A 72,089-nucleotide genomic window follows, 5' to 3' on the forward strand; every position below is an offset into this window, starting at 1 on the left:
CAGGTGCTGTCTGGTTGGATCTCAGACCGGTCTCTCTTGTCCTCCGCCAAAGCCTCTTTATTAGAAAAAACACGTGAGCGTGACGAATGGGTTGGCGCGCTCTGCATCTGTCTTTATTTTCTTTGAAAACACATCCAGACAGATCTGTTAGTAGCGAAAGAGCGAGACATGGTGCACCTGGAAAGAAAAATGACGAAAACAACAGTCAACATTTCAGTCATTTAGCAGACACTCTTATCCAGAGCAACTTACAGTCGTGAGTGTTTACATTTTCAGACTTTTTTCAAACCCACAACCCCGGCGTTGCAAACTGAGGCACAGATGGTCTTCAGCCTAACGGATGTGAACGGGCCTGATGTCAAAGGTGTTAAGGTGCTCCATAGCAGACACTCTCTCTGACCTGCCTGGCTTCTCTCCTCTCGATTACCGCTCCTTCTCCGGCAGAGGAGAGGTTTGAGCCACACTACAGCTCTGTCCGTTAGTCTGGTCTACCCATGTGCATGACTGAGTCACATATTCCTGAACTGAAGGAGAGACACCCTCACAACAACTAGAGTGGCAGTGACACATCTGGCTAACAAGCCAATACACTGGAGTTGTGCTTAGGGATGTAATAGTGGAGGACTGGCAACACGCAGGTCTTCATACACTGTGTCCATATTTAGCCACACAGAAGCTGGTTTGGAGCTGTGAATCTGAAGTGAAGCAGAGAACCCGGCCTCCCTTCAGAGCGTGAAACACAAATGGCTCAAATATGCAGAACTGGACCACAGGCCATCACATGGAAGCCATCACATGACGGGACAATGGGGAGTGTAAAGTAGAATGACAACAATGATATGTGGAGAAATCAGGGTTGGGTTCAAATCCATTTCACCTCAGTCAGTTCAGGAGATCATTTTAGCCTCTATAGTAAGTGTGAAGAGACAGGACAGGTCAGCTATGTGTGATTCACTGATGTGGGGTTGAAATACACACGCGATGGCTAAATGTCTCATCTTTCCACTGTACAAAATGTGCAGGGTTGGGGTTAATTTAGGAACTGCACTGTTCTAGTGTGAAGAATAAATTCCAATTTAACAGAATGGAATTGAACCTGGCACCCTGAACCTTGTACAAGTCTTAATTACACTGTCAAAGGCCGCCCTCTAGTGGTAAAGCTATAAAACTACGAGACCCCATCACTGCTGAAGCTTTAGGGCAGGGTTCCCCAACTGACAGCCGTGGGTGGTTTCATTTGGCCACAAAGTTTTCTGAGCAAAAATAAATCCAAAAGAAAAATCGTATATTTTTTAAAATTGTTGGACATGACAGTAAAAACGTAAATCAGCTCCAAGTGATTTTAATTTAAGAAAATTGTTCCCAAGTATTTCCAAGTATAATACAGAGACACGTGATCAACAAATGTAAGCAAGGTTTGAAATGGTGTTTTAGTCAAATATTATATCCCTTTGGGATTCTTGTGGTCAATTTGTAGTCTACAAATAATTTGTATTTATTTTCCGGGCCCCCTGACCATGCGCTCAAGAAAAGAAAAAAGGCTCTCTGAATCTGGTTGAATCTGCTTTAGGGGGTGTGTCTATGTGAGCACAGACGTTGGCGTCCTCTAGCCGAGTCCTGCTAGGAGCAAACTGAACCAGTTTGTGGACGCCTTAACAATCCATTTCTGTTGTTGAAGCATGAATAGGCCTAGAAATCAGTAGTATCTCCACAAAACTGGGGAACAGTCTAGACCAGAGGTTCTTAAACCGTTTCAGCTCCAGACCCAAATGAAAAATGTACTGTCCTTGAATGACCCAAATGAAGAGGAAATGGTGTGTGATTTTAAATGTTTACTCATAACTCACTATCCACCTATCACATGCTCAGGCCCACTTTGGGTCCCAACCCAAGCTTAAGAGACCCTGGTCTACGCAGGTCACTTAAGTGTTTCTAAAAAAATAGCATTGAAAAAGGCAAACTGAGAATAATAAATCACAGCACAGAGACAAAATAACAAGAAAATGGCTGTGTTTTAAATGGCATTTATTTAAGTTTCTCCATACAATACATTACTGTACATCAGCACATTTTTCTGAAATAACTCATTATAAAATAGGGCTTCTACAATCAAGGTACAGTCATAGAATGCTTTCGGGGACAAATGACGACAACAGCAACAGCAGAACACCTTCATATAAAGCGCAAGAGATTAAGGAAGTGATTTGTTATATTCAGTACCATGCATGCTGCCTATAGGCCCGTTTTCTATTGGTTCTGAACTGAGATCTAACCGGTGAAAATAAAATAGGAGCTAACGGGTGGAAACTTATGCAAGGAATTCAAGCCAAAACCTTGATTTGGGAATGCAAATCCAATTTGGAGGAGCAGCACAATGTTCCTGTATGATCCTGACACGGTCAAAGGTGGGAACAATCACCAATACAACAGCGAAAGTGGACACTGTCGCAGCCACAAGAACATTTGCTTATCATTAACATAGTCAACATGGAGTGGATCTGCAGTCAGGCTGATATAAAGCCATGTGGATCAAGCATGTGTCATTTGAAATAGAGTACAAAGCCTACCAGCTTCAGCATTAGTTCACTCGTGTTTCAGGTGTGGAATACACAGGGAGTATGTGTCTAACAACGGAAAGAGAAAAGATAAGGCCTGCAGTTATATGAAGTGAGAAGCCATTGTCCTTGTCAACAGACATCCAAAAGAAGAGAATGAGAAGAATTGTCTCAAGTCTTGAGGTAAGCAATGTTTTTCGTATCCACTCTACCCAGCACAGCCAGAAGAGGACTGGCCACCCCTCAGAGCCTGGTGTTCCTCTCTACCCAGTACAGCCAGAAGAGGACTGGCCACCCCTCAGAGCCTGGTTCCTCTCTACCAGCACAGCCAGAAGAGGACTGGCCACCCCTCAGAGCCTGGCTCCTCTCTACCCAGCACAGCCAGAAGAGGACTGGCCACCCCTCAGAGCCTGGTTCCACTTTAGGTTTCTTCCTAGGTTCCTGCCTTTTTTGGGAGTTTTTCCTAGCCACTGTGCTTCTACATCTACATTACTTGCCGTTTGGGGTTTTAGGCTGGGATTCTGTATAGCACTTTGTGACATCTGCTGATGTAAAAATTGCTTTATTTCTAAACAAATCTGACTGATTTCAATAGAATACCCTACTAACAATCACACAGTAACAATCACCTTTTGTACTTCATGATTCACACACTAAACTGGAACAAGCACTTCTGCTAAAATAAAATAACTTGGTGTATCTTCCCAATCTGAAATACAGGTTCAGTTAAATTACATTACTTTAGTAAATGTTTCAGATTAACAAGGGCTATGATGAGATTATAGCTGCAGAGATAGAGGCCCTGTTCTTTCGAGGTCGGTTAAAAATACAACACAGACAAAGCCTAATAGTCACCTAGCAACACTCACACTGTACACACCTCCAGCATTCTAGAAGAGTGCACATTTAGCTGACTAACAAAAATACTTACACTTGGCAAAAAAAAACCAGCACGTATTCCTTTTTTGAAAATGGGGGGTATATGTGGATAGTGATGTGCTTGTAAATAACCCAATAAGACAAGATAAGCTACATATTGTAGCTGATCATGTCCACACCTATAGATGTTTATATCATGTTTCTAGATGTGTACACTTTAACCCCTGACCCAGTGATACATCCAACCTGATGATCTGCTCTTAGAGAGAGGATCCTCCTGCTTGTTCTGCTTTCATCCCAGAAGACAAAGATCATATTTAAGAACCGGCTACTGAAGATCTACAAGTACCTCACAAAACATGGATCCACTGAGTAGCTCTACTAACTACATGTCTGTTGTAGAGGGGATGTTGTGAATGTACTGTAGTAACAGCACCGACGCTAAAGACTGTAAATCAGACCACATGACCAAGAGAAACAAGCTTTACAAGGAAGGTAAAACAACAAGGAAGCTACAGTACCGGTGCTACCTGAACATGCTACTGATTGTGACTGCAGAGGTACGCTCCCCTGTCATACTGCACCATCACACACACACAAACACCAGTATTATTGTGATCTCTGACAGAGTTGGGATTGCTTACTTTGCACCTTCATAGAGACACACCTTTCACTGTTATCATCACTATCAATTCATCATTTAGAAAAAGATCATCTCTGGACACTAACCTTTAGTTAGGCACGTGTGTAATTTGTGTGCACCATCGATCGAGTCAGATAACACACACGACTGACATTACTCTGGCACTGGTCAATCAACTCCAGTTGGATGCTCTGTAACGGAATGCATGTAGAAAACCTCCCAGACGACTTCTATCACTGGACAGACTAAACCAGCCAATACCTGTTGGCTTGACTGACCAGTTTAAATGCTCATCTCAAATGAAACCCTATTCACTACGTGAAACCCCTATTCACTACGTGAAATCCCTATTCACTACGTAAAACCCCTATTCACTACGTGAAACCCCTATTTACTACGTGAAACCCCTATTCACTACGTGAAACCCCTATTCACTACGTGAAACCCCTATTCACTACGTGAAACCCCTATTCACTACGTGAAATCCTATTCACTACGTAAAACCCTATTCACTACGTAAAACCCTATTCACTACGTAAAACCCTATTCACTACGTGAAACCCTATTCACTACGTAAAACCCTATAAACTACGTTAAACCCCATTCACTAAGTAAAACCCTATTCACTACGTGAAACCCTATTCACTACGTAAAACCCTATAAACTACGTAAAACCCTATTCACTACGTAAAACCCTATTCACTACGTAAAACCCTATAAACTACGTTAAACCCTATTCACTAAGTAAAACCCTATTCACTAAGTAAAACCCTATTCACTACAGGGAAGATGGTCAACAGTAGAACCCTATTCACTACGTAAAGCCCTATTCACTACAGGGAAGATGGTCAACAGTAGAACCTTATTCACTAAGTAAAGCCCTATTCACTACAGGGAAGATGGTCAACAGTAGAACCCTATTCACTACGTAAAACCCTATAAACTACGTAAAACCCTATAAACTACGTTAAACCCTATTCACTACGTAAAACCCTATAAACTACGTTAAACCCTATAAACTACGTTAAACCCTATAAACTACGTTAAACCCTATAAACTACGTTAAACCCTATAAACTACGTTAAACCCTATTCACTAAGTAAAACCCTATTCACTAAGTAAAACCCTATTCACTACAGGGAAGATGGTCAACAGTAGAACCCTATTCACTAAGTAAAGCCCTATTCACTACAGGGAAGATGGTCAACAGTAGAACCCTATTCACTAAGTAAAGCCCTATTCACTACAGGGAAGATGGTCAACAGTAGAACCCTATTCACTAAGTAAAGCCCTATTCACTACAGGGAAGATGGTCAACAGTAGAACCCTATTCACTAAGTAAAGCCCTATTCACTACAGGGAAGATGGTCAACAGTAGAACTCTATACAGGGAACAGGGAATCATTTGAACAGTCTTCCTGAGTTTCTTAGCAGAAGATGTCCCTATCATTCTGCCACTATCATCAAGTGCTATATCCATAATATAATATATCATTTATTGTTATGGCATCTATCCCTTAGGAAAGGACTAAAATAGTTTTTCAATTATTAAAAAATATATCCCCCAAACAACTAGGGGCTCTGGGCCTATTTAACCTGCACTGGGACAGACAGGAACCATCCGAGCCCAGACACACACACATCAGCCTATTTAACCTGCACTGGGACAGACAGGAACCATCCGAGCCCAGACACACACACATCAGCCTATTTAACCTGCACTGGGACAGACAGGAACCATCCGAGCCCAGACACACACACATCAGCCTATTTAACCTGCACTGGGACAGACAGGAACCATCCGAGCCCAGACACACACACATCAGCCTATTTAACCTGCACTGGGACAGACAGGAACCATCCGAGCCCAGACACACACACATCAGCCTATTTAACCTGCACTGGGACAGACAGGAACCATTCGAGCCCAGACACACACACATCAGCCTATTTAACCTGCACTGGGACAGACAGGAACCATCCGAGCCCAGACACACACACATCAGTCTATTTAACCTGCACTGGGACAGACAGGAACCATCCGAGCCCAGACACACGCACATCAGCCTATTTAACCTGCACTGGGACAGACAGGAACCATCCGAGCCCAGACACATGCACATCAGCCTATTTAACTTGCACTGGGACAGACAGGAACCATCCGAGCCCAGACACACACACACCTATTTAAACTGCACTGGGACAAGAACCATCCGAACCCAGACACACACATATCGACCTGACAACATACAGAAACACAGGCCTCACTGTTCCAACTATAGCCAACACACACCTTAATCTCCATACCTAGTGCACGCACACAGTTCTGCTGACAGTAGAAGGTAGTCAATGACCCTACACCCTTCCAAAACTCTACTAGGGCTGCAGACAGATAGAAGCTCTGGGGTTTGGAAGCTTCTGATTTGGCCTCAATAAACCAACTATGATTGGATGATTAGTAGAATCAGGTGTGCTACTTCTTGTCTGAAGCAAAGCCTGCACCCACACCAGTCCTTGAAACGCTCACCTTTCATTCTCTCTCTCTCTGTTTAATGACATCTTCTATTCATCCATCAGTCCCATACCACACCGACAAGTACTTCTGTTGGGAGAGGAGTCAGTGACTCCATACAAACTGTTCTGACAGCAGTTTTACAGCATCAATGGGAAAGGACCGCAGGGAGTGGGTCAAAGCTTGGTGGGGTCCCTACACACACAACTGACACAAACACACCCTCTTTCTAGCTCAGACTAGTCGAGCCGTACACACAGACTCTCTGTGTGTCAGATGAGCCTGGCCTCTCCCTCCATGTTTAGTGGTAGCTCACACACTCCAGTGAAGTGCATCTCCTTGCCCCTGGTTCCCTCAGACCTGGCCCCTCCCCCCCCCGGGCAGGGTGAGGGTCGCTGGGCCGTGGGGTCCGGGTACCTCCTCTCTCTCAAGAAGACGTCCAGTCGACGCAGCATCTGCTTGGGGTTCTTTTTGGCAAACAGCTCCACTTCTGGAGGGGAGCAGAGGCACAGTGGGGAAGTGATTGTGTTCCAGAAGGATGTTAACAACTGGACTCGGTTAAGCCTGGAGTACAAACAAAGTGAGTTACCTTTCAGGACGAAGCCGGAGTCAGAGATGGTCTTCTGCTGGCTCTTCCACAGCTGGTAGAGGTAAAGGAACGTGGCAACGTAGAACTCATTCAACACCCCCACTACCTGCTGTCGACGGTTACACTCCCTGAAGCACCACACAAAGAAGAACACACAAACAAATTAGGATTTCGCTCTTGTGAGTGACAGTCAAGCCAATGTCTGTCTGTCTGTCTGTCTGTCTCTGTCTGTCTGTCTGTCTGTCTGTCTGTCTGTCTGTCTGTCTGTCTGTCTGTCTGTCTGTCTGTCTGTCTGTCTGTCTGTCTGTCTGTCTGTCTGTCTGTCTGTCTGTCTGTCTGTCTGTCTGTCTGTCTGTGTCTCTGTCTCTGTCTGTCTGTCTGTCTCTGTCTGTCTGTCTGTCTCTGTCTGTCTCTGTCTGTCTCTGTCTGTCTCTGTCTGTCTCTGTCGTATTGGAGTAGGGCAGGACACTTACTTGGAGAGGGCCTCTTCTCTGAGTGCATGCAGGGCGATACAGGTCATATTGATGGACATCACACAGAAAGGAAAGTTCTAGAGAAAGATTGAGCAGAAAGAGTAGAGGTTTGTAAATAGACTATTAAATGTGTGATTGCGTACTTGAATAATGTCCCCACTTCTTTGAAATTTCCCTCACCTGAACAGTTTGTGGCCCGTGTGTGTATGTACCTGTGTGGGGTGCTGGGACAGCTTGAAGATGTCTCTGGCTAAAGGCAGCGTCTCAGGGTCCATTACCAGGTACAAGGCATGCATCAGCCCCAGGAAACCTGTACCACGCAGGTCTGTGGCTGGGTCCGTACCTACACAGGAAACACACACACACACAAATACACAGACACACACGTTATCATTTCAGTGTTTTTTAAATTTCTTTATAAAATATTAATCTTTTCAACTGTAATCAATAATGATTTAGTCTAAAACGTTGGGGTTGAAGGTGGGGTGCTAAGCTGACATATGGAATTGTTTTAAGATGGTCATACTAGATCATTTAGCTATTTGATTTGGAATTTTAGGACCCCTTTAGGTATAAAAAGATTTATTTAAAAAATGATTTTTTATAAAATATTGATTTTGGCCTTTACTATTAAAGCCTGTAGAAACATTGAATAACATTCATTAATGGCCAAAAAGGACAGTACAAAAATGTATCATAAGAAACTTTATACGTTTTGAAGTGTCTGCCCTAAATCAAGGATATAAAAAATATATATTTAACCCCTTTTTTGGGTAGTCACAAAACTCCCTTCATACATCCATTTGTTTTTTAAAACCTCTACCTTCAGACATGTCACCGGTGACACTTGTGGGGGTTGTAGAGCAAAACGGAGAACATCATGTTCATGAAAGTCTCATCTTTCCATTGGCTGGGCATAATAGTTTTCTACGCCAAACAGTTCAGACGCTACAGACTTTGTGAGAAGACAGATTTTCAGGATGTCTCACGGTCTGACGAACACCGCTCTAGCTCTGCCATCTTTCACCACAGATGTCTCATGGTCTGACGAACACCGCTCTAGCTCTGCCACCTTTCACCACAGATGTCTCATGGTCTGACGAACACCGCTCTAGCTCTGCCACCTTTCACCACAGATGTCTCATGGTCTGACGAACACCGCTCTAGCTCTGCCACCTTTCACCACAGATGTCTCATGGTCTGACGAACACCGCTCTAGCTCTGCCACCTTTCACCACAGATGTCTCATGGTCTGACGAACACCGCTCTAGCTCTGCCACCTTTCACCACAGATGTCTCACGGTCTGACGAACACCGCTCTAGCTCTGCCACCTTTCACCACAGATGTCTCATGGTCTGACGAACACCGCTCTAGCTCTGCCACCTTTCACCACAGATTTACATTACATTTACATTTAATGTCTCACGGTCTGACGAACACCGCTCTAGCTCTGCCACCTTTCACCACAAATGTCTCATGGTCTGACGAACACCGCTCTAGCTCTGCCACCTTTCACCACAGATGTGAAAGTGCGACACTGGCAGATGTGGAGGATTGAAACGCATCCAATACAAAACAGATATATCTCTTAAATGGAAAGATTTTTGATGTAGATGTTTTTTTAAACATTTAATTTAAATTGATGTGCCGGTGCGTCAATCGACTCTAAAGTGTTTTCATCTCTGTGTGAGCGTGGCATCTAGTAAAGCAGTGGTCACCCACTGGTCGATTGACAAGGCATTCCTATTCGATTACCAAACATTTCTGTAAAAAACCTAACGATAAAGCCTTATGTTGCTATTTTTTTTATTAGCTTTGCGCTGTTGGCAGTAGGTGCAATTGATTCAACAGCCCTCTGCAGTTTCCTTACACCATAGACTGTAAAAAGGAGCCTTGAGCGCACAGCATAGTTGATACTATGTGATATCAAAACCATGACTATAGACAGACTCAACGAAAACAACCAAGAGCTGCTGTTTTTATGAGTGAGTTCACGTTTAAGTTGTTATTATTCAGCACTGTCAACACCTTGTTCCAGCACTTTTATAAGTCATAAAATGTTCTCCCTACTTCTACTCACGCTACAACCAGCACTGCAGCTGCAATGAATGAAGTGTTCCGATAAGCTTACGCTGTTATTATTAGCGGCCGGAGTCTTGGAATAGCCTTCATTTCTCAGAACAAGTATAGACTGACGAGTTTCAGAAGAAAGTTCTTTGTTTCTGCCATTTTGAGCCTGTAATCGAACCCACAAATGCTGATGCTCCATATACTCAACTAGTCTAAAGAAGGACAGTTTTATTGCTTCTTTAATCAGGGCAACAGTTTTCAGCTGTGCTAACATAATTGCAAAATGGTTTTCTAATGGTCAATTAGCCTTTTAAAACTATAAACTTGGATTAGCTAACACAACGTGCCATTGGAACACAGGAGTGATGGTTGCTGATAATGGGCCTCTGTAAGCCTATGTAGATATTCCATTAAAAATCAGCCGTTTCCAGCTACAATAGTCATTAACAATGTCTACACTGTATTTCAATTTGATGTTATTTTAATGGACAAAAAATGTGCTTTTCTTTAAAAAACAAGGACATTTCTGAGTGATCCCAAACTTTTGAACGGTAGTGTGAATATATGTATATATAACAAATTATTTATTACCAGTGTGATCATACCAAAAATGTTGAAGTATAATTTCTAAATGGTCTGAGAAGTACAACATTGGCAAGCCAATATGCAGTGATAATATATTGGGCCTATAGCTTACTGCACAATCCTCATTGCTACAGAACTGTTTTTCATTGGTTATTGTTGCGTAGGCTTACATTTTTTAAGGCATGTTAAAAGATCATCTGAGCGGTAGATCTCGGCTTGCATTTTGACTAAGAAAGTGATCTCGACTCAGAAAAGGTTTGTGACCTCTGAAATAAGGGATGATGCAGGAGACATCTCTCACCCTGAAAGCCCACATTCTCCCAGTGTGTCCCGAACCGAGGAGAGTCCAGCTTACTGCCTGTCAGCCTCTTATAGATGGTCTGTAGAACACGCAGATGTACAGCCTGACTGTTATCCAGAGAACCTACAGAGGAACACACAATCAATCTCTTATTGTCTGCAAATCTCATCTCTCGCCCTCGCTCTTAAACACGCACACACTCTCTCTCTCTCTCACACTGTGCGATGGCAAAGACCAGGTCTCTCTCCTCCAGTAGTTCCCGCTGAAGTCGCGGCGGGCCGAACAGGAAGTGTGTGAAAGTGGCAAGACCCGTCCTGCGAATGGTGGGCTGGATCTTCTTCTACAGAGAGAGATATGGGACAAAATACAAACTGAAACTGAAAAATGTTCTCAATTGATGGTGAGAGAGAGAATCTACAATGTAGTCCTCAAACCCCCATACAGACAGACAGACAGACCTTACCAGCAGCTCTCCAAGGTCTGTAGTCTGGAAGTGCTGCAGCGCCTCGTTAAAGGAGATGAGAGGGGTGGGACTGGACTCCTCACTGACCACTGGATACACACAGGTCAATAACAGACTCATATACAACATAGAATGGAGGATTTATGATCATGGGGTTGGAACCAAAATTATTTTCCAATCACTTCGTTATGAAGTCCAGTCCCACACATTCCAGGGATTTTCTTTCTTTTTTATTATTTTCTACATTGTAGAATAATAGTGAAGACATCAAAACTATGAAATAACACATATGAAATCATGTCGTAACCAAAATATATTTTAGATTCTTCAAAGTAGCCACCCTTTGCTTTGATGACAGCTTTGCACACTTAGCCTTCTCTCAAGAAGCTTCACCTGAAATGCTTTTCCAACAGTATTGAAGTAGTTCCCACATATGCTGAGCACTTGTTGGCTGCTTTTCCTTCACTCTGTGGTACAACTCATCCCAAACCATCTCAACTGAGTTGAGGTCAGGTGATTGTGGAGGCCTGGTCAAATAGAACTTACACAGCCTGGAGGTGTGTTGGGTCATTGTCCTGTTGAAAAAAACAAATGACAGTCCCACTAAGCGCAAACCAGATGGGATGGCGTATCGCTGCAGAATGCTGTGGTAGCCATGCTGGTTAAGTGTGCCTTGAATTCTAAATAAATCACAGACAGTGTCAACAGCAAAGCACCCCCACACCTTCAAACCTCCGCCTCCATGCTTCACGGTGGCAACCACATGCAGAGATCATCCGTTCACCTACTCTGCATCTCACAAAGACACAGTGGTTGGAACCAAAAATCTCAAATTTGGACTGATCAATCCAAAGGACAGATTTCCACGGATTTCCATGTCCATTGCTCATGTTTCTTGGCCCAAGCAAGTCTCTTCTTCTTCTTGGTGACCTTTAGGAGTGTGTTCTTTGCAGCAATTCGACCATGAAGGCCTGATTCACGCAGTCTCCTCTGAACAGCTGATGTTGAGATGTGTCTGTTACTTGAACTTGGGCTGCAATTTCTGGTGCTGGTAACTTTAATGAATTTATCCTGTGCAACAGAGGTAAGTCTGGGTCTTTCTGTCCTGTGGCGGTCTTTATGAGAGACAGTTTCATCATAGCACATGATGGTTTTTGCAACTGCACTTGAAGAAACTTTTAAAGTTCTTGAAATGTTCCAGATTGGCTGACCTTTATGTCTTAAAGTAATGATGGACTGTCATTTCTCTTTGCTTATTTGAGCTGTTCTTGCTTTAATATGGACTTGTTTTTTTTTACCAAATAGGGCCATCTTCTGTATACCCCTACCTTGTCACAACACAACTGATTGGCTCAAACACATTGAGGAAAGAAATTACAAAAATGTACTTTTAATAAGACACACCTGTTAATTGAAATGCATTCCAGGTGACTACCTCGTGAAGTTGGTTGAGAGAATGCCAAGAGTGTACAAAGTGCTCACCAAGGCAAAGGGTGGCTACTATGAAGAATCTCAAACAAAATATATGTTGATTTGTTTAACACTTTTTTGGTTTCTACATGATTCCATGTGTTATTTCATAGTTTTGATGTCTTCACTATTATTCTACAATGTAGAAAACAATACAAATGAAGAAAAACCCTGGAATGAGTAGGTGTGTATTTTGTAAAAACATTTAGCTCAACATTAAATTACTTCAGATAGAGAAGCATGCTATGGAGCAGGCAAGCTATTTACATAAATTGGACAAACCAGTGTAGAGCGCGAGATGCAATGGAAATGTTGCAGGTGGGGAGAGATAGAGAGAGGGTGGAGCCAAGCTTCCTCCTCCACCCTCTCTCCCCATGTGCAACCATTTACATTGCATCTCGCTGCCTACACTTGTCTGTCCACCACGCATGGAAACAACTAACTTGAACGCAGCATAGCAAGCTGCTCTATCCGCACTGATTGGTGAAGTCATTTAATGAGCTAAATGTAAAATAAATATGGATTTTACAGGTTAAAATAGGAACGACAAACATTTTTGGGGTTCGAACCGGTTCAAAACTTTATTTCGCAGGTCAGAATAGTGGAATAGAACAAAATAAATTATGGTTCTGTTCAGAACGAATGATTCGGATATGATTTAGGTTCCAACCCATTAAGAGACAAAAATACTTTACAATTTACATTTAAAACATTAACAAAGACATTACAGACTTATGTATAAAAATAAAACACGAATACAGACACACAAATGACAGGGGAAGAGAAATACAGGTACAGCTTTCAGGCAGCCAGGGAGTAGGGAGATGTTGCCCATAACAACAACTCACCTGGTTGGATACTCTCTAGAGCCTCCCACTCCTCTCTAGCCTGCTCCACATCCGCACTCTCCCCTGAAAACACCCACAGGTGAGGAGAACACAACACAGGCACAGCTAACCTGCAACAACATACGCAGGTGAGGAATAATCGTTCAGCCATGTTGATATGCTGACCACCTCTAGCACTACACAGCCGATTCAAATAATCAGCTGGATGATGAGTTTGTTATTTGAATCAGCTGTGTAGTCCTGGGGGGGTAGACCCGAGCTTTGGGGGAAACCCTGTTCTAGACCATGACATATAATATATAACCATATAATATACTGCCCCCCCCCCCCCCATCTCTCCAACCTCGCTCCTGAGGGGATGTGCTAGGGAGGCCTGGTAGCTAGGATATATGGTTGTTCCTTTGTCTTACTTTCTGTCTTGGGTTGCTTTCCTCCTGCTGCCAGGGACTGCAGAATGCCATTCTGCTTCAGAGCTGAAATCTAGACGAATCACAATAAAAGATATAATATATGTAAACACAGACACTCTAATAGAAAGAGGACAGTGACAGTGGTGCTGTGATGGATGGTTTCGGGCACATTTTTTACATCATGAGGACCAGTATAGAGCAACTCACTGGCAGAGATTTGAGCACTGAACTACCGTTGCCGTGCTCTTTCACACTATGACCTGGCATCAGTCCATTCATCACCTGGGAATACAGAAACACAACAGGTTACATAACACAAAACAACAGGTTTACTAACAGGTTACACAATGCAATAGTGATGGGGGGGTTCATAGTTACATATCACAATATTATATGTGACTCCAAGTATCAATTTGTTAAAAACAAACTGTAGGTAGCGTTAGATAGCACAAGTTGGCTGTACCGGCGCCAAAACTCCCTTATTTTTCATCCAATAGCTTATTCTCCATCTTCTTCTTAAATAGTGAGTCAACATGTTTTCAGTACTTTTATTTCCATGACTGATCAAAACTAGTTTTCTCACGCTCTCTCGTCTCTCTGCAGCAGACATATAGTTAGCAATATGTTTGGAACATCAAATCGCAATACATAGAGAATCTCAATCCATATTGTATCGGCACCTAAGTATTGTGATAATATCGTATGGTGAGGTCTCCGGTAATTCCCAGCCCTATAATGCAGCATAGAACAGTAGGACTAAAAAACTACCAGTCCATAACGCTGACAACACAAGAGGTATATACAACAATTCCTTCTTAATAAACATTGTAAAAAACATATCTCTAAACGGGATCCTCTGGTCAGTTGTTGTACTCACAGGTTTGTGGTTGGAGTGGCCATTGGTTAGCTCCTCTGTCTCTTTACATTCATGATGGAACACACCATTCAGACCCTGAGGAGGGGGCAGCACAGAACAAGAGGCATCATCAGACACAGATTCAGACACACACACAGCACCAGAGAAAAGAGTGCAGGACCGTCTCTGTGGAATTAGATGCAGCAGAGGATCAGCCGGTAGCCTTCTCACCTGGGCAGGGTGGCACAGTGCCAGGGCAGACAGACAGGTAGACACTGCAGGGAGATTATTGCTAAGCAGAGAGCGAACTGTTAGTGGACACCTTTTTATTTCCCCATGTAAACACTCTAGAGGGGAAGCTGCTTCATTACTTCCTCCTTCACTCACTAAAACAAAGGGGATTAAAAACAGAAGGGAGAGGGAAAGTCCCCTAAACAACACACATTTTAAGGATGTGTCAATAGATAGACACAGAGATACCTGCAGTTAATTAGGTCCCCCAAAAGGGAACTCAGCCATGCACACCTGAGAAATAGATGTGTATACAGTACTAGGAGGTTTTACTGTGAGGCAGATGGAAACTTGCTGCAGTAACAGGTCTATGTGCAATCTGATCGAATACCACCACACCCAAACCGTCTACACCTGTGATGGTATCACACAGCCAGTATCCAGGTAACGTGAGCAGATCAAACAGACTGCAACCAAGGCCAAAATGTTGATTTGGAATTTGACTGATACTGTTCCATTTCATTGTATACAGCTGATGAGACTGCCAATCACATAGTTTACACACAGTTTAAACTCATTTAAAAGGTTAGGCTATGCAAGGTTAAACCACCTACCTCTGTGTGTGCTGTGACACCACTGTCCCCTTCCATGGCATGAGTGTGTGTGTCTGTGTGTGACTATGTAATCCCTGTTCTACCCTTTAAAGCCTTTCCCCCCAGAATGAGGCAGTCAGAAGAGGTATTGGGAAGACCCCCATGTCTGCTGTGTCTCTTTCCACAAATGCTACTTGTCAAACGTCCCCTTCCTTCCTCTCGCTCTCTCGGTCCAGAGTAGTCAACAGGTAGATCTCATTGAATACATTTTGCTTTGCATCCTGCCCCATTAGAGGGGCTGTAGAGCTGGGTATGGACACTGCTGATCTAGGGTGGCCTCTCTCTTTCCCAGCTGCTTCATTGCTTTGACACTCAGTGTTGGCACCTCACATCCACAATATAACAATGCTCAAACCAAGGTGGGGTGAGTCTTGGTGAAGTGTGCCTTCTCCTTGACAAGACCCAACCAATAGGGGGCACTCATGACATGGTATGTCAAACTGGTTGTCATGGATATCTGCAATTTGGGGCAGAAAAAAACAAGGTGGGTAGCTCATAAATATAATGCCAAAAGCGAAATTATAATTGTTCATAAACACTGATCAATGGCGTTCTATTTTCTTGGGAAAAGTATCCAAACTCATTGAATGATTATCTAGCTATAGTACATAGAATCGTTATCCAACTAATGGCCAACGTGAGCTACTGTAGCTAGTGCCAAAGATCAACTCACACCCTACACAAAAAAAAGTGGTTAGTTTAAGAAAAACGTTAAGGTACAATCTGAAACTTGGTTAACGTTCCCAGTAACTGACATAGCTAAGCTAACTACCGGTATGCTGTAGGAAGCTACGTGGGCTGACCACTGAGCGGGGCTGGCAGGCTATCTACGAGATAGTCTACAGAACATTAACTGTTAACATATCCCAGCATTGTTTTTAATGTCAGGTCAATATTGTTGTTTATCTACATACATAATGAATGCATGTCTTCTTTTGGTTGCATATAATTTGTGCGAAGACAGGCAACTGGCTATTATCTAACTCAACATCAGTGGTTCACAACTGTCATCCAGCTAGCCTTTTTCCACAATCATGCAATCTGTTTCCACAAGCATATCACTAACTACAGTAGCTACTGGTCTTCTGGAGACTAAAAAAACGTTTTTTGATATTTTAGATTTCCCTCAGTTTCTTAAACATTCATCTAACAACAGCGATTGTCTATATCATAGTTTAATACTATTGATTTTACCTCAGTTTCTCTCCCTCCAATCTCAGTTTCCCTTCCCCCTTTCCACAGTTAACGTCAAGTGCATTCTGGGAATTGTGGTTTCCTGCCCTGCCTGTGCTGGTTCTCTTTCGATTACGTCATGGTTAAAGCTAACCCAAGGATACGTTTCCCAGAATGGACCTTGATTGTACTGGACAATGCAAATAGGTGGTATTGTTAGCAATTTATGGTAATATAAAAACGTATATAACCATAATGCACCTGTCCTGTAAAGTGGCCCGAAATAAAGTGTGTGTGTGTGATAATATATATGGGTGCTTATATTTGTCTTGTTTCACACATGTACAAGTGTGTATAATACACATCAGATTTTTTTTTTTGCATATCACAATTCCCCCTGAGACACACACAGAGAGTCATAGCCAGGGTCTACCATTATCAATGGCAACCCTGGAGTATTTACGGTTAGGTGCCTTCCTCAAGGACACATAAACAGATTTGTTCCACCTTACTGGCCCAACGCTCTAACCGCTAGGCTACCTGCCACGTGTTTGTGTGTGTACTGAGGCCCTTTTTGTGATATAGCAGGATGCTGTATGGTAGACCTACTGAAGGTCTACAGGTCAAAATGAAGTGACCTTCATTTCATATTGTCCATCCTTCAAACCCCTCAAAAACATCTGGCATTTAAAATAAATTAACCCTACAAATAGCACTGTTGGGCGATCTGGAAAGTCATAGTCAATCAACAACATAATAATCCACTTAGCAAAACAATTAAACTTACAATCTGTTGATGATATGTGATTAGAAAGATTCAGAATCTATGTATGACATCACAGCACAGTTAAACATTATATGGGTCAAGGACATCAAGAGAGGGTGGTCTATGGAGATAGGTGGGATGGGATGAGAGCAATTGAGGAGTGGATTTAATCTGTAGTAGTTGTGACTGAAAATAATATATATTCTGTGTACTGGACATGTCTGAGCACTATGTATCCAAATTTTTTTTTTTTAATCCTATGAATCCAAATGTTTTTTTTTTTTAATCCTATGAATCCAAATGTGTATATAAAATACACATATGTTATGGAATATTATGTATAAAAGTACCATGTCTGTGAAAATGTATTTGTAACAAAAATGTATTTTTAACAAATAAACATTTGTCCTCCGAAGAGGGGTGGTGGTGGATTGGCCAGTAATAAAAAATGACAATAAAAATGGACCATTTCACATTGTCACAGATCTAGGTTGCGTTCCCCTGCTCAGATGTTGCATGCATCAACCAATGATTGCGTGCCACGTCATTGACTGACAGATTGCTTTGACAAATTATTTGGTTAGCTGATAAGTAAAATACCTATCCAGGCCTTGTAAGATCTGGCAGGCGTCAGCAGCGCCTAGGCAGAGGAACACGCCCCTAGACTCAGGTTAACCCCACCCAATCATAACTTTAAGGGAATATCACAAAACTGTCCAATACTTGGACCAAGTCACATTGTATTAGTTGACTAACTTAGCACATTCACATGCTGTTCTGCTTTTAAATACATATTAAGGGGTAGAAATACCTCAAATTGAATATATTTCAACATTTCGCCCAAACTTTTACGATAAGCTCTACTTGCGGTTAGTTCACCAATGTGTTAACAGTTGTCCAATGGCAAAGGGAAACTGCTGGTAGGAAAGCAGCTATTCCTGGTGATTGACTGTCCCTGGCTGTGTGGTCAGCTCACAGGGTTCAGCATGGACATGTACTCTGAGAAATAACATCTCTCTGACCAGATTCCGCCTGGCATGCCAGCTATGTAAACCTTTGACATCATTGTGGTAGAACATGGGTGGGCTGGAGTGACGTACACTAGATAGTTAGACTGGTGCTCTCCATCCCATCCAGCATCAGGGTTGGCCGGCCAGGCGGCCACAGAGAAACAGACTGAGGCATGGGAGCTACGTTACCATTGAGGACATAGAAAAGGCTATTTCAGAAGAGGGAATTTAACCATGGTTGTCATCTTTGTCATGGAGTGTACTTGATAGTCAGATCGTTGTTTTTTGTCTATTTTGTTTAGTTACTTCACTTATCATCACTTGGCTGTGTTGTGAGGTCATACATTCCCTTCCCTCTTTACTCATGAAATAGGTTTAGCCTCTTATTCTCTTCCCATGTATCATGTGAACAGTACCAGGGCTGTCCAACCCTGTTCCTGGAGAGCTACCCTCCTGTAGGTTTTCACTACAATCCCAGTTGTATTGTTAGGTGTTACTGCACTGCTGGAACATCTACAACATATGTGTCCACAACCAACAACATTTGATTTGATTTCCTTTGAACTAACCTGATTCATCTTATCAATCAGCTAATTATTAGAAGCGGGAGCGCTAGATTAGAGTTGGAGTGAAAACTTACAAACTACAATACAGGAACAAAGTGGAGTCGCAATTCAACGGCTCAGACATGATACTTATGTGGCAGGGACTCCAGACAATCACGGAATATAAAGGGAAAGCCAGCCACGCTGCGGACACCGACGCCTCGCTCCCAGAATAGCCAAACACCTTATTCGCCCGCTTTGAAGGAAAACCCAGAGCCATCAACCCCGGCCACCACCGCTCACAAGGACTGTGAGCTCTCATTCTCTGTTGCCAACATGAGTAAAACATTTAAGCGTCTTAACCCTCGCAAGGCTGCCGGCCCAGACGACATCCCAGGCCGAGTCCTCAGAGCATGTGCAGACCAGCTGGCTGGAGTGTTTACAGACCTATTCAATCTCTCCCTATCCCAGTATGTTGTCCCCACTTGCTTCAAGATGCCGACCATTGTTCCTGTACCCAAGAAAACTAAGGTAACTGAAGTAAATGACTGTCGCCCCGTAGTACTCACTTCTGTCATCGTGAGGTGCTTTAAGAGTCTAATTAAGTATCGTATCACCTCCACCTTACCCGACACCCTAGACCCACTACAATTTGCATACCGGATGAGGTCTGTCCAACGCTGGTCAGACCAAGCTGACTCTACACTCCAAGACTGCTTCCATCACGTGGACTGGGACATGTTTCGTATTGCGTCAGATGGGAATATTGACGAATACGCTGATTCGGTGTGCGAGTTCATTAGAACGTGCGTCGAAGATGTCGTTCCCATAGCAACGATAAAAACATTCCCTAACCAGAAACCGTGGATTGATGGCAGCATTCGCGTGAAACTGAAAGCGCGAACCACTGCTTTTAATCAGGGCAAGGTGACTGGAAACATGACTGAATACAAACAGTGCAGCTATTCCCTCCGTAAGGCTATCAAACAAGCTAAGCGTCAGTACAGAGACAAAGTGGAATCTCAATTCAATGGCTCAGACACAAGAGGCATGTGGCAGGGTCTACAGTCAATCACGGACTACAAGATGAAATCCAGCCCAGTCACGGACCAGGATGTCTTGCTCCCAGGCAGACTAAATAACTTTTTTGCCCGCTTTGAGGACAATACAGTGCCACTGACACGGCCTACAACGGAAACATGCAGTCTCTCCTTCACTGCAGCCGAGGTGAGTAAGACATTTAAACGTGTTAACCCTCGCAAGGCTGCAGGCCCAGACGGCATCCCCAGCCGCGCCCTCAGAGCATGCGCAGACCAGCTGGCCGGTGTGTTTACGGACATATTCAATCAATCCCTATACCAGTCTGCTGTTCCCACATGCTTCAAGAGGGCCACCATTGTTCCTGTTCCCAAGAAAGCTAAGGTAACTGAGCTAAACGACTACCGCCCCGTAGCACTCACTTCCGTCATCATGAAGTGCTTTGAGAGACTAGTCAAGGACCATATCACCTCCACCCTACCTGACACCCTAGACCCACTCCAATGTGCTTACCGCCCAAATAGGTCCACAGACGATGCAATCTCAACCACACTGCACACTGCCCTAACCCACCTGGACAAGAGGAATACCTATGTGAGAATGCTGTTCACCGACTACAGCTCGGCATTCAACACCATAGTACCCTCCAAGCTTGTCATCAAGCTCGAGACCCTGGGTCTCGACCCCGCCCTGTGCAACTGGGTACTGGACTTCCTGACGGGCCGCCCCCAGGTGGTGAGGGTAGGCAACAACATCTCCTCCCCGCTGATCCTCAACACGGGGCCCCACAAGGGTGCGTTCTGAGCCCTCTCCTGTACTCCCTGTTCACCCACGACTGCGTGGCCACGCACGCCTCCAACTCAATCATCAAGTTTGCGGACGACACAACAGTGGTAGGCTTGATTACCAACAACGACGAGACGGCCTACAGGGAGGAGGTGAGGGCCCTCGGAGTGTGGTGTCAGGAAAATAACCTCACACTCAACGTCAACAAAACTAAGGAGATGATTGTGGACTTCAGGAAACAGCAGAGGGAACACCCCCTATCCACATCGATGGAACAGTAGTGGAGAGGGTAGCTAGTTTTAAGTTCCTCGGCATACACATCACAGACAAACTGAATTGGTCCACTCACACTGACAGCGTCGTGAAGAAGGCGCAGCAGCGCCTATTCAACCTCAGGAGGCTGAAGAAATTCGGCTTGTCACCAAAAGCACTCACAAACTTCTACAGATGCACAATCGAGAGCATCCTGGCGGGCTGTATCACCGCCTGGTACGGCAACTGCTCCGCCCTCAACCGTAAGGCTCTCCAGAGGGTAGTGAGGACTGCACAACGCATCACCAGGGGCAAACTACCTGCCCTCCAGGACACCTACACCACCCGTTGTTACAGGAAGGCCATAAAGATCATCAAGGACATCAACCACCCGAACCACTGCCTGTTCACCCCGCTATCATCCAGAAGGCGAGGTCAGTACAGGTGCATCAAAGCTGGGACCGAGAGACTGAAAAACAGCTTCTATCTCAAGGCCATCAGACTGTTAAACAGCCACCACTAACATTGAGTGGCTGCTGCCAACACACTGTCATTGACACTGACCCAACTCCAGCCATTTTAATAATGGGAATTGATGGGAAATGATGTAAATATATCACTAGCCACTTTAAACAATGCTACCTTATATAATGTTACTTACCCTACATTATCCATCTCATATGCATATGTATATACTGTACTCTACATCATCGACTGCATCCTTATGTAACACATGTATCACTAGCCACTTTAACTATGCCACTTTGTTTACTTTGTCTACACACTCATCTCATATGTATATACTGTACTCGATACCATCTACTGTATGCTGCTCTGTACCATCACTCATTCATATATCCTTATGTACATGTTCCTTATCCCCTTACACTGTGTATAAGACAGTAGTTTTGGAATTGTTAGTTAGATTACTTGTTGGTTATCACTGCATTGTCGGAACTAGAAGCACAAGCATTTCGCTACACTAGCATTAACATCTGCTAACCATGTGTATGTGACAAATAAAATTTGATTTTGATTTGATTTGATACCGCCACAACAGATCCAAGGATGACGCAATTGCCATCGCACTGCCCTATCTCATCTGGACAAAAGGAATACCTATGTAAGAATGCTGTTCATCTACTACAGCTCAGACTTCAATACCATAGTGCCCTCCAAGCTCATCACTAAACTCGGGGCCCTGGGTCTGAACCCCGCCCTGGACTTCTTGAAGGGCCGACCCCAGGTGGTGAAGGTAGGCAACCACCTCCGCCACGCTGATCCTCAACACGGGGGACCCACAAGGGTGCATGCTCAGACCCTCCTGTACTTTCTGTTCACCCATGACTATGTGGCCACTTATGTCTCCAACACCATCATTAAGTTTGCTGACGACACAACAGACCTGATTACCAACAATGACGAGAGCCTACAGGGAGGTGGTGAGGAAACTGGAGGAGTGGTGCCAGGAAAACAACCTCTACCTCAATGTCAACAAAACAAAGGATCTGATCATGGACTTCAGGAGACAGCAGAGAGCTCCCATCCAGTGGAGAGGGTGAAAAGCTTCAAGTTCCTCAGCGTGCACATCACTGACAACCTGAAATGGTCCATTCACACAGACAGTGTGTTGAAGAAGACCCTCACAAACTTCTACAGATGCACCATTGACAGCTTCCTGTCGGGCAGTATCATCACCTGGTATGGCAATTGAACCACAGGGCTCTCCAGAGGGTGATGCGATCAGCCCAACGCATCACCAGGGGCAAACTGCTTGCCTTCCAGGACATCTACAGCACCCGGTGTCACAGGAAGGCCAAGAAGATTTTATATATTTTTTTATTTAACCTTTATTTAACTAGGCAAGTCAGTTAAGAACAAATTCTTATTTTCAATGACGGCCTAGGAACAGTGAACTGCCTGTTCAAGGGCAGAACGACAGATTTGTACCTTGTCAGTTCGGGGGTTTGAACTTGCAACCTTCCGGTTACTAGTCCAACGCTCTAACCACTAGGCTACCCTGCCGCCCAAGATCATCAACAACCTCAGCCAACTGAGTCACAGCCTGTTCAACCCTGTTACCATCTAGAAGGTGGAGACAGTACAGCTGCATCAAACCTGAGAACGAGAGGCTGAAAAACAGCTTCTACTATCTCCAGGCCATGAGACTGTTAAATAGTCACCACTAGCTGGCTTCCACTCAGTACCCTGCCCTGAACCTTAGTTACTGTTCCTAGCCGGCTTCCACCCAGTACTCAACCCTGCACCGTAGAGACTGCTGCCCTATGTACATAGTCATTAAAAACTGGTTACTTGAATAATATTTACATACTGTTTTACCCACTTCATATGTATATACTGTATTCTAGTCAAGGCTCATCCTACATAACTACTGCTGTGCACACCTTTTCCATTCATATACTGTCTATATCATAACATTATATACACGAAGTGCACAAAACATTGACACCTTCCAGTATTGAGTTGTGCCACCCTCTTTTGCCCTCAGAACTGGCTCAATTCGTTGTTCATTCTACAAAGTATCAAAAGCGTTCCACAGAGATGCTGGCGCATGTTGAGTCCTTTGGGTGGTGGACCATTCTTGATACACATGGGAAACTGTTCAGTGTTAAAAACCAAACAGTGTTGCAGTTCTTGACACACTCAAACCGGTGTGCCGGGCACCTACTGCCATAACCTCTTTAAAGGCACTTAAATATTTTGTGTTACTCATTCACCCTCTGAATGGCACACATACCTAATCCATGTCTCAATGCTTAAAAATCCTTCTTTAACCTGTCTCGTCACCTTCATCTACACGGATTGAAGTGGATTCAACAAGTATCATCAATTAGAGATCATAGCTTTCACCTGGTCAGTCTATATCATGGAAAGATCAGGTGTTCTTAATGTTTTGTGCGCTCAGTGTTTTTACAGTGCATTTGGAAAGTAATTCAGTCCCCTTGACTATTTCCACATTTTGTTGCGTTAAAATCAAATTGTATTGGTCACATACACATGGTTAGCAGATGTTATTGCGAGTGTAGCGAAATACTTCTCGTTCCGACACTGCAACAATATCAAGAAATAATCTAACAATTCCACAACTACAGTTGAAGTCGGAGGTTTACATACACCTTAGCCAAATACATTTAATCTCAGTTTTTCACAATTCCTGACATTTAATCCTAATAAAAAGTATTTGTCTTAGGTCAGTTACCACTTTATTTTAAGAATGTGAAATGTCAGAACAATAGTAGAGAGAATGATTTATTTCAGCTTTTATTTTTTTCATCACATTCCCAGTGGGTCAGAAGTTTACACACACTCAATTAGTATTTGGTAGCATTGCCTTAAAATTGCTTAAATTGGGTCAAATGTTTTGGGTGGCCTTCCACAAGCTTCCCACAATAAGTTGGGTGAATTTTGGCCCATTCCTCCTGACAGAGCTGGTGTAACTGAGTCAGGTTTGTAGGCCTCCTCGCTCGCACACACTTTTTCAGTTCTGCCCACAAATGTTCTATAGGATTAAGGTCAGGGCTTTGTGATGGCCACTCCAATACCTTGACTTTGTTGTCCTTAAGCCATTTTGCCACAACTTTGGAAGTTTGCTTGAGATCATTGTTAATTTGGAAGACCCATTTGCGAGCAAGCTTTAACTTCCTGACTGATGTCTTGAGATGTTGCTTCAATATATCCATATAATTTTAATTCCTCATGATGCCATCTATTTTGTGAAGTGCACCAGTCCCTCCTGCAGCAAAGCACCCCCACAACATGATGCTGCCACCCCCATGCTTCACGGTTGGGATGGTGTTCTTCAGCTTGCAAGCCTCCCTTTTCCTCCAAACATAACAATGGTCATTATGGTCTAACAGTTCTATTTTTTGTTTCAACAGACCAGAGTACAATCTTTGTCCTCATGTGCAGTTGCAAACCATAGTCTGGCTTTTTTATGGCAGTTTTGGAGCAGTGGCATAGTCTGCTGAGCGGCCTTTCAGGTTATGTCGATATAGGACTTGTTTTACTGTGGATATAGATACTTTTGTACCTTTTTCCTCCAGCATCTTCACAAGGTCCTTTGCTGTTGTTCTGCGATTGATTTGCACTTTTTGCACCAAAGTACTTTCATCTCTAGGAGACAGAACACGTCTCCTTCCTGAGCGGTATGATGGCTGCGTGGTCCCATGGTGTTTATACTTGTGTACTATTGTTTGTACAGATTAATGTGGTGCCTTCAGGCATTTGGAAATTGCTCCCAAGGATGATTTATTTTTATTTTTTCATGATGTCAAGCAAAGAGGCACTGAGTTTGAAGGTAGGCTATGAAATACATCCACAGTTACACCTCCAATTGACTCAAATGATGTCAATTAACCTATCTAAAGTGGTTGAAAAACGAGTTTTAATGACTCCAAGCTAAGTGTATGTAAACTTCCGACTTCAACTGTACCTAATACACACAAATCTAAGTAAAGGGATGGAATAAGAATATGTCCGTACATATAAATATATGGATGAGCGATGACCGAGCGACATATGCAAGATGCAATAGATGTTATAAAATACAGTATATACAGCGACAAGAAAAAGTATGTGAACCCTTTGGAAATACCTGGATTTCTGCATAAATTGGTCATAAAATTTGATCTGATCTTCATCTAGGTCACAACAATTGACAAACACAGTCTGCTTAACCTAATAACACAAATCAAATCAAAGTTTTTTTTGTCACGTGCGCCGAATACAACAGGTGTAGAGCTTACGGTGAAATGCTTACTTATAGTGCAAAAAAGGTATTAGATGAACAATAGGTAAGTAAAGAAATAAAACAACAGTAAAAAGATACAGTAGATACAGCTATATACAGTAGTGAGGCTATAAAAGTAGCGAGGTTACATACAGACACCGGTTAGTCAGGCTGATTGAGGTAGTATGTACATGTAGATATGGTTAAAGTGACGATGCATATTTGATGAACAGAGAGGAGCAGTAGCGTAAAAGAGGGGTTTGTGGGTGGTGGGTGGTGGGACACAATGCAGATAGCCCGGTTAGCCAATGTGCGGAAGCACTGGTTGGTCGGGCCAATTGAGGTAGTATGTACATGTAGATATGGTTAAAGTGACGATGCATATATGATGAACATAGAGGAGCAGTAGCGTAAAAGAGGGGGTGGTGGGTGGCGGGTGGTGGGACACAATGCAGATAGCCCGGTTAGCCAATGTGCGGGAGCACTGGTTGGTAAAAACTGTTGAGAATACTTTTTGTCCTAGACTTGGCACTCCGGTACCGCTTGCCATGCGGTAGCAGAGAAAACAGTCTATAACTGAGTCTCTGACAATTTTATGGGCTTTCCTGGTATATTGGTCCTGGACGGCAGGAAGCTTGGCCCCAGTGATGTACTGGGCCGTTCGCACTACCCTCTGTAGCACCTTACGGTCAGATGCCGAGCAGTTGCCATACCAGGAGGTGATACAATAGATCAGGATTCTCTCGATGGTGCAGTTGTAGAACCTGTTGAGGATCTGGGTGCCCATGCCAAATCTTTTCAGTCTCCTGAGGGGGAAAAGGCTTTGTCGTGCCCTCTTTACAACAATCTCAATACTTTGTTATATACCCTTTGTTGGCAATGACAGAGGTCAAAAGTTTTCTGGAAGTCTTCACAAGGTTTTCACACACTGTTGCTGGTATTTTGGCCCATTCCTCCATGAAGATCTCCTCTAGAGCAGTGGTGTTTTGGGGCTGTTGCTGGGCAATAAGGACTTTCAACTCCCTCCAAAGATTTTCTATGGGGTTGAGATCAAGAGACTGGCTAGGCCACTCCAGGACCTTGAAATGCTTCTTACGAAGCCACTCCTTCATTGCCCGGGCGGTGTGTTTGGGATCATTGTCATGCTGAAAGACCCAGCCACGTTTCATCCTCAATGCCTTTGCTGATGGAAGGATGTTTTCACTCAAAATCTCACGATACATGGTCCCATTCATTCTTTCCTTTACACGGATCAGTCGACCTGGTCCCTTTGCAGAAAAACAGCCCGAAAGCATGATGTTTCCACCTCCATGCTTCACAGTAGGTATGGTGTTCTTTGGATGCAACTCTCAATCTTTGTCCTCCAAACACAACGAGTTGAGTTTTTACCAAAAAGTTATATTTTGGTTTCATCTGACCATATGACATTCTCCCAATCTTCTTCTGGATCATCCAAATGCTCTCTAGCAAACTTCAGACTTGCCTGGACATGTACTGGCTTACGCAGGGGGACACGTCTGGCACTGCAGGATTTGAGTCCCTGGCGGCGTAGTGTTTTACTGATGGTAGGCTTTGTTACTTTGGTCCCAGCTCTCTGCAGGTCATTCACTAGGTCCCCCCGTGTGGTTCTGGGATTTTTGCTCACCGTTCTTGTGATCATTTTGACCCCATGGGGTGAGATCTTGCGTGGAGCCCCAGATCGAGGGAGATTATCAGTGGTCTTGTATGTCTTCCATTTCCTAATAATTGCTCCCACAGTTGATTTATTCAAACCAAGCTGCTTACCTATTGCAGATTCAGACTTCTCAGCCTGGTGCACGTCTACAATCTTGTTTCTGGTGTCCTTTGACAGCTCTTTGGTCTTGGCCATAGTGCAGTTTGGAGTGTGACTGTTTGAGGTTGTGGACAGGTGTCTTTTATACTGATAACAAGTTCAAACAGGTGCCATTAATACAGGTAACAAGTGGAGGACAGAGGAGCCTCTTAAAGCAGAAGTTACAGGTCTGTGAGAGCCAGAATTCTTGCTTGTTTGTTGGTGACCAAATACTTATTTTCCACCATAATTTGCAAATAAATTCATAAAAAATCCTACAATGTGATTTTCTGGACTTTTATTCCTCATTTTGTCTGTCATAGTTGAAGTGTACCTATGATTAAAATTACAGGCCTCTCTCATCTTTTTATGTGGGAGAACTTGCACAATTGGTGGCTGACTAAATACTTTTTTGCCCCACTGTATGTAGTGCTAGGGCAAAAACTAAAATGTGCACCCCTTTGGGTCCCCAGCACCAGGATTGAGAACCACTCAAATCAAAATCAAATCAAATCAAATGTATTTATATAGCCCTTCGTACATCAGCTGATATCTCAAAGTGCTGTACAGAAACCCAGCCTAAAACCCCAAACAGCAAGCAATGCAGGTGTAGAAGCACGGTGGCTAGGGAAAACTCCCTAGAAAGGCCAAAACCTAGGAAGAAACCTAGAGAGGAACCAGGCTATGTGGGGTGGCCAGTCCTCTTCTGGCTGTGCCGGGTGGAAATTATAACAGAACATGGCCAAGATGTTCAAATGTTCATAAATGACCAGCATGGTCGAATAATAATAAGGCAGAACAGTTGAAACTGGAGCAGCAGCACGGCCAGGTGGACTGGGGACAGCAAGGAGTCATCATGTCAGGTCGTCCTGAGGCATGGTCCTAGGGCTCAGGTCCTCTGAGAGAGAGAGAAAGAAAGAGAGAACGGGAGAATTAGAGAGAGCACACTTAAATTCACACAGGACACCGAATAGGACAGGAGAAGTACTCCAGATATAACAAACTGACCCTAGCCCCCCGACACATAAACTACTGCAGCATAAATACTGGAGGCTGAGACGGGAGGGGTCAGGAGACACTGTGGCCCCATCCGAGGACACCCCCGGACAGGGCCAAACAGGAAGGATATAACCCCACCCACTTTGCCAAAGCACAGCCCCCACACAACTAGAGGGATATCTTCAACCACCAACTTACCATCCAGCCACTCTTAGCTTTTTAAGTGGGAGAACTTGCACAATTGGTGGCTGACTGACTAAATTATATTTTGCCCCACTGTAGGTGTTCCTTTATTCCAGGTGAATAAAGACGGTGTGGATTCCGATTGAGATTGCGTCATCTGTGGATCTGTTGGGGCGGTATGCGATTTGGAGTGGGACTCGAGTGTCCGGGAGGATGCTGTTGATGTGAGCCATGACCAGCCTTTCAAAGCACTTCATGGCTACCGACGTGAGTGCCACAGGGCAGTAATCATTTAGGCAGGTTACCTTCACTTCCTTGGGCACAGGGACTATGGTGGTCTGCTTGAAACATGTAGGTATTACAGACCCGGTCAGGGACAGTTTGAAATGTCAGTGATGACACTTGGCAGTTGGTCCACGCATGCTTTGATTACACATCCTGGTACTCTATCTGGCCCAGTGGCTTTGTGAAAGTTGACCTGTTTAAAGGTTTCGTTCACAATGGCTACCGAGAGCATTATTACACAGTCATCCAGAACAGCTGGTGCTCCTGTGCATACTTCAGTGTTGCATGCCTCAAAGAAAGCATAAAAGTCATTTAGCTTGTCTGGTAGGCTTGCGTCACTGGGCAGCTTGTGTCTGGGTTCCCCTCTCTAGTCCATAATAGTTTTCTAGCCCTGCCACATCCGACGAGCGTCAGAGCCGGTGTAGTAGGATTCAATCTTAATCCTGTATTGAGATTTAGCTTGTTTGATGGTAGCGTCCGGATTATTTCCCGCTCCTTGAAAGCGGCAGCTCTAAGCTTTTGCTCGATGCGGATGTTGCCTGTAATCCATGTCTTCTGGTTGGGATATGCACGTACAGTCACTGTGGGGACAACGTCATCGATGCACTTATTGATGAAGCCGATGACTGATGTGTTGTATTCCTCAATGCCATTGGATGAATCCCGAAACATTTTCCAGTCTGTGCTAGCTAAAAAGTCCTGTAGTGTAGCATCCGCGTCATCTGACCACTTCCACATTGAGCGAGTCACTGGTACTTCTTACTTTAGTTTAGCTTGTATGCAGAAATCAGGAGGATGGAATTGTGATCAGATTCCATATTGAGAAAATCACTGGTACTTCCTGCTTTAGTTTTTGCTTGTAAGCAGGAATCAGGAGGATATAATTGTGGTCAGATTTGCCAAACGGTGTGTCGGGCAGAGCTTGGTACGCATCTCTGTGTGTGGAGTAAAGGTGGTCTAGGATTTTTTTCCAGGTTGCACATGTGACATGCTGGTAAAAATTTGGTAAAACTGATTGAAGTTTGCCTGCATTAAAGTCCCCAGCCACTAGGAGCGTCGCTTCTGGGTGAGCATTTTCTTCTTTGCTTATGGCCTTATAGAGTTTGTTGAGAGTGGTCTTAGTGCCAGCTTCACTTTGTGGTGTAAAATAGACGGCTACGAATAATACAGATGAGAGCTCTTTGCCACCTTCTCCTCCCTCCTGAATCCTCCTCCCCCCCCCCCCCTCCTCCCTCTCTGCAGATGACTTCGTCAACCATTTTGAAAAGAAGGTCGACGACATCCGATCCTCGTTTGCTAAGTCAAACGACACCGCTGGTTCTGCTCACACTGCCCTACCCTGTGCTCTGACCTCTTTCTCCCCTCTCTCTCCAGATGAAATCTCGCATCTTGTGACGGCCGGCCGCCCAACAACCTGCCCGCTTGACCCTATCCCCTCCTCTCTTCTCCAGACCATTTCCGGAGACCTTCTCCCTTACCTCACCTCGCTCATCAACTCATCCCTGACCGCTGGCTACGTCCCTTCCGTCTTCAAGAGAGCGAGAGTTGCACCCCTTCTGAAAAAACCTACACTCGATCCCTCCGATGTCAACAACTACAGACCAGTATCCCTTCTTTCTTTTCTCTCCAAAACTCTTGAACGTGCCGTCCTTGGCCAGCTCTCCCGCTATCTCTCTCAGAATGACCTTCTTGATCCAAATCAGTCAGGTTTCAAGACTAGTCATTCAACTGAGACTGCTCTTCTCTGTATCACGGAGGCGCTCCGCACTGCTAAAGCTAACTCTCTCTCCTCTGCTCTCATCCTTCTAGACCTATCGGCTGCGTTCGATACTGTGAACCATCAGATCCTCCTCTCCACCCTCTCCGAGTTGGGCATCTCCGGCGCGGCCCACGCTTGGATTGCGTCCTACCTGACAGGTCGCTCCTACCAGGTGGCGTGGCGAGAATCTGTCTCCTCACCACGCACTCTCACCACTGGTGTCCCCCAGGGCTCTGTTCTAGGCCCTCTCCTATTCTCGCTATACACCAAGTCACTTGGCTCTGTCATAACCTCACATGGTCTCTCCTATCATTGCTATGCAGACGACACACAATTAATCTTCTCCTTTCCCCCTTCTGATGACCAGGTGGCGAATCGCATCTCTGCATGTCTGGCAGACATATCAGTGTGGATGACGTATCACCACCTCAAGCTGAACCTCGGCAAGACGGAGCTGCTCTTCCTCCCGGGGAAGGACTGCCCGTTCCATGATCTCGCCATCACGGTTGACAACTCCATTGTGTCCTCCTCCCAGAGCGCTAAGAACCTTGGCGTGATCCTGGACAACACCCTGTCGTTCTCAACTAACATCAAGGCGGTGGCCCGTTCCTGTAGGTTCATGCTCTACAACATCCGCAGAGTACGACCCTGCCTCACACAGGAAGCGGCGCAGGTCCTAATCCAGGCACTTGTCATCTCCCGTCTGGATTACTGCAACTCGCTGTTGGCTGGGCTCCCTGCCTGTGCCATTAAACCCCTACAACTCATCCAGAACGCCGCAGCCCATCTGGTGTTCAACCTTCCCAAGTTCTCTCACGTCACCCCGCTCCTCAGCTCTCTCCACTGGCTTCCAGTTGAAGCTCGCATCCGCTACAAGACCATGGTGCTTGCCTACGGAGCTGTGAGGGGAACGGCACCTCAGTACCTCCAGGCTCTGATCAGGCCCTACTCCCAAACAAGGGCACTGCGTTCATCCACCTCTGGCCTGCTCGCCTCCCTACCACTGAGGAAGTACAGTTCCCGCTCAGCCCAGTCTAAACTGTTCGCTGCTCTGGCCCCCCCAATGGTGGAACAAACTCCCTCACGACGCCAGGACAGCGGAGTCAATCACCACCTTCCGGAGACACCTGAAACCCCACCTCTTTAAGGAATACCTAGGATAGGATAAGTAATCCTTCTCACCCCCCCCCTTTAAGATTTAGATGCACTATTGTAAAGTGACTGTTCCACTGGATGTCATAAGGTGAATGCACCAATTTGTAAGTCGCTCTGGATAAGAGCGTCTGCTAAATGACTTAAATGTAAATGTAAATGTAACTAACTTGGGAGATAGTGTGGTCGACAACTTATCATAAGGTACTCAACCTCAGGCGAGCAATACCCCGAGACTTTTTTTAATATTAGACCGTGCACCAGCTGTTATTGACAAAAAGACACACACCCCCACCTCTCGTTTTACCAGAGGTAATGTCTGTTCTGCCGGTGCATGGAAAATCCCGCCAGCTCTATATTGTCCGTTTCTTCGTTCAGCCGCGTCTCAGTGAAACATCAGATGTTACAGTTTTTAATGTCCCGTTGGTAGGATAATCTTAATATAAGGTCATCAATTTTATTTTCTAACGATTGCACGTCAGTAAGGAGAATTGGGAGGAAGGCGTGGGAGTTTACTTGCTTGCCTCCTGCTTCTCAGAATCAAATCAAATCAAATGTATTTATATAGCCCTTCGTACATCAGCTGATATCTCAAAGTGCTGTACAGAAACCCAGCCTAAAACCCCAAACAGCAAGCAATGCAGGTGTAGAAGCACGGTGGCTAGGAAAAACTCCCTAGAAAGGCCAAAACCTAGGAAGAAACCTAGAGAGGAACCAGGCTATGTGGGGTGGCCAGTCCTCTTCTGGCTGTGCCGGGTGGAGATTATAACAGAACATGGCCAAGATGTTCAAATGTTCATAAATTAAACAACAGGGGATGCGACCACAGACTGCAGGTCGCTTCGGGAAGGCGCAGGCCGTAGCTGATATAGACACCTGCTCACACGCAGCATCTGAAGAAGGCAAAAACACGACGGAACAAGAACACAGCACAGCAAACATCAAACAAGGATCCGACAAGGATAGACGCAGAAACAGAGGCAGAAATAGGGACTCTAATCAGAGGGCAAAATAGGGGACAGGTGTGAAAGAGTAAATGAGGTAGTTAGGAGAATGAGGAACAGCTGGGAGCAGGAACGGAACGATAGAGAGAGAGAGAGAGAGAGAGGGAGGGGGGGGGAGAGGGATAGAAAGAGCGAAAGAACCTAATAGACCAGCAGGGGGAAACGAATAGAAGAGGAAGCACAGGGACAAGACATGACAATATATGACAAAACATGACAGCATATGTGGGGTGGCCAGTCCTCTTCTGGCTGTGCTGGGTGGAGATTATAACAGAACATGGACAAGATGTTAAAATGTTCATAAATGACCAGCATGGTCGAATAGGGCTCAGGTCAGTTGAAACTGGAGCAGCAGCACGGCCAGGTGGACTGGGGACAGCAAGGAGTCATCATGTCAGGTAGTCCTGGGGCATGGTCCTAGGGCTCAGGTCCTCCGAGAGAGAGAAAGAAAGAGAGAAGGAGAGAATTAGAGAACGCACACTTAGATTCACACAGGACACCGAATAGGACAGGAGAAGTACTCCAGATATAACAAACTGACCCTAGCCCCCCGACACATAAACTACTGCAGCATAAATACTGGAGGCTAAGACAGGAGGGGTCAGGAGACACTGTGGCCCCATCCGAGGACACCCCCGGACAGGGCCAAACAGGAAGGATATAACCCCGCCCACTTTGCCAAAGCACAGCCCCCACACCACACCCAGATCCCCAATCTGTGTCCCCTTTTCCGGCGTCTTTTCTTCACGCAAAAGGTGTGGATCTGGGACTGTGCCAGTGAAAGCAGGATATCCTTCTCGTCGGACTCGTTAAAGGAAAAAGTTTCTTCCAGTCCATGGTGAGTAATTACTTTTCTGATGTCCAGAAGTTATTTTCAGTCATAAGAGATGGTAGCAGCAACATTATGTACATAATAAGTTAAAAAATAAGTTACATAAAACGCAAAAAAAATAATAATAAATTGCACAATTGGTTGGGAGAATGTAAAACGTCAGCAATGTTCTTCGGCGCCATCTTGTAATTCATGCTTCACTGTAGGAAGTTGCTATTAAACACCAAGACCTGGCTGTTAGTCATCACGTGATGTGAATGGGCGGATAGGGGGCTACAGAAACCAAATGGACACTTGGAAAGCATTGCAATTTAATATTTTGTCGTATCGTTTTATTTCCTAATAATTTAAGCTCTTCAGATTTCTTCAGAGAATATTGTACCAAAACTGTTACACGTAGGTGATAGTGAGGGGGTGAGCTAAGCTAACGAGCCTGCTATCGAAACCCATACTAAAAGTGCCTTGTCTCAAATGTATTTATCATTGCTCTGACTGATTTTGGTTACGAGAGGGTTGCACTGGCATCCTCAGATTGACTTCTATCAAAAACTGAAACATTTAAAACAGGAGATTGGATTTGGAGCTATATGCGCTCTGACGCACAGAATATTTGTACATTGGCAGGTCTGACCTTTGAGCAGTTCGCGTCAGTTTTCCTGATGATAGTCAGTATGGAGAAATCAAATAATTTTCGAATCGATTATCAAACCATTTGTCATTGTTTTTCGATTTCTTTGTTCACACTTTCACTATTACAGTGGAACATTTTGTCCAGGAAGTTGTCTAAAAGGGATTGAATTTCTTGTTGCCTAATAGTTTTTTGGTTTCCAAACTACATTCCTTCCATCTATAGCATTTCTTAATATTACTCAGTTTCTGTGGCTTTGATGCCTCATGATTGAGTATTGCTCTTCTATAGTCTGATAGGGGTGTCAGTGGGCTGACTGTGAACGCTCTGAGAGACTCTGGATTAAGGTCAGTGATAAAGTAGTCTACAGTACTACTGCCAAGAGATGAGCTATAGGTGTACCTACCATATGTGTCCCCTCGAAGCCTACCATTGACTATGTACATACCCAGCGTGCGACAGAGCTGCAGGAGTTGTGACCCGTTTTTGTTGGTTATGTTGTCATAGTTGTGCCTAGGTGGGCATATGGGGGAGGGAATGCTGTCACCTACTGGCAGGTGTTTGTCCCCTGTGTGCTGAGAGTGTCAGGTTCTTGTCCGGTTCTGACATTTAGGTCGCCACAGACTAGTACATGTCCCTGGGCCTGGAAATGATTGATTTCCCCCTCCAGGATGGAGAAGCTGTCTTCATTAAAGTGTGGGGATTCTAGTGGGGGATATAGGTAGCACACAGGAGGACATTTTTCTCTGTTGAGATCATTTCCTTTTGAATTTCTAGCCAAATGTAAAATGTTCCTGTTTTGATTAATTTCATGGAGTTAGTTAGGTCTGCTCTATACCAAATTAGCATACCCCCTGAGTCCCTTCCCTGTTTCACACCTGATAGTTTGGTGGATGGGACTACCAGCTCTCTGTAACCTAAAGGGCAACCAGTGGGTACATCTCCTATATTCCAGGTATCTTGTAGGATGACAATTTCTCTATTTACCATTTCTTTGGTGAAGTCCAGGTTTCTGCTCTTTAGGCCAAAGGTAGATGATCTCAGGCTTTGGATATTCCAGGATGATATAGTGAAGGCTTTGTGTTCCATAAAGTGTCCAATGTTGTTGCTCTTGTGGTTTGGCCTCAGGACAGTAAGTGTGAGAAGAGCCTGCTGAGAATCTGGCACATGCCATTGGCTTGGGTTAGTGTAAGAGTGTGGGTTGGGCCTGTTTGCCCGCTCACAGTCTGGGCTTATGTGTGACTTCCATGTTGAGGCCCTCTTTACGGGAGTGGGGGGCATGGGGTGGGCAGGAGGGGCATACGTCTGATCTGAGGGGGCCTAAATGGGGTGTGGCCATGGTTGACTTGGGGGGGGGGGTTGATTGGTTGGGGTGGGGGAGTGTATATGGCTGGTGGTGTTGTGGTCTGGATGTAGGTCCTCTTAGTGTGGGACCTCTATGTGTAGGTCCAGGGGGGGGGTCCAGCAGGTCTGGAAGAGTGTCTTGCTGGTCTGGGTGGGGTATCTATTGATCTGTTTCTTCCGTTCTGAAGTTTTGGGGCTGCGCTTGAGAGCGATATCCTTTAGAGTCTGGGCGAAGGTGGGCACTGCTGCCTTGTACAGGTGGACCTGATCATAAAGGCTGTTCAAGTCCAGTGTGGAGTGGTGGGCCAGGAAAACATTTGGTTTTGAGGCACAGTCACGGGAAATACTTGTGTTTACCTACTGTATGGTAGCAGGGTGGAAGTCTTTTCGCGGTAGCAGGGTGGAGTTGTGCATTGGGAAAAGTAGAATAAGCTTTTTCAATTACTCCCTTCAGTGTTATGGCCACCCTTTCCTGCTGTGTTCTCAGGTCGTTTGTGCCTGTGTGTATTATTGTGTGGCTAGGTGACCCTAGTTGGTCCTCAGACAGAAGGTCTAGGGCGCGCTAGGTGCTTGGACACCAGATATTTAAAAAAAGTGTATGTATTTCCCATTTGAGTCCATAAGGAGTACAATCTGTGTCTTTTGTATGTCCTCAGTGGGTGTGGGGGGGTTGTCAGGAGGGCTATCAGGGTGGCTGACGCGGGGGGGTACTCAGAGGAGGTGAGATCTCCTGGGCTTGGGATTCTTTATTTGTCTGTTCTGCTGTAATGTCGAGGCTATGGTCAGGGTCTGGTGTGGGCTGTTCTGCTGTGGTGTCAAGACTTTTGTTGGGAGCTGAGGTGGGCTGTGCTGCTGGCTTCTCTGTGGGGGTGGCCACCTCTCTAGTGGGTTGTTCTCTGTCACACACCATCTCCCTCAACCTCTCCTTCAGCAGTCTGATCCTCTCCTCTAGTGTTCTGTTCTTCTCCTGCTCTTGCTTTTTATATTGTTGAAGTTGTCTCACCACAGTCCAGAGCGCATATATGTCTCTCTCCACCTCCAGCTCTGGTTAAGGGGGTGTTGTTGCACAATAGTGCTGGACTGTTGTCTGGGTCTGTGCTAACTGGAGTGTGTTCACCCGCTGTTCCAGCTCCACCTGCCTTACCTCCAGCTGGGTAATTGTATCCTTCATTTCAATGAGGGGGTAGTACTCTCTGCTGGAAGAATATGCTTCACCGTAGGGATGGTGCTAGGTTTCCCCCAGACGTGACTCTTGGCATTCAGGCCAAAGAGTTCAATCTTGGTTTCATCAGACCAGAGAATCTTGTTTCTCATGGCCTGAGAGTCCTTTACGTGCCTTTTGGCAAACTCCAAGCGAATGTATTGTGCCTTTTACTGAGGAGTGGCTTCCATCCACTCTACCATAACGGCCTGATTGGTGGAGTGCTGCAGAGATGGTTGTACTTCTGGAAGGTTTGGTTGTCCTTCTGGAAGGTTCTCCCACCTCCACGGAGGAACTCTGGAACTCTGTCAGAGTGACGATCGGGTTCTTGGTCACCTTCCTGACCAAGGCCCTTCTCACCTGATTTCTCAGTTTGGCCAGGTGGCCAGCTCTTGGAAGAGTCTTGGTGGTTCCAAACATATTCCATTTAAGAATGATGGAGGTCACTGTGTTCTTGGGGACCTTCAATGCTGAAGGTCAATTTAAAAAAAAAGTTTAATACATTTGTTTAAAAAAATGTAACCTGTTTTTGCTTGGTCATTATGGATTATTGCGTGAGGGAACTGTTTAATTTTATAATAAGGCTGTAACGTAACAAAATGTGGAAAATGGGAAGGGGTCTGAATACTTTCCGAATGCACTGTATATATTCTGGAATCTGACATTACTTGTTATGAAATGTCTTAATTTTTAAAACATTTTTATATTTGTGTGTATTGTTTTGTTTTGTTAGGTATTACTGCAATGTTAGAGCTAGAAACATAAGCATTTCGCTGCACCTGCGATAACATCTGCAAAATATGCAACCAATAAAATGTGATTTGACTTAAACTGATTAATCTTATCAACCAGCTATTTATTAGAATCAGGTGCACTAGATTAGGGTTAGACTGAAAACCTAGGAAGTAGCTCTACAGGAACAGGGTTGGAGAGCTCTGGTATAGACCAAGGCCTTGGAGTGCCTTGAAGACTATTGTTCACATCTGCTTGTACACAACTGTGGAGGATTTCATGCAAATGTCAATTATTATGCCTCTAGACATGGTTCCAATACATTAATTTTACAAAACAGAAACCAGACCTCTTAACTATTCACAATCATCTAATAATTTGTGTATGCAACAGCCAACATTTCAGCTATGAGCTTAATTGCCTGAGAAGTGTTTACAGTTTAGAATTTAAACAGCTGCTAAGAATATCCCAATGTTAGCTGTGACAATCATGCACTGCACAGTAATTTTCATGTTAGATTTGGCTCATTACTTCGATGTTAGCTGTTACTCTAGTTCAGAAAACATCCTTTACCTATAAAAAACAGATTCCTCCATCCAAATGAAATTATTTTGTGTCTGCCTTTCATAGATTTGTGAGTGAGGCATGCTGTGCTGTGCAGCATGCTGTGCTATGCTTTGAAGAGTGCAATTAAAAAGACTGCATCTGTAGGCTAATCTGTAGGCGACTGCCGACTGGCTGATCTACAAAGAACCTTGCAACAATAATAACTACTCATTATTATTTGTAGATCAGTCAGTCACTCACAATTTACCCATGATACATTTCAAGTTTGATCCTCTCTAACACGGCCACTAACTTGTATTAAAGGAAAACCTGTCTCTCTGACGAACCCATTGCCCCCTTTTCTCCCCCGAAAGCCCTTTTCCCTCAGAGTGCAGTCACCATAGCCTAGAAAGTTACAGAGCTTTGTGGAACAATTAAAACTATACATCAGTGTATAAGCCTGTGTTTCAGACATAAGGAAGTGGATGGCTGCAAACTTTCTACTTTTAAACTCGGACAAAACAGAGGTGCTTGATCTAGGTCCCAAGAAACAAAGAGATCTTCTGTTGAATCTGACAATTAATCTTAATGGTTGTACAGTCGTCTCAAATAAAACTGTGAAGGACCTCGGCGTTACTCTGGACCCTGATCTCTCTTTTCAAGAACCTATCAAGACCATTTCAAGGACAGCTTTTTTCCATCTACGTAACATTGCAAAAATCAGAACATTTCTGTCCAAAAGTGATGCAGAAAAATTTATCCATGCTTTTGTCACTTCTAGGTTAGACTACTGCAATGCTCTACTTTCTGGCTACCCGGATAAAGCACTAAATAAACTTCAGTTAGTGCTAAATACGGCTGCTAGAATCCTGACTAGAACCAAAAAGTTTGATCATATTACTCCAGTGCAAGCCTCCCTACACTGGCTTCCTGTCAAAGCAAGGGCTGATTTCAAGGTTTTACGACTAACCTACAAAGCATTACATGGGTTTGCTCCTACCTATCTCTCTGATTTGGTCCTGCCGTACATACCTACACGTACGCTACGGTCACAAGACACAGGCCTCCTAATTGTCCCTAGAATTTCTAAACAAACAGCTGGAGGCAGGGCTTTCTCCTATAGAGTTCCATTTTTATGGAACGGTCTGCCTACCCATGTCAGAGACGCAAACTCGGTCTCAACTTTTAAGTCTTTACTGAAGACTCATCTCTTCAGTGGGTCATATGATTGAGTGTAGTCTGGCCCAGGAGTGGGAAGGTGAACGGAAAGGCTGTGGAGCAACGAACCACCCTTGCTGTCTCTGCCTGGCCGGTTCCCCTCTTTCCACTGGGATTATCTGCCTTATACTTCTCTTGTCCTATTCGGTGTCCTGTGTGAATTTAAGTGTGCTCTCTCTAATTCTCTCGTTCTCTCTTTCTTTCTTTCTCTCTCTCTCTCTCTCTCTCTCGGAGGACCTGAGCCCTAGGACCATGCCTCAGGACCACCTGACATGATGACTCCTTGCTGTCCCCAGTCCACCTGGCCGTGCTGCTGCTCCAGTTTCAACTGTTCTGCCTAATTATTATTGGACCATGCTGGTAATTTATGAACATTTGAACATCTTGGCCATGTTCTGTTATAATCTCCACCCGGCACAGCCAGAAGAGGACAGGACACCCCACATAGCCTGGTTCCTCTCTAGGTTTCTTCCTAGGTTTTGGCCTTTCTAGGGAGTTTTCCCTAGCCACCGTGCTTCTACACCTGCATTGCTTGCTGTTTGGGGTTTTAGGCTGGGTTTCTGTACAGCACTTTGAGATATCAGCTGATGTACAAAGGGCTATATAAATACATTTAAATCCAATTTGCTTACCGCCCAAATAGGTCCACAGACGACGCAATCTCAACCACACTGCACACTGCCCTAACCCACCTGGACAAGAGGAATACCTATGTGAGAATGCTGTTCATCGACTACAGCTCGGCATTCAACACCATAGTACCCTCCAAGCTCGTCATCAAGCTCGAGACCCTGGGTCTCGACCTCGCCCTGTGCAACTGGGTACTGGACTTCCTGACGGGCCGCCCCCAGGTGGTGAGGGTAGGCAACAACATCTCCTCCCTGCTGATCCTCAACACGGGGGCCCCAAAAGGGTGCGTTCTGAGACCTCTCCTGTACTCACTGTTCACCCACGACTGTGTGGCCACACACGCCTCCAACTCAATCATCAAGTTTGCGGACGATACATCAGTGGTAGGCTTGATTACCAACAACGACGAGACGGCCTACAGGGAGGAGGTGAGGGCCCTCGGAGTGTGGTGTCAGGAAAATAACCTGACACTCAACGTCAACAAAACTAAGGAGATGATTGTGGACTTCAGGAAACAGCAGAGGGAACACCCCCCTATCCACATCGATGGAACAGTAGTGGAGAGGGTAGCAAGTTTTAAGTTCCTCAGCATACACATCACAGACAAACTGAATTGGTCCACTCATACTGACAACGTCGTGAAGAAAGCGCAGCTGCGCCTCTTCAACCTCAGGAGGCTGAAGAAATTTGGCTTGTCACCAAAAGCACTCACAAACTTCTACAGATGCACAATCGAGAGCATCCTGGCGGGCTGTATAACCGCCTGGTACGGCAACTGCTCCGCCCTCAACCGTAAGGCTCTCCAGAGGGTAGTGAGGTCTGCACAACGCGTCACCGGGGGCAAACTACCTGCCCTCCAGGACACCTACACCACCCGATGTTACAGGAAGGCCATAAAGATCATCAAGGCCATCAACCACCCGAGCCACTGCCTGTTCACCCCGCTATCATCCAGAAGGCGAGGTCAGTACAGGTGCATCAAAGCTGGGACCGAGAGACTGAAAAACAGCTTCTATCTCAAGGCCATCAGACTGTTAAACAGCCACCACTAACATTGAGTGGCTGCTGCCAACACACTGTCATTGACACTGACCCAACTCCAGCCACTTTAATAATGGGAATTGATGGGAAATTATGTAAATATATCACTAGCCACTTTAAACAATGCTACCTTATATAATGTTACTTACCCTACATTATTAATCTCATATGCATACGTATATACTGTACTCTATATCATCGACTGCATCCTTATGTAATACATGTATCACTAGCCACTTTAACTATGCCACTTTGTTTACTTTGTCTACATACTCATCTCATATGAATATACTGTACTCGATACCATCTACTGTATGCTGCTCTGTACCATCACTCGTTCATATATCCTAATGTACATATTCTTTATCCCCTTACACTGTGTATAAGACAGTAGTTTTGGAATTGTTAGTTAGATTACTTGTTTGTTATCACTGCATTGTCGGAACTAGAAGCACAAGCATTTCGCTACACTCGCATTAACATCTGCTAACCATGTGTATGTGACAAATAAAATTTGATTTGATTTTGATTTGATTTGACAGACAAAATGAGAAAAACAAATCCAGAAAATCACATTGTAGGATTTTTAATGAATTTATTTGCAAATTATGGTGGAAAATAAGTATTTGGTCACCTACAAACAAGCAAGATTTCTGGCTCTCACAGACCTGTAACTTCTTCTTTAAGAGGCTCCTCTGTCCTCCACTCGTTGCCTGCATTAATGGCACCTGTTTGAACTTGTTATCAGTATAAAAGACACCTGTCCACAACCTCAAATAGTCACACTCCAAACTCCACTATGGCCAAGAACCAAAGAGCTGTCAAAGGACATCAGAAACAAAATTGTAGACCTGCACCAGGCTGGGAAGACTGAATCTGCAATAGGTAAGCAGCTTGGTTTGAATAAATCAACTGTGGGAGCAATTATTAGGAAATGGAAGACATACAAGACCACTGATAATCTCCCTCGATCTGGGGCTCCACGCAGGATCTCACCCCGTGGGGTCAAAATGATCACAAGAACGGCAAAAATCCCAGAACCACACGGGGGACCTAGTGAATGACCTGCAGAGAGCTGGGACCAAAGTAACAAAGCCTACCATCAGTAACACACTACGCCGCCAGGGACTCAAATGCTGCAGTGCCAGACGTGTCCCCCTGCTTAAGCCAGTACATGTCCAGGCCCGTCTGAAGTTTGCTAGAGAGCATTTGGATGATCCAGAAGAAGATTGGGAGAATGTCATATGGTCAGATGAAACCAAAATAGAACTATTTGGTAAAAACTCAACTCGTCGTGTTTGGAGGACAAAGAATACTGAGTTGCATCCAAAGAACACCATACCTACTGTGAAGCATGGGGGTGGAAACATCATGCTTTGGGGCTGTTTTTCTGCAAAGGGACCAGGATGACTGATCTGTGTAAAGGAAAGAATGAATGGGGCCATGTATCGTGAGATTTTGAGTGAAAACCTCCTTCCATCAGCAAGGGCATTGAAGATGAAACGTGGCTGGGTCTTTCAGCATGACAATGATCCCAAAAACACCGCCTGGGCAACGAAGGAGTGGCTTTGTAAGAAGCATTTCAAGGTCCTGGAGTGGCCTAGCCAGTCTCCAGATCTCAACCCCATAGAAAATCTTTGGAGGTAGTTGAAAGTCTGTGTTGCCCAGCACAAGCCCCAAAACATCACTGTTCTAGAGGAGATCTGCATGGAGGAATGGGCCAAAATACCAGCAACAGTGTGTGAAAACCTTGTGAAGAATTACAGAAAACGTTTGACCTCTGTCATTACCAACAAAGGGTATATAACAAAGTATTGAGATAAACGTTTGTTATTGACCAAATACTTATTTTCCACCATAATTTGCAAATAAATTCATTAAAAATCCTACAATTTGATTTTCTGGATTTTTAAAAATCATTTTGTCTGTCATAGTTGAAGTGTACCTATGATGAAAATTACAGGCCTCTCTCATCTTTTTAAGTGGGAGAACTTGCACAATTGGTGGCTGACTAAATACTTTTTTGCCCCACTGTACCTGCTTCAAATATTCAACTCATCATCAATGCTTTACACTTTGAGGATTTTAATCAGTTGTGGAGAGCTAAGGAAGAAACTAAAATATACACCCCTTTGGGTCCCCAGGACCAGGATGGAGAACCACTTCTGTACATCATGGGAAGATTTTACAAGGTTGACATTAACAGAGGGCAGACTTCCTCTTTGGCGTTAGTTGTGCTGTTGACTTGATCCCAGGGAATGTACTGAAGGCCCAGGGCCACAGTCCTGCAGTGTTTTGATTGGTAAGTGCTTTCCCACATTTTGTCAAGTGAGACATGTTACAATCGTCAAGATGTCTTTAAATAATAGTACAAGAAAAATCCTTGTACATTTTAATGATGTTGGAATAATTTATTCACTTGGCACTCATCCTAACCCAGTGTAATGCAATGACATTGTTTTACAATAAATGTTTAAATAACACTTCACATTGAAGGTACAATAACAATGTGTGCTATGGCTGGATAAAAAGTTATTTGGATCACAGACTCCGTGGTAAAGGGGAATGTGTGCATGTTTTGAGAAGAGGGTGTGTGCTGTGTAAAATAGGCACATCTACTCTTAAGGTTCCTTCCCTAGTCTCTCCTCTTCATCTGGATTTGTGTGTGAACAGGTTAGGTGAGGATATAGACCAGTTCTTTGAGATGGGTATGAAGAGAAGGACATGGGGAGAGAGCCACTTTTGACAGTTAATGGTGCCAGGGTTCAGAAGAACAAGGCTTCACTCAATTGTACTCCAATTCTGTCCTAAGGACTGGGCAGAGCTGTCCATTTGGTGGCCTGACATTGGTGTGCATGCCAATCGTAAAGGTCAGAGAGCACGACAGATGGTGTGTCAATAGGCTGGCACAATCTCCATAGAATCAATGTTGCTGGCCATCCTCTGCCTCAGGTGTTTGGCAAAATCTACTTGTGTCTGAGAGAGCACTTTGTTTATGATGGTCTTTGGGATCCAACCCTGTGAGGGAGAGAGACAGGGTGAAACAGGGAGAGAGACAGGGTGAAACAGGGAGAGAGACAGGGTGAAACATGGAGAGAGACAGGGTGAAACAGGGAGAGAAACAGGGAGAGAGACAGGGAGAAACAGGGAGAGAGATAGGGTGAAACAGGGAGAGAGACAGGGTGAAACAGGGAGAGAGACAGGGTGAAACAGGGAGAGAGACAGGGTGAAACAGGGAGAGAGACAGGGTGAAACAGGGAGAGAGACAGGGTGAAACAGGGAGAGAGACAGGGTGAAACAGGGAGAGAGACAGGGTGAAACCGGGAGAGAGACAGGGAGAAACAGGGAGAAAGACAGGGTGAAACAGGGAGAGAGACAGGGAGAAACAGGGAGAAAGACAGGGTGAAACAGGGAGAGAGACAGGGTGAAACAGGGAGAGAGACAGGGTGAAACAGGGAGAGAGACAGGGTGAAACAGGGAGAGAGACAGGGTGAAACAGGGAGAGAGACAGGGTGAAACAGGGAGAGAGACAGGGTGAAACAGGGAGAGAGACAGGGAGAAACAGGGAGAGAGACAGGGTGAAACAGGGAGAGAGACAGGGTGAAACAGGGAGAGAGACAGGGTGAAACAGGGAGAGAGACAGGGTGAAACAGGGAGAGAGACAGGGTGAAACAGGGAGAGAGACAGGGTGAAACAGGGAGAGAGACAGGGTGAAACCGGGAGAGAGACAGGGAGAAAGAGGGAGAAAGACAGGGTGAAACAGGGAGAGAGACAGGGAGAAACAGGGAGAAAGACAGTGTGAAACAGGGAGAGAGACAGGGTGAAACAGGGAGAGAGACAGGGTGAAACAGGGAGAGAGACAGGGTGAAAGAGGGAGAGAGACAGGGTGAAACAGGGAGAGAGACAGGGAGAAACAGGGAGAGAGACAGGGTGAAACAGGGAGAGAGACAGGGTGAAACAGGGAGAGAGACAGGGTGAAACAGGGAGAGAGACAGGGTGAAACCGGGAGAGAGACAGGGAGAAACAGGGAGAAAGACAGGGTGAAACAGGGAGAGAGACAGGGAGAAACAGGGAGAAAGACAGGGTGAAACAGGGAGAGAGACAGGGTGAAACCGGGGGAGAGACAGGGAGAAACAGGGAGAAAGACCGGGTGAAACAGGGAGAGAGACAGGGAGAAACAGGGAGAAAGACAGGGTGAAACAGGGAGAGAGACAGGGTGAAACAGGGAGAGAGACAGGGTGAAACAGGGAGAGAGACAGGGAGAAACAGGGAGAAAGACAGGGTGAAACAGGGAGAGAGACAGGGAGAAACAGGGAGAGAGACAGGGTGAAACAGGGAGAGAGACAGGGTGAAACAGGGAGAGAGACAGGGAGAAACAGGGAGAAAGACAGGGTGAAACAGGGAGAGAGACAGGGTGAAACAGGGAGAGAGACAGGGTGAAACAGGGAGAGAGACAGGGTGAAACCGGGAGAGAGACAGGGAGAAACAGGGAGAAAGACAGGGTGAAACAGGGAGAGAGACAGGGAGAAACAGGGAGAAAGACAGGGTGAAACAGGGAGAGAGACAGGGTGAAACCGGGAGAGAGACAGGGAGAAACAGGGAGAAAGACAGGGTGAAACAGGGAGAGAGACAGGGAGAAACAGGGAGAAAGACAGGGTGAAACAGGGAGAGAGACAGGGTGAAACAGGGAGAGAGACAGGGTGAAACAGGGAGAGAGACAGGGAGAAACAGGGAGAAAGACACAATGAAAAACAGTATCTAAGGGCTAGATCCAAATCAGAGTCACGCTACCAGACTCCCACATAGCTGTTGTTATGACGGTGTCAGAAGTGGAATTCACAAGCGGCTTCTAGCGTTATACCTATTGCGGACATTGCCATAGGCAGGGTTGAGGAGTAACTGATTACATGTCATTTGAGTTTCATTATTTCTATATAGCCTACACATTCATTTTCAACTTCTAGCACAAGTGGAACGGGTGTGTCTTCGGGCCAATGACCACAGGAGCATCCGCTCACCGATTTGACAACTCCAACGCAGTTACACCTCCGACATATCACCTAAATAAAAACAATGATCTGCTATGCAGGTACAGGTTATCGCGGGCTAACGCTGAACTGACTGAATCTAGGGCTCAGGATTGTCAATACAACCATCATCAACCATAACCTTCAACCATCAAAGTTAGTCAGTGAACGTGATAAAAGGGCAAACAGTATCTGAGGCAATAAGTTCCAGAAAGGATTTGATGAAAATTATTCTAGCAGAGGGTGAAAGTCAAACAATATAGTTACAGTTGTATTTGCCCAGCCCTAGTGATGAGATGCAGGGTAATGGCCTTTTACTGTTAAATCTATGCTTAATAACCAGGTGAACTTGGTCTTGTTTGGATCATCGGCACTGGGCCGCATCACTATACATGTTGGTCCGTTCTCCGCCCTGACAAAGTCAACAATACGGTGTAGAATATCAGTGCTAGTGTATGTTGAAGTCCAACACAATATTACAAATATGATTTTTCTTTGATGTATTGTTAGTGATTTATAGCCATTGTTACGCACGCCTCTATGAAGAGGGAACGCAACACCCTGCTACAACTAAACTCTCTGTGAAGTGAAAAAGGTATGGACTGTAGGTGCAAGTAAGAATGACAACAGGCAGAATGTGGTACCATTTACAAGGACTTTATTCATTTACACGGTAATATGGGGAAAAGGGGCTGGACGAAACCAAAGCAAAGAAAGTAAATCTCATCCATCTTTTTGTCCGTCCCTTGAGTATATGAACAAGCCTACCTGACAACGCCCCTCTGTTCGGGCATAGTAGGGTGCTGAGTAGACATGCCTGCCAGGAAGCACATGAACCCCCGGCGCTTGGCACAGCGAACACCAAAAAAGTTCTGCGGCCCCAACATGTTACCAGGTGTGGGTCCAGACACCTGTTTTCTGTAATGACCTTAGTGATCACTGTTTTACAGCCTGTGCTCGTAATGGCTGCTCAGTGAAACGACCTGTCCTGATTTGTCATAGACGCTTGCAAAAACTTGCAAAAAACTTTAATGTGCAAGCCTTCCTTCATGAGCTGTCCTCTGTAAAGCGGTCTAGAATCAGCTTTATCTCCTCTGTCCAAGATGCTTGGACCTTCTTTTTTAATATTTTCAGTGGTATTGTTAACAAACCCGCTCCCATAAAGAAAATGAGGATTAAAAACAGGTTCAGCCTTTGGCGCTCTTCATAATTTACAAATAGGAATCTTACAAATTCTTATAAAATAGACTGAGACCAGAGGTATTTGGACATAAATGATGGACATTATCAAACAAAACAAACATTTATTGTGGAACTGGGATTCCTGGGAGTGCATTCTGATGAAGATCATCAAAGGTAAGTGAATATTTATAATGCTATTTTATATAAATATCAACTTTATCGAAAAAAAAACATATATGTATTGTGTAACATGAAGTCCTATGAGTGTCATCTGATGAAGATCACCAAAGGTTAGTGATGAATTTTATCTATATTTCTGCTTTTTGTGACTCCTCTCTTTGGCCGGTGTTTTTCTGTGACTTAGCTCTGACCTAACATAATCGTTTGGTTTGCTTTCGCTGTAAAGCCTTTTTGAAATCGGACACTGTGGTGGGATTAACAAGAAGTGTATCTTTAAAATGGTGTAAAATACTTGTATGTTTGAGGAAATTTAATGTTGGGATTTCTGTTGTTTTGAATTTGGCCCCCTGCACTTTCACTGGCTGTTGTCATATCGATCCCGTTAGTGGAATCTCAGCCCAAAGAGGTTTTAACCACCTAACTGAAGAACTCAATTTAACCTTGCGCAATACCCTAGATGGAGTTGCACCCCTAAAAACTAAAAACATTTGTCATAAGAAACTAGCTCCCTGGTACACAAAAAATACCAGAGCTCTGAAGCAAGCTTCCAGAAAATTGGAACGGAAATGGCGCCACATCAAACTGGAAGTCTTCCGACTAGCTTGGAAAGACAGTAGCGTGCAGTATCGAAGAGCCCTCACTGCTGCTCAATCATCCTATTTTTCCAACTTAATTGAGAAAAATAAGAACAATCCTACATTTATTTTTGACACTGTCGCAAAGCTAACTAAAAAGCAGCATTCCCAAAGAGAGGATGCCTTTCACTTCAGCAGTAAATAAATTCATGAACTTCTTTGAAGAAAAGATCACGATCATTAGAAAGCAAATTATGGACTCCTCTTTAAATCTGCGTATTGCTCCAAAGCTCAGTTGTCTTGAGTCTGCACAACTCTGCCAGGACCTAGGATCAAGAGAGACACTCAAGTGTTTAGGTACTACATCTCTTGACACAATGATGAAAATAATCATGGCCTCTAAACCTTCAAGCTGCATACTGGACCCTATTCCAACTAAACTACTGAAAGAGCTGCTTCCTGTGCTTGGCCCTCCTATGTTGAACATAATAAACGGATCTCTATCCACCGGATGTGTACCAAACACACTAAAAGTGGCAATGATTAACCTCTACATCACCAGAGGAACAGAGGATGAGTAGGATAAGGGTACGGCTAAAGGCTGTAAGAACTGCTACCCGAGTGGCCACCTATCCAGGTGAATAGGTTCAGAGCTTGCGGTAGAAATCCGGAGATATGCAGAAAAATAAGTCCAATGTGCTCTGGTTTGAGTCGTGCTGTGCAGACTGGTGAGAGTTGTCTGGGCTAAAGGTAGCTGATGAGCAGTGGCAAGCTGACTACTAGCTAGCAGCTAGTTAGCTGGCTAGCTTCTGTTGGGGGTTCCAGTTCAAAAGTAAAGAAAATAGCAGATTCATACCACATTGTGTGAGGCGGATTGCAGGAGAGTATGTTGAAGTTGAGATATAATATATGTGAAAAAATATATGTGAAGAAAAAAGATATAAAAAGATCTATTCACGGGACAGGACAAGATGAGGACGAAAGACGTCTGACTGCTACGCCATCTTGGATAATGAGGGGAAAAGGGACCACATTATTAGGGAGAGGCACATGGGCAATTAACAGCTCATTACACAACATACACTTCGTATTACTTTCTTAGCTACAGTATACATATTTCCCTGGCATATTACATCATTTATGTAGCAACATATAAGACACTTTTGGACTCACTGTTGTGCTGTGCTCTCTTGAACAGGAAGGTGGCACATAACAGCCTGCTTGGAGTTTGTCAAAAGCCACCTAAAAGAATCAGACCATGAGAAACAAGATTGTTTGGTCTGATGTAATCAAAATCGAACTCTTTGGCCTGAATGTCAAGCATCACGTCTGGACAAAACCTGGCACCATCCCTATGGTGAAGCATGGTGGTGGCAGCATCATTCTGTGGGGATGTTTTTCAGCAACAGAGACTGGGAGACGAGTCAGGATCGCAACCTGTATGGTACAGATGTCAATTGTTTTGGTCCTAAAATTAAACTGGTATACTTTTTTATTTATCACAATTTTCTTTAGCCAATTCTGTTCTTTAATGCAAGGCCGGTAGACAGGTCCCTTGCCTCCGACATTTTTGCGTAATGCTGCAATCAGTTTGTTGCAATTTTGGATAGAGCGGACATTTACGATATTTTTGTTAACTGCATGTGTGACATAACTCCACCAATCATATTTATGATATTATTTGCAAAGATTATACCATTTAAAAAAAAAATATTTTTTAAAAATAGGTATATTTCAGTATAACTACAAAATTTGTTCTGTCTTTTCTGGTGGATTAAACTGAAATTGCAACCAGCTTTAATTACTGAACATAAGAGCAGCGTCAACTCACCATCAGTACGACCAAGAATATGACTTTCGCGAAGCAGATCCTGTGTACTGCCTTTCACTCAGGACAACGGAATGGATCCCAGCCGGCGACCCAAAAAAACGACTTCGTAAAAGGGGGAAACGGAGCGGTCTTCTGGTCAGACTCCGGAGACGGGCACATCGTGCACCACTCCCTAGCATTCTTCTCGCCAATGTCCAGTCTATTGACAACAAGGTTGATGAAATCCCAGCAAGGGTAGCATTCCAGAGGGACATCAGAGACTGTAACGTTCTTTGCTTCACGGAAACATGGCTCACTGAAGAGACGCTAATCGGAATCGGTGCAACCAGCGGGTTTCTCCACGCATCGCGCCGACAGAAACAAACATCTTTCTGGTAAGAAGAGGGGCGGGGGCGTATGCTTCATGGTTAACGTGACGTGGTGTGATCATAACAACATACAGGTACTCAAGTCCTTCTGTTGTCGACCGCATTATCTTCCAAGGGAATTCTCTTCGATTATAATCACAGCCGTATATATTCCCCCCAAAGCAGACACATCGACGGCTCTGAACGAACTTTATTTGACTCTTTGCAAACTGGAATCCATTCATCCGGAGGCTGCATTCATTGTAGCTGGGGATTTTAACAAGGCTAATCTGAAAACAAGACTCCCTAAATTTTATCAGCATATCGATTTCGCAACCAGGGCGGGAAAAACCTTGGATCATTGCTATTCCAACTTCCTCGACGTATATAAGGCCCTGCCCCGCCCTCCTTTTGGAAAAGCTGACCACGACTCCATTTTGTTGATCCCTGCCTACAGACAGAAACTAAAACAAGAAGCTCCCACGCTGAGGTCTGTTCAACGCTGGTCTGACCAATCTGATTCCACACTCCAAGACTGCTTCCATCACGTGGACTGGGATATGTTTCGTATTGCGTCAGACAACAACATTGACGAATACGCTGATTCGGTGAGCGAGTTCATTAGAACGTGCGTTGAAGATGTCGTTCCCATAGCAACGATTAAAACATTCCCAAACCAGAAACCGTGGATTGATGGCAGCATTCGCGTGAAACTGAAAGCCCGAACCACTGCTTTTAATCAGGGCAAGGTGACCGGAAACATGACCGAATACAAACAGTGTAACTATTCCCTCCGCAAGGCAATCAAACAAGATAAGCGTCAGTATAGAGACAAAGTAGAATCTCAATAAAACGGCTCAGACATAAGAGGTATGTGGCAGGGTCTACAGTCAATCACGGATTACAAAAGAAAACCAGCCCAGTCACGGACCAGGATGTCTTGCTCCCAGGCAGACTAAATAACTTTTTTGCCCGCTTTGAGGACAATACAGTGCCACTGACACTGCCCGCAACTAAAACATGCGGACTCTCCTTCACTGCAGCCGACGTGAGGAAAACATTTAAACGTGTCAAACCTCGCAAGGCTGCAGGCCCAGACGGCATCCCCAGCCGCGCCCTCAGAGCATGCGCAGACCAGCTGGCTGGTTTACGGACATATTCAATCAATCCCTATCCCAGTCTGTTGTTCCCACATGCTTCAAGAGGGCCACCATTGTTCCTGTTCCCAAGAAAGCTAAGGTAATTGAGCTAAACGACTACCGCCCCGGAGCACTCACTTCCGTCATCATGAAGTGCTTTGAGAGACTAGTCAAGGACCATATCACCTCCACCCTACCTGACACCCTAGACCCACTCCAATGTGCTTACCGCCCAAATAGGTCCACAGACGATGCAATCTCAACCACACTGCACACTGCCCTAACCCATCTGGACAAGAGGAATACCTATGTGAGCATGCTGTTCATCGACTACAGCTCGGCATTTAACAGAATTGTTAGCTAGATTACTTGTTGGTTATTACTGCATTGTAGCTCAGTGGTCCTTCTGTAGCTCAGTTGGTAGAGCATGGCGCTTGTAAAGCCAGGGTAGTGGGTTCGATTCCTGGGACCACCCATACGTAGAATGTATGCACACATGACTGTAAGTCGCTTTGGATAAAAGCGTCTGCTAAATGGCATATATTATTATTATTATTAGAAGCACAAGCATTTCGCTACACTCGCATTAACATCTGCTAACCATGTGCTAACCATGTGTATGTGACAAATACAAATAGCAATATTTTGGATATTTCATTTTCAAATAACCGAAAGTGAGAGGTTGTAATGTGAATGAAGGAAAAACTGCTATTCTTTAACACGGTCTGAGCCATTCTTACTAGTTTGGGTTTAAGTATAGTTTTGTATGACTGAAGCCTTTAATGAGAGGTCCAGTGCGTTAATATTCATTATATAAATAGCCCCGTTTAATTTTGTCTGGCTTGCCATTCCAAACAAAGTGGAATATTTTTTCGTGTAATTTTAAAAAGAAGTCGTGAGGTGAAGGTAGGGCCATAAGTAAATATGTAAACTGGGATATGACTAAAGAATTACTCAGGGTGGTTTTTCCACAAATAGACAGCTGTTGTCCTTTCCATGGAAGGAAATATTTCACTTTATATTAGCATTTATTGTAGTGAGATAATTTCTTTATTTCAGGATATTAATACTGAGTATGTCCACTTCACTATCAGACCATTTTATTAGTAAACTACAAATAATGTAAAAGTAGAGATACAATACGTAATATTGTGCACTAATTCTAAATCCTCTTGCGGGTTTAAAATAAAACAGGAATTGTCAGCATACGACATCTTTGTTTTTTAAGCCCCTTGATATTATTGTTGGATCTGATTTTAATAGCTAACATTTCGAGGGCCATAATAAATAGATATGCCGATAGTGGACAACCTTGTTATACTCCTCTTGACAGTTTAATACTTTCTGAGAAGTAGACGTAATTGACTATTTTACACCTAACGTTACTATACATAACTTTAACGCATTGTATAAGAGATTCTCCTAAATTAAAATAGTACAGACATTTCTATATAAATTCTATTTATACTTTATCAAAGGCCTTTTCAAAGTCAGCTATGAAAAACAGGCCTGATTTCCCTGATTTTTCAGTTTCCAGTACTTATCTTATATTATCTCAAATGTATAGTCCATGTAAAAAAAAAAACGTTTTGATTAATAATTGTTTGATTACCTTTTTAATTCTATGTGCTATGCATATCGCTAGGATTTTGGCATCACAACACTGAAATGTTATGTTTTTTTTAGGTGGACTGGATCTTTATTTTTACCATCTGGGTCCTGTTTCAGTAATAGTGAAATCAGACCTTAGTGAGCATTTTAAAGTCTACAATTTTTATAGAAGTGGTTAAAACATGTTAATAGAGGACCTTTGAATATATTGATTTGATATACTTCAACTGGTATGCCATCCATCCATGGAGTTTTCCCAGACTTAAAGGCTTTCATTGCATCTAGAAGTTCCTCCTCTGTAATTAGACCTTCACATGAGTCTTTCTGTATAGTTGTTTATTTACTCTATTAATAGAAACAAATCCTTACAATTAACTTCAGTTAGTGGTGAATGATTGTCTTTCAAAATATTGTTTGGTGAATCATGGATGACTCTTCCTTTTATTATCCCCCAATAAGAAATAGGTAGGGTGGAAACCTTTTTTAAACATTTGTTTTACCCTCTTTTTCCTCCCCAATTGGTAGTTACAGTCTTGTCCCATCGCTGCAACTCCCGTACGGACTCGGGAGAGGCGAAGGTCAAGAGCCGTGCGTCCTCCAAAACACAACCCAACCAAGCCGCACTGCTTCTTGACACAATGCCCGGAAGTCAGCCGCACCAACCTGTCGGAGGAAACACTACCACAGGAGTCGCTAGATCGCGATGGGACAAGAACATCCCTGCCGGCCAAACCCTCCCCTAACCCGGACAACGCTGGGCAAATTGTGCACCACTCCATGAGTCTCCCGATCGCGGCCAGCTGCGACAGAACCTGGACTCGAACCCAGAATCTATAGAGGCATTGCCTTAGACCACTGCTCCACTAGGAGAGTGGCGTCACGGCCAGGGACGAAAAGGCTAGCGACCTTTCGGTTACTGGCCCAACGCTCTAACCGCTAGGCTACCTGCCGCTCCCCTGTGTGTGGGTGAATCATAAAGGAACAGATCACGAGACTAAAAAACTTGCGAAACATTTGTGTGTGCTTCAACTGGAGGAACAGGCTAACAAGGAGGCATTTCTGATTCTTCATTTGTGAAATGACTCAGACCACTGCACCATTCGGGAGGCCTCGGTAGGGTGGAAACCTGTCCAGTTCTCCCAACTGTGGTCTGTTGTGATCAGGGAAACATTTTCCACCAAGTTCACTTTATTTAAAAATATATATATAACACTTGATCTTCTTTGAATAAGCTCCTCCATGTATTTTTGTTATTCTGTGCCTCTAAAGTTGTTATTGCTATCTACAGTATCTGTACTGTTAGTTTCGCCATCCAGTTTTTAAGATGAACTCTTTTGACCTACATAGTTTTTGTTTTAAAGATGAGTACAACTATCCAAAGGTGCAGAATTATGGGCAATTACTCACCCTGTATACATATTTCACCAAACAATGTCATACATATCACATCAAATATGATTTCAGATGTGTTTTGAAAGCACATTGTGTGCAGGATTCATTCATCAGCATAATCACAATCCAATTCCATGTATTCAATACAAAGGTTGGTTTTCTCATTAGTGCACAGAAGAACACTAGAAATAAGGAAAGGTGAATACAATGGAGGAACACAACTGATATGAATGTATAGTATAGGCCTAAGTCCACACCAAAGCAAAGCTCTATAACGGAAGGTCACAATGCTGGAGTTGATTACTTAGTTTTAACCCAAAGTTACATAGAAGTGGCCCCAACTACATTCTCTGCAATATTGTAAAAGAATATCATTACATTTAGACAGTCCTATTGCCTAAATATTTCCATATATTTCCATTGTACATGGTCTGACACTGATGGGATGATTTAGAATTCCATGCAGTAGTATTTACTGATTGACGGAAACAGTGAACACAATTACACACTTTTCACTTCTGACGAAAACAATATGTTACTATTTTGTGAACAAAACACTTAAGTGAATTTTGCATTCACTGATAACATTTTGTATTTGATGTTTTACAAAATGTGGTTTAAGATATGCAAGTCCGGTACTAAGGCAAAAAATGAATCATTTGATCATTGCTATTCGGCTATAGAAACCTGTCAAAACATATCCCAACATTTCTTGTACACAATTAAGAAAAACTGTAATGAATGTTCATGGAATCACATTTATAGTTGTTGATGAACAGAGAAGGAATTTGGTCTGCTTTTGAATTGATATAATCTGGGTCTATGAAACCGGACAATAAATGAATCATAGTATCAAGTACTGTAATGAATCGTAGTATCAACTAATGAATCATAGTATCAAGTACTGTAATGAATCGTAGTATCAACTAATGAATCATAGTATCAACTACTGTAATGAATCGTAGTATCAACTAATGAATCATAGTATCAACTAATGAATCATAGCATCAACTACTGTAATGAATAGTAGTATCAACTAATGAATCATAGTATCAACTACTGTAATGAATAGTAGTATCAACTAATGAATCATAGTATCAACTACTGTAATGAATCATAGTATCAACTAATGAATCATAGTATCAACTAATGAATCATAGTATCAACTACTGTAATGAATCATAGTATCAACTAATGAATCATAGTATCAACTAATGAATCATAGTATCAACTACTGTAATGAATCATAGTATCAACTAATGAATCATAGTATCAACTACTGTAATGAATCGTAGTATCAACTAATGAATCATAGTATCAACTAATGAATCATAGTATCAACTAATGAATCATAGCATCAACTACTGTAATGAATAGTAGTATCAACTAATGAATCATAGTATCAACTACTGTAATGAATCGTAGTATCAACTAATGAATCATAGTATCAACTACTGTAATGAATCATAGTATCAACTAATGAATCATAGTATCAACTACTGTAATGAATCATAGTATCACCTAATAATCATAGTATCAACTACTGTAATGAATCGTAGTATCAACTAATGAATCATAGTATCAACTACTGTAATGAATCATAGTATCAACTAATGAATCATAGTATCAACTACTGTAATGAATCATAGTATCACCTAATAATCATAGTATCAACTACTGTAATGAATCATAGTATCAACTAATGAATCATAGTATCAACTAATGAATCATAGCATCAACTACTGTAATGAATCATAGTATCAACTACTATAATGAATCGTAGTATCAACTAATGAATCATAGTATCAACTACTGTAATGAATCATAGTATCAACTAATGAATCATAGTATCAAATAATGAATCATAGCATCAACTACTGTAATGAATCATAGTATCAACTAATGAATCATAGTATCAACTACTGTAATGAATCATAGTATCAACTAATCTTATGGAAATATAAGAAACGGATGAATCTTGTATCCATCCATCCATATGAGAAAACCCAGACATGAGACACAGATGGTAGAGAGGTGCTCACGCCAGCACGGAGCTGATTTATTAGGAACTGCAGGACACAGTTGGTTTGGCTTTAAAAAGTCTACACTCAGCACTCTAATGTACAACAATAGCAAGAGATCATCCCACTTTCTTTTCAATCCTCCTTTCACTTCCTTCTTATCCTCCCTCTCCTCACTTCCCACCCACCCTCCACCACTAGCCAAGTACAGTGTGTGTGTAATAATAACAATAATAATATTGAAGAGCTTATATTTGTCCTATTTCACACATATATTAATACGCATGTGTGAATTGGACATGTGTTTTTATGCATATCCCAACTCCCTCTGAAACACCCTCAGAGAGTGGGGTCACGGCCAGGGACAGAAAGGCTAGTGACCTTTCGGTTACTGGCCCAACGCTCTAACCGCTAGGCTACCTGCCACCCCCCTGTGTGTGTGTGAATCATAACGGAACAGATCACGAGACTAAAAAACGTGTAAAACATTTCTGTGCACGTCATCTGGGAGAACAGGCTAACAAGGAGGCACGATTCTTAATTTGTGAAATTATTTCGGAATAATGTGTTAGGACACTTGTTTAATGTAATGAACAATTTGTTGTCCAGTAAAATGAACATATATCAAATTCTAAAACCAAAGCTGTTCTTCCCTTTTGTTTGGGCGTGTTGGATGGATTGTCTTAACGTGGTCCCTTCACCAAGGACACTACCAGAGCCAAGGCATCTCACTAGTTTAACACGGCATCCTCTCTTTGTCTCCTTTCCTTCATCTGAACTGGACTGGTTAAAGCTTATTCCCTGTGGGCATTGGCCATATTTCTGCCAGGAATCCTAACCTTTCTTTTATGATCAGTGTAGACAAAGGAAAGGAGATGAGAAATGCCCCCATTGACAGGATTGAGATACACCCATGGTCATGATGGCAACACAAACATAAAACAGCACCAGCTCATTGTATATGACAAAGGGTATATCACAGTAATATTTATTTAATGTCAGAGGTAAAACAACATATTTACTGTTAAAACATCTTAATTGGTGTATAAATGGTTCACTACTGGTTTGAAAAGACATCTCATTTTGCTCAAGGTCAACGGGATGCCTGTGGTGGGGTATTAGCATGAGGGCTATGCAGGTGTGAGGATACTACACCTGTCTGGTCTCACACATTTGTCCATGGTGTGACAACACACTTGTTTGATTGTTACTTAGGTGTAACATAGCTGCAGGTTCAATTAGTGATGGAATAAAGACCAAGCCATCCTCCAAAATCAATATGGCAACAATGACAGGCACCCCAACTGAACTATGTCTTTGGCCTGAGGGTATACAAGGCAATATGCACATTGTTTCTTGAGGTTGGTGATGTTGTTGGTTGCATGCATATAAGTGATTAGAGTAGTGGGGGTGGGGGTGGGGGTGGGGGGGGAGAAATAGATGAACAAATACAGAGTGCATTTGAGTGTGAATTAGTATTTATGCAAGGAATAAAAAATAAAAAAGCTACAACATTTCAACAAAGACCCCATCTTGTATTCCCTGTGGTGGTCTTTCTTAGACAGTGGATCCCCTGAATTAGATAGTTTTTGTCTTGTTCATCAACAACCTCAGTGGCTCTTCTCTACTCCAGCAATCATGAGGGTAAGTGAAATGTCTGAGCATCGTTCTCAAAACGTCTTTGCATCATTGAACGTCCCTCTAATCATTTCCCATGGGTCGGTCTCTCAGGCCCCGGGTCATGGTCAACATTTCCCCTAGGCTGACCGTGGGCGTGGGAGGGGTGCCTCCGGATGCCTGACAGCTGGTCAGGCCGGGTGTAAACCAACCAGCAAGGAGGAGATCCTACAGGCTCCTCCTCTGTCTGTGTGGCGCCACAGAGGGCCCTGGCCACTAGGGGGCAGAGTTTGACATGGAGTCCACCGAGTTCACACTGCAGGAAGACAAGCGGCTGTTGGCAATGGACACCTCGGGGTGCTGGAGGGAGAGAGAGACAAGAAGGGCCTTCTACGCCATCAAAAGGAACATAAAATTTGACATACCAATTAAGATCTGGCTAAAAATACTTGAATCAGGTGTACAACCAACCAAGAATTCACAACATGGGACAAACACCAAATTGAGACTGCATGCAGAAATCTGCAAAAATTTCCTCTGTGTACAACATAAAACACCAAATAATGCATGCAGAGCAGAATTGGGCATATACCCGCTAAATATCAAAATCCAGAAAAGGGACGTTAAATTCTACAACCTCCTAAAAGGAAGCGATTCCCAAACCTTCCGTAACAAAACCATCACCTACAGAGTGCTGAACCTGGAGAAGAGTCCCTTAATCATGTTGGTCCTGTGGCTCTGTTCACAAACAGACGCCACAGAGCCCCAGGACAGAAACACAATTAGACCCAACCAAATTATGAGAAAACAAAAAGATAATTGCTTGAAACATTGAAAAGAATTAACAAAAAAACAGAGAAAACTAGAATGCTATTTGGCCCTAAACAGAGAGTGCATAGTGGCAGAATTCCTGACCACTGTGTCTGACACAAAATTAAGGAAAGCTTTGACTATGTACAGACTAGCCTTGCTATTGAAAACGGCCTCCGTAGGCAGACCTGGCTCTCAAGAGAAGACAGTCTATGTGCATACTGCCTACAAAATAAGGTGGAAACTGAGCTGCACTTCCTAATCTCCTGCCAAATGTATGACCATACTAGACCATACATATTTACCTCAGATTACACAGACCCACAAAGAACTTGAAAACAAATCCAATTTTGATAAACTCCCATATCTATTGGGTGAAACACCACAGTGTGCCATCACAGCAGCAAGATTTGTGACCTATTGCCACATGAAAAGAGCAACCAGTGAAGAACAAACACCATTGTAAATACAACCCATATTTATAGTGAGAGAGAGAGGGGGAGCGAGAGAGAGAGGGGGAGCGAGAGAGAGAGGGGGAGGGAGAGAGAGAGGGGGAGCGAGAGAGAGAGAGAGAGGGGAGCGAGAGAGAGGGGAGAGGGGGAGCGAGAGAGAGAGAGGGGGAGCGAGAGAGAGAGAGGGGGAGCGAGAGAGAGAGGGGGAGCGAGAGAGAGAGAGGGGGAGCGAGAGAGAGAGAGGGGGAGAGAGAGAGAGAGAGGGGGAGCGAGAGAGAGAGAGAGGGGGAGCGAGAGAGAGAGAGAGGGGGGAGCGAGAGAGAGAGAGAGGGGGGGAGCGAGAGAGAGAGAGAGGGGAGCGAGAGAGAGAGAGAGGGGGAGCGAGAGAGGGGGCGAGAGAGAGAGAGGGGGAGCGAGAGAGAGAGAGGGGGAGCGAGAGAGAGAGGGGGAGCGAGAGAGAGAGGGGGAGCGAGAGAGAGAGGGGGAGCGAGAGAGAGAGGGGGAGCGAGAGAGAGAGGGGAGCGAGGGGGAGAGAGAGAGGGGGAGCGAGAGAGAGGGGGGAGCGAGAGAGAGGGGGGAGCAGCTACGTCCCTTCCGTCTTCAAGAGAGCGAGAGTTGCACCCCTTCTGAAAAAGAAAAAACCTACACTCGATCCCTCCGATGTCAACAATTACAGACCAGTATCCCTTCTTTCTTTTCTCTCCAAAACTCTTGAACGTGCCGTCCTTGGCCAGCTCTCCCGCTATCTCTCTCTGAATGACCTTCTTGATCCAAATCAGTCAGGTTTCAAGACTAGTCATTCAACTGAGACTGCTCTCCTCTGTATCACGGAGGCGCTCCGCACTGCTAAAGCTAACTCTCTCTCCTCTGCTCTCATCCTTCTAGATCTATCGGCTGCCTTCGATACTGTGAACCATCAGATCCTCCTCTCCACCCTCTCCGAGTTGGGCATCTCCGGCGCGGCCCACGCTTGGATTGCGTCCTACCTGACAGGTCGCTCCTACCAGGTGGCGTGGCGAGAATCTGTCTCCTCACCACGCGCTCTCACCACTGGTGTCCCCCAGGGCTCTGTTCTAGGCCCTCTCCTATTCTCGCTATACACCAAGTCACTTGGCTCTGTCATAACCTCACATGGTCTCTCCTATCATTGCTATGCAGACGACACACAACTAATCTTCTCCTTTCCCCCTTCTGATGACCAGGTGGCGAATCGCATCTCTGCATGTCTGGCAGACATATCAGTGTGGATGACGGACCACCACCTCAAGCTGAACCTCGGCAAGACGGAGCTGCTCTTCCTCCCGGGGAAGGACTGCCCGTTCCATGATCTCGCCATCACGGTTGACAACTCCATTGTGTCCTCCTCCCAGAGCGCTAAGAACCTTGGTGTGATCCTGGACAACACCCTGTCGTTCTCAACCAACATCAAGGCGGTGGCCCGTTCCTGTAGGTTCATGCTCTACAACATCCGCAGAGTACGACCCTGCCTCACACAAGAAGCGGCGCAGGTCCTAATCCAGGCACTTGTCATCTCCCGTCTGGATTACTGCAACTCACTGTTGGCTGGGCTCCCTGCCTGTGCCATTAAACCCCTTCAACTCATCCAGAACGCCGCAGCCCGTCTGGTGTTCAACCTTCCCAAGTTCTCTCACGTCACCCCGCTCCTCCGTTCTCTCCACTGGCTTCCAGTTGAAGCTCGCATCCGCTACAAGACCATGGTGCTTGCCTACGGAGCTGTGAGGGGAACGGCACCTCAGTACCTCCAGGCTCTGATCAGGCCCTACACCCAAACAAGGGCACTGCGTTCATCCACCTCTGGCCTGCTCGCCTCCCTACCACTGTGCAGTGGGAACAGTAACTGTGCAGTGGGAACAGTGTGTGTGGATGGATGTAACTGTGCAGTGGGAACAGTGTGTGTGGATGTAACTGTGCAGTGGGAACAGTGTGTGTGGATGTAACTGTGCAGTGGGAACAGTGAGTGTGGATGTAACTGTGCAGTGGGAACAGTGTGTGTGGATGTAACTGTGCAGTGGGAACAGTGTGTGTGGATGTAACTGTGCAGTGGGAACAGTGTGTGTGGATGTAACTGTGCAGTGGGAACAGTGTGTGTGGATGTAACTGTGCACTGGGAACAATGTGAGTGGATGTAACTGTGCAGTGGGAACAATGTGTGTGGATGTAACTGTGCAGTGGGAACAGTGTGTGTGGATGTAACTGTGCAGTGGGAACAGTGTGTGTGGATGTAACTGTGCAGTGGGAACAGTGTGTGTGGATGTAACTGTGCAGTGGGAACAGTGTGTGTGGATGTAACTGTGCAGTGGGAACAGTATGGGTGGATGTAACTGTGCAGTGGGAACAGTATGTGTGGATGTAACTGTACAGTGGGAACAGTGTGGGTGGAGGTAACTGTGCAGTGGGAACAGTATGTGTGGATGTAACTGTACAGTGGGAACAGTGTGGGTGGAGGTAACTGTGCAGTGGGAACAGTGTGGGTGGATGGATGTAACTGTGCAGTGGGAACAGTGTGGGTGGATGGATGTAACTGTGCAGTGGGAACAGTGTGTGTGTGGATGTAACTGTGCAGTGGAAACAGTGTGTGTGGATGTAACTGTGCAGTGGGAACAGTGTGTGTGTGGATGTAACTGTGCAGTGGGAACAGTGTGTGTGGATGTAACTGTGCAGTGGGAACAGTGTGTGTGGATGTATGTAACTGTGCAGTGGGAACAGTGTGGGTGGATGGATGTAACTGTGCAGTGGGAACAGTGTGTGTGGATGTAGCTGTGCAGTGGGAACAGTGTGTGTGGATGGATGTAACTGTGCAGTGGGAACAGTGTGGGTGGATGGATGTAACTGTGCAGTGGGAACAGTGTGTGTGGATGGATGTAACTGTGCAGTGGGAACAGTGTGTGTGGATGTAACTGTGCAGTGGGAACAGTGTGGGTGGATGGATGTAACTGTGCAGTGGGAACAGTGTGGGTGGATGGATGTAACTGTGCAGTGGGAACAGTGTGGGTGGATGGATGTACCTGTGCAGTGGGAACAGTGTGTGTGGATGTAACTGTGCAGTCGGAACAGTGTGAGACAGAGTATTGGTATATGTGTGTAAGTATGTACCGATCCTGTGTGTGTGCCCTCACATGTCTCCTGAAGATCCTGTCCAGCAGGCTGCGTCGGGGAGGCTCGGGGGGGGTGTTCCAGTCCAGATCTGGGGGTCTGGTCCCCTGGGGCCCAAACACGTTCAGATCACTGAAACACTCTGTATCTATCATCTATACAGAGGGAGAGAGAACGAGGGGGAGAGGGGTTCAGTATATTAGAGTTAGTGTAAGGACAGTATATCAAAACCACCAATAATTTAGTCTTTCAGGTTACGTTGCAGACTACCTCTGAGAAGAAACCAGAGGAGAGGGACAGACGTCTCAGTTAGTTCACCCACCTCGTGCTGCCATGGGATGGACACGCAGCCTGTAGAGAATTTGAAGTAGAAGTCGTTGTCGGTTTGGTCCAGATTTACTCCCTTGACTGTAGAGAACTGCTCAATGTCCAACACATCCTTACAGTACACCGCCCGGGGCTGATAGAGAGAAGAGAGGAATGGAGGAAGAGAGGGAATATGTATGGAGGGAAGGAGGGAGGGAGAAGAGAGGGAATATGTATGGAGGGAAGGAGGGAGGGAGAAGAGAGGGAATATGTATGGAGGGAAGGAGGGAGGGAGAAGGGAGGGAGAAGAGAGGGAATATGTACGGAGGGAAGGAGAAGAGAGGGAATATGTATAGAGGGAAGGAGGGAGGGAGAAGGGAGGGAGGGAGAAGTAGAGTTAATCAACCATGAATGTAACTGATTGAAACAGTTGGTTGGTTATATATTGAACACTTCCTGGTTTTGTGTTTCTACTGCTGAAGCAAGACCAGAGATACAATCCTCCTCCTCCTCTTCTACTTACGTCCGGTACGAAGGAGGGCTCCTGGATGCCTGCCTCCAGCCTTTTAAAGTTGATGTTCCTGAAGAAACAGTGAGCCTTCACCCCTGATGACCCCTCTGCTGTACAGCCCAGTCTCTGCTTAGGATCTTTGGTCAACAGCTGGAGAGAGAGAGAGAGAAGTAGAAAGGATGATGCAATGTACAGATGCTTATTTTAAAATATAATGGGATCAGCTACTCAGGGTGATTACCCAATATAGTCTGAGGTTCCTTACGACACACTAACTAGGCCTTAGTCTGAGGTTCCTTACGACACACTAACTAAGCCTTAGTCTGAGGTTACTTACGACACACTAACTAGGCCTTAGTCTGAGGTTCCTTACGACACACTAACTAGGCCTTAGTCTGAGGTTACTTACGACACACTAACTAGGCCTTAGTCTGAGGTTCCTTACGACACACTAACTAAGCCTTAGTCTGAGGTTACTTACGACACACTAACTAGGCCTTAGTCTGAGGTTCCTTACGACACACTAACTAGGCCTTAGTCTGAGGTTCCTTACGACACACTAACTAGGCCTTAGTCTGAGGTTCCTTACGACACACTAACTACGCCTTAGTCTGAGGTTCCTGACGACACACTAACTAGGCCTTAGTCTGAGGTTCCTAACGACACACTAACTAGGCCTTAGTCTGAGGTTCCTGACGACACACTAACTAGGCTTTAGTCTGAGGTTCCTGTCGACACACTAACTAGGCCTTAGTCTGAGGTTCCTGACGACACACTAACTAGGCTTTAGTCTGAGGTTCCTGACGACACACTAACTAGGCTTTAGTCTGAGGTTCCTGACGACACACTAACTAGGCTTTAGTCTGAGGTTCCTGACGACACACTAACTAGGCCTTAGTCTGAGGTTCCTGACGACACACTAACTAGGCCTCCGTCTGAGGTTCCTGACGACACACTAACTAGGCCTTAGTCTGAGGTTCCTGACGACACACTAACTAGGCCTCCGTCTGAGGTTCCTGACGACACACTAACTAGGCCTCCTTCTGAGGTTCCTGACGACACACTAACTAGGCCTTAGTCTGAGGTTCCTGACGACACACTAACTAGGCCTTAGTCTGAGGTTCCTTACGACACACTAACTTGGCCTCCGTCTGAGGTTCCTGACGACACACTAACTACGCCTTAGTCTGAGGTTCCTGACGACACACTAACTAGGCCTTAGTCTGAGGTTCCTGACGACACACTAACTAGGCCTCCGTCTGAGGTTCCTGACGACACACTAACTAGGCTTTAGTCTGAGGTTCCTGACGACACACTAACTAGGCCTCCGTCTGAGGTTCCTGACGACACACTAACTAGGCCTTATGTCACGCCTTGGTCATTGTATTTTGTGTTTTTGTTATATGTTTGGGTAGGCCAGGGTGTGACATGGGTTTATATGTTGTATTCGTATTTGGGGTTTGTATTATTTGGGATTGCGGCTGATTAGGGGTGTGTCTAGTTAGGCTTGGCTGCCTGAGGCGATTCTCAATCTGAGTCAGGTGCTTGTCGTCGTCTCTGATTGAGAACCGTATTTAGACAGCCTGACTTTCGCTGTGTATTTTGTGGGTGTTTGTTCCTTTCTCTGTGTTGTAGTCACCAGATAGGCTGTAATTAGTTTCACGTTTAGTTTGTTGTTTTCTTATATCAGTTATTTCATGTACCGTTTTCATTCATTAAAGTCATGAGTAACCTACACGCTGCATTTCGGTCTGACTCTCTTCTTACAACAGACAAACGTCGTTACAGAAACACCCACCACTCACAGACCGAGCAGTGTGTAAACTGGCAGGAGCTAAAGGACGACGTTATGGACAGCAGAAGCATGGAGTATGCGACGTGGGAGGAAATCGTCAGGTGGGCGGCCGACCCAGAGCGAGTGCAGGAGCCCGCCTGGGATTCGCTTCAGCAGTGTGAAGAGGGCTACAGGCTAATGGAGTCAAAAAGGAAAACACGGCGACGCAGAGCGAAAACCGAAAGTAACGGGGGAAAAGCGCAGAGAGAGAGTGGCTGAGTCAGGAGTCAGACCTGAGCCTACTCTCCCTGTTAATTGTGAGGAGCAGCAATATAAGGACTTCTGGTCTTGGGAGATGATATTAGACGGAAAAAGGACCCTGGGCGCAGCCGGGAGAATATCGCCGTCCCAAGGAAGAAATAGATGCAGCTACAGCGGAGAGGCACTGGTATGAGGAGGCAGCACGGCGACGCGGTTGGAAGCCGGAAAAGCAGCCCGAAAAAAAATATTGGGGGGAGGCTAGAAGGGAGAATAGTTATGCCAGGTAGGAGACCTGCGCATACTCCCTGTGCTCACCGTTGGGCTAGAGAGACCGGGCAGGCACCGTGTTATGCTATGGAGCGCACGGTGTTTCCAGTGCAGGTGCAGGGCCAGGTGCGGCACATACCAGCCCTTCCTATTGGCCGGGCTAGAGTGGGCATCGAGCCAGGTAAGCTTGGGCAGGCTCGGTGCTCAAGAGCTCCAGTGCGCCTGCACGGTCCGGTCTATCCAGAGCCACCTCTATACACCAGTCCTCCGGTAGCAGCTCCCCGCACCAGGCTTCCTGTGCGTGTCCTCGATCCAGTACCACCAGTTCCAGCACCACGCACCAGGCCTCCAGTGCGCCTCGCCTGTTCAGCGCAGCCAGCGCTTTTCTCCTCTCCTGCGCTATCGGAGTCTCCCGCCTGTTTAGCGCAGCCAGAGCCTTTCTCCTCTCCTGCGCTGCCGGAGTCTCCAGTCTGCCCAGTGCCGCCAGTGCTCCCAGTCGGCCCAGCGCCGCCAGTGCTCCCAGTCTGCCCAGCGCCGCCAGTGCTCCCAGTCTGCCCAGCGCCGCCAGTGCTCCCAGTCTGCCCAGCGCCGCCAGTGCTCCCAGTCTGCCCAGCGCCGCCAGTGCTCCCAGTCTGCCCAGCGCCGCCAGTGCCGCCAGTCAGTCCAGATCTACCCGACAACCAGTCTCTTCCAGATCTGCCCGACAACCGGTCTCTTCCAGATCTGCCCGACAACCGGTCTCTTCCAGATCTGCCCGACAACCGGTCTCTTCCAGATCTGCCCGACAACCGGTCTCTTCCAGATCTGCCCGACAACCGGTCTCTTCCAGATCTGCCAGCCAGCCAGGATTTACCGGAGCCTACTACCAGCCTGAGCTTCATCGCAGTACCGGGCTTCCCCTCAGTACCGGGCTTCCCCTCAGTACCGAGATGCCCCTCAGTCCCGAGATGCCCCTCAGTCCCGAGATGCCCCTCTGTCCCGAGCTGCCCCTCTGTCCCGAGCTGCCCCTCTGTCCCGAGCTGCCCCTCTGTCCCGAGCTGCCCCTCTGTCCCGAGCTGCCCCTCTGTCCCGAGCTGCCCCTCTGTCCCGAGCTGCCCCTCTGTCCCGAGCTGCCCCTCTGTCCCGAGCTGCCCCTCAGTTATGTGGGGATCTGAGTGAGGACTATTAGGCCATGGTCGGCGGAGAAGGTGGATGATCCCAGGACGCGAAGGGGAGGAACTAGGACATTAATGGAGTGGGGTCCACGTCCCGAGCCAGAACCGCCACCATGGACAGACGCCAACCCGGACCCTCCCTATGCTCTTGAGGTGCGTCCGGGAGTCCGCACCTTAGGGGGGAGTTCTGTCACGCCTTGGTCATTGTATTTTGTGTTTTTGTTATATGTTTGGGTAGGCCAGGGTGTGACATGGGTTTATATGTTGTATTCGTATTTGGGGTTTGTATTATTTGGGATTGCGGCTGATTAGGGGTGTGTCTAGTTAGGCTTGGCTGCCTGAGGCGATTCTCAATCAGAGTCAGGTGCTTGTCGTTGTCTCTGATTGAGAACCGTATTTAGACAGCCTGACTTTCGCTGTGTATTTTGTGGGTGTTTGTTCCTTTCTCTGTGTTGTAGTCACCAGATAGGCTGTAATTAGTTTCACGTTTCGTTTGTTGTTTTCTTATATCAGTTATTTCATGTACCGTTTTCATTCATTAAAGTCATGAGTAACCTACACGCTGCATTTCGGTCTGACTCTCTTCTTACAACAGACGAACGTCGTTACACCTTAGTCTGAGGTTCCTGACGACACACTAACTAGGCCTTAGTCTTATCAATCAATGTGCTCTCACCACCCTACAGATGGCCTTGGTGTCTTCTGTAAACTTGTCGCTGTACTCCTCCTCTTCCTCTTGTACCCTCTTCTCCACCTCCTCCCGCTTCACTCGTTCTTTGCGTGCACGGAAGGGTGAGCGTCCAGCGGTCATCTCGTAGATGAGACATCCCAGCCCCCACCAGTCTGGACTCATCCCATAGCGCTCGTTGTTGATCACCTCCGGAGCTACACACACACAGCACAACACCAGATTGTCCCAATGCCATGTTCTCATCATGCAGGTTTGATGATATCTTATTTGTATGGTAAAAGGTATAAATTGATAATGTATTACTATAATGTAAGGTTTTTGTTCAATGATTTTATAGATGTATTATAAATGTATTGTAATAGCATATGGAGGTGTCTCACCCATGTAACCCACTGTTCCCACTCTGCCTCGTATGGGGTCCCCTTCAGCCACTTTGATGGCCAGGCCCAGATCTGAGATCCGGATGTGTCCTACAGCATAGGGGAAGAGGTCAGGGGTCAAAGATCAGTCATATTTAGCAGAGAGCCTCTCTGAGTTCAGACATTATCCCAGTAATTACTGTATGCTATTGTACAGTAGGAAGAAGGTTAACTCACCATTATCATCTAATAAAATATTCTCTGGCTTTAAATCCCTGCGAAAAAGTTCAAAAACCACAGTTAGTTTGGTGCATTTGACATTGGGACTAAACCCAATACATCATGTGTTGACATCACGTGATCTCTGGAGACATTGGTTTAGCGAATGACAATCAGAAGAACAGACAGTTGATTAGGGTATAGGTGGAAGTAGATAGAAATGGGTTGCCCCCAACTGATCTGTAATATCTTGCAATCTGGAACTAGATCTGTGTTTAAGGGCACCTTCTATTCTGTGAGTGTAGGTGCTATGACAAAAAGCGGTCACCTGTAGACGATGGATTCCTGGTGTAGGTGGTCCAGGCCGCAGCAGATCTGGGCAGCATAGAACTGGACCCTGTCCTTCTCAAAGCCTGGGGTCCCCATGCTATAGATGTGGAACTTCAGATCTCCTCCATTCATTAAGGTCAACACTAGACACAGAGCGTCTTTGGTCTCATAGGCATACGCTAAACTCACCTAGAGAGAGGGGGCAAAGTCACAGGGGCAGAGATCAGAGATCAGACAGAGAGACAGAGCGAGAGAATAAAGTGAAAGTGTATTGTGTATGGTCATTTATCCTAATAAATAACAGGACTCACAACAAATCTGCTGTTGACCTTCTCTAGTATTTGTTTCTCATTGAGGGCCATGGACTCTCCTTTCCTCTTCTTAATCCTCTTCTTCTCTAACTTCTTACAGGCATACATCTTCCCTGTGGCTCGCACCTGGCACGCACACACCTGATAGAATGCACACAGTATTATACCATGGGCCAGTTAATCTCACAATCACAATTTTCTAACAATTCTCCTAAGAGGAAAAATTTGCCTCACCTCTCCGAATCCACCCTTCCCCAGTACTCTGTACTGTCGAAACGTATCCTTGGCTATTGGCTGCCTGAAAACACACATCGGCCATTAATGTACAGCTGAATAATAGTATACCGTACATCATGGAGCATAATAATACTAACCTGGGTGCAAGCCTGATCCTGCTTTAGCCAACTTGTAATGTTGCATGGAGAAAGTACCAGGCTAATAGTGAACATTCAAATATTCTCTAAAAACATCAGACATTTATTTGATTTTGTAGGAGTTTTTAGGTAGCACTCACCTCTCCAGCATCTTCCACTGTAGGAAACGGTCAAAGTACATGCTGTTCTGATAGTCCAAGAAGGGAGCTCCTCTCAGGTAGTGATTGAGAGCTCTGAGAGCACAGACAACTAGAGGTTACTGGTTAAAACCCTGAGACAACAGACAGCAGCTGCAGTTACAGTTAACAAGGGGCTCAGCCAGCTGGTGGTCCCTCCAGGGTGTTAGTGCTTCAGCCAACCCCTCTCTGTGTTTCTTCATTGTCAAACATTACCTTGTCCCCCAGGCTCTTCCACAAGTGCTATACAGTGCTATGAAAAAGTATTTGTCCCCTTCCTAGTTCTCTACTTTTGTATATTCTTGATACTGAGTGTTATCTAATCTTCAACCAAGATTTAATAAGGAACAAGCTGTTTAATAATAATATCATAGTTGATGAGATGTAATACGAACAAAGGAAGATTCCCTTACTTGCGACAGTCACTGAAGATCTCCTTGCAGGGGTGGAGCTCCAGGTTCTCTCTACACTGCTCAGCAAGGCTCTCTGCTGCCTCCACACACTCGGATGACTACACACACACACACACACACACACACACACACACACACACACACACACACACACACACACACACACACACACACACACACACACACACACACACACACACACACACACACACACACACACACACACGTTATATTTCTCTAATAGCTGTACATCTACATTCACCAATCCTCCTTTAGACTGACAAACCTGTTTAGACAGGAACTTCCCAATAATCTGATCTCCTCTGCTTTTTCGTTTCTCATCAGGCACCAGCTCATAGTCGTCCTAAAGAACACAACATCCCATTATTAAACACTGACAGTACATATCAGACCTGGTTCAACATCCCATTATTAACCACTGACAGTACATATCCGACCTGGTTCAACACCCCATTATAAAAGACTGACAGTACATATCAGACCTGGTTCAACACCCCATTATTAAACACTGATAGTACATATCAGACCTGGTTCAACACAACATCCCATTATTAAACATTGACAGTACATATCAGACCTGGTTCAACACAACATCCCATTATTAAACACAGAGTACATATCAGACCTGGCTCAACACAACATCCCATTATTAAAGACTGACAGTACATTTCAGACCTGGTTCAAAACAAATTCCCATGATTAAACACTGACAGTAAATATCCGACCTGGTTCAACACCCCATTATTAAACACTGACAGTACATATCAGACCTGGCTCAACACAACATCCCATTATTAAAGACCGACAGTACATTTCAGACCTGGCTCAAAACAAATTCCCATGATTAAACACTGACAGTAAATATCAGACCTGGTTCAACACAACATCCCATTGTTAAACACTGACAGTACATTTCAGACCTGGTTCAACACAACATCCCATTATTAAACACCGACAGTACATATCCGACCTGGTTCAACACCCCATTATTAAACACTGACAGTACATATCAGACCTGGCTCAACACAACATCTCATTATTAAACACTGACAGTACATATCAGACCTGGTTCAACACAACATCTCATTATTAAACACTGACAGTACATTTCCGACCTGGTTCAACATCCCATTATTAAACACTGACAGTACATATCAGACCTGGTTCAACACAACATCCCATTATTAAACACTGACAGTACATATCAGACCTGGTTCAACACAACATCCCATTATTAAACACTGAGAGTACATATCAGACCTGGTTCAACACAACATCCCATTATTAAACACTGAGAGTAAATATCAGACATGGTTCAACACAACATCCCATTATTAAAGACTGACAGTCCATATCAGACCTGGTTCAACATCCCATTATTAAACACTGACAGTACATATCAGACCTGGTTCAACACAACATCCCATTATTAAACACTGACAGTCCATATCAGACCTGGTTCAACACAACATCCCATTATTAAACACTGACAGTACATATCAGACCTGGTTCAACACAACATCCCATTATTAAACACTGAGAGTACATATCAGACCTGGTTCAACACAACATCCCATTATTAAACACTGACAGTACATATCAGACCTGGCTCAACACAACATCCCATTATTAAACACTGACAGTACATATCAGACCTGGTTCAACACAACATCCCATTATTAAACACCGACAGTACATATCTGACCTGGTTCAACACCCCATTATTAAACACTGACAGTACATATCAGACCTGGTTCAACACAACATCCCATTATTAAACACCGACAGTACATATCCGACCTGGTTCAACATCCCATTATTAAACACTGACAGTACATATCAGACCTGGCTCAACACAACATCCCATTATTAAACACTGACAGTACATATCAGACCTGGTTCAACACAACATCCCATTATTAAACACCGACAGTACATATCCGACCTGGTTCAACACCCCATTATTAAACACTGACAGTACATATCAGACCTGGTTCAACACAACATCCCATTATTAAACACTGACAGTACATATCAGACCTGGTTCAACACAACATCTAATTATTAAACACTGACAGTACATATCAGACCTGGCTCAACACAACATCCCATTATTAAACACTGACAGTACATTTCCGACCTGGTTCAACATCCCATTATTAAACACTGACAGTACATTTCCGACCTGGTTCAACATCCCATTATTAAACACTGACAGTACATATCAGACCTGGTTCATCATCCCATTATTAAACACTGACAGTACATATCAGACCTGGTTCATCACAACATCCCATTATTAAACACACAGTACATTTCAGACCTGGTTCAACACAACATCCCATTATTAAACACTGACAGTACATATCAGACCTGGCTCAACACAACATCCCATTAT

The 72,089-nt window shown here is 44.8% G+C and overlaps 3 protein-coding genes across 5 annotated transcripts in view; all 3 read right to left on the minus strand.

Moving 5' to 3' along the window:
- Positions 1-2,986: 2,986 nt before the first annotated feature.
- Positions 2,987-16,818, minus strand: LOC124036539 (ELMO domain-containing protein 3-like). 2 transcript variants are annotated; one of them, XR_006838927.1, is made up of 14 exons: positions 16,734-16,818; positions 15,501-15,996; positions 14,677-14,751; positions 14,007-14,081; positions 13,800-13,869; positions 13,390-13,452; positions 11,072-11,160; positions 10,825-10,948; positions 10,609-10,731; positions 7,864-7,994; positions 7,652-7,728; positions 7,179-7,306; positions 5,734-7,079; positions 2,987-5,673 (listed from the first exon to the last, which is right to left on the minus strand). XR_006838927.1 is itself a non-coding variant. In XM_046351245.1 (13 exons), the coding sequence occupies exons 2-13, from the start codon at positions 15,534-15,536 to the stop codon at positions 6,862-6,864; spliced, it is 1,209 nt and encodes a 402-aa protein (XP_046207201.1). In that variant the 5' UTR covers positions 15,537-15,996; positions 16,734-16,818; the 3' UTR covers positions 2,987-6,861. The 2 variants fall into 2 exon arrangements, 1 of the variants encoding a protein (XP_046207201.1); XM_046351245.1 differs by having other exon boundaries at positions 2,987-7,079.
- A 27,303-nt stretch (positions 16,819-44,121) lies between these two features.
- LOC124034935 (steroidogenic acute regulatory protein-like) lies at positions 44,122-47,755 on the minus strand. Its single transcript, XM_046348329.1, has 3 exons — positions 47,022-47,755; positions 46,572-46,665; positions 44,122-44,244 (listed from the first exon to the last, which is right to left on the minus strand). The coding sequence occupies exons 1-3, from the start codon at positions 47,138-47,140 to the stop codon at positions 44,122-44,124; spliced, it is 336 nt and encodes a 111-aa protein (XP_046204285.1). The 5' UTR covers positions 47,141-47,755.
- A 9,731-nt stretch (positions 47,756-57,486) lies between these two features.
- Positions 57,487-72,089, minus strand: part of LOC124036540 (G protein-coupled receptor kinase 5-like) — a 57,884-nt gene continuing 43,281 nt past the window's right edge. Inside the window, exons 4-16 of one of the 2 annotated variants that reach the window (XM_046351247.1) lie at positions 69,957-70,034; positions 69,671-69,768; positions 69,222-69,314; positions 68,942-69,005; positions 68,708-68,848; positions 68,395-68,585; positions 68,085-68,122; positions 67,869-67,958; positions 67,474-67,682; positions 63,354-63,491; positions 62,847-62,984; positions 62,525-62,679; positions 57,487-58,508 (exon numbers count right to left, since the gene is read on the minus strand). In XM_046351247.1, coding sequence (XP_046207203.1) covers positions 58,460-58,508; positions 62,525-62,679; positions 62,847-62,984; positions 63,354-63,491; positions 67,474-67,682; positions 67,869-67,958; positions 68,085-68,122; positions 68,395-68,585; positions 68,708-68,848; positions 68,942-69,005; positions 69,222-69,314; positions 69,671-69,768; positions 69,957-70,034 — 1,482 coding nt within the window. In that variant the 3' untranslated portion in view covers positions 57,487-58,459. The remainder of the gene's footprint in view (positions 58,509-62,524; positions 62,680-62,846; positions 62,985-63,353; positions 63,492-67,473; positions 67,683-67,868; positions 67,959-68,084; positions 68,123-68,394; positions 68,586-68,707; positions 68,849-68,941; positions 69,006-69,221; positions 69,315-69,670; positions 69,769-69,956; positions 70,035-72,089) is intronic. The other variant, XM_046351246.1, reaches the window with a different exon arrangement.

The sequence above is a fragment of the Oncorhynchus gorbuscha genome, linkage group LG05 (assembly GCF_021184085.1).
Source record: "Oncorhynchus gorbuscha isolate QuinsamMale2020 ecotype Even-year linkage group LG05, OgorEven_v1.0, whole genome shotgun sequence".
Lineage (NCBI taxonomy): Eukaryota > Metazoa > Chordata > Actinopteri > Salmoniformes > Salmonidae > Oncorhynchus > Oncorhynchus gorbuscha.

Excerpts from the sequence above, each read along its gene's own strand:
- LOC124036539 (XM_046351245.1), bottom strand. The coding sequence starts at position 15,536 with ATGGAAGGGGACAGTGGTGTCACAGCACACACAGAG. Across the intron at positions 14,082-14,676 it reads GCCACTCCAACCACAAACCT|GTGATGAATGGACTGATGCC; the intron begins GTGAGTACAACA and ends CTGTATTCCCAG. Across the intron at positions 10,732-10,824 it reads GGTCTTTGCCATCGCACAGT|GTTCTCTGGATAACAGTCAG; the intron begins GTGAGAGAGAGA and ends GTTCCTCTGTAG.
- LOC124034935 (XM_046348329.1), bottom strand. The coding sequence starts at position 47,140 with ATGTTGGGGCCGCAGAACTTTTTTGGTGTTCGCTGTGCCAAGCGCCGG. Across the intron at positions 46,666-47,021 it reads GAACAGAGGGGCGTTGTCAG|GGCGGAGAACGGACCAACAT; the intron begins GTAGGCTTGTTC and ends TGACTTTGTCAG. Across the intron at positions 44,245-46,571 it reads TATTAAGCATAGATTTAACA|GGTTGGATCCCAAAGACCAT; the intron begins GTAAAAGGCCAT and ends TCTCCCTCACAG.